The sequence below is a fragment of the Hyaena hyaena genome, unplaced genomic scaffold (assembly GCF_003009895.1).
Source record: "Hyaena hyaena isolate Hyena2069 unplaced genomic scaffold, ASM300989v1 scaffold_196, whole genome shotgun sequence".
Taxonomy (NCBI): domain Eukaryota; kingdom Metazoa; phylum Chordata; class Mammalia; order Carnivora; family Hyaenidae; genus Hyaena; species Hyaena hyaena.
Window position 1 is genome coordinate 1,837,391 of NW_024080828.1, and position 72,089 is coordinate 1,909,479.

The window sequence follows — 72,089 nt, forward strand, 5'->3', positions numbered from 1 at the left end:
TTGACTCAATGGCTACAGTCAAGGCTGCATTTCTGGGGGAGGTCGGACATTAAGCTAAGGAGAGGGTTAGGGTCTGAGAGGCACAAAGGGGAGAAATAGCATTAGCAAGAAGGTAAGAGGAGATGTCTGGAAAACAAAGATTGCCCTATGATGTAGATAAATTTCGTAGGTAAAGAGGAATCTCTGTTAATAGCTGTCTTCCGGGCCTAAGGAGGAAGTTAGGGGGGATGTAAATAGCTTTTCCTGAATCTGCTGGCTTTTGATTGCTCTTATTTTTTTTAATTTTTTTAATGTTTACTTTTTAAATTTTTTAGTGTTTTACTTATTTCTGAGAGAGAGAGACAAACAGACAGACAATGTGAGCAGGGGAGGGTCAGAGAGAGAGGGAGACACAGAATTGGAAGCAGGCTCCAGACTCTGAGCTAGCTGTCAGCACAAAGCCCGACACGGGGATCGAACCCACGAATCGTGAGATCATGACCTGAACCAAAGCTGGACGCTTAACTGACTGAGCCACCCAGGCTCCCCAAATGTTTATTTATTTTTGAGAGACAGACAGACAGACTAGGGATGCAAAGAAGGCTCTGTGCTGACAGCAGAGAGCCCTTCGTGGGGCTTTAACTCACAAACCATGAGATCATGACCTGAGCTGAAGTCAGACGCTTAACCGACTGAGCCACCCAGGTGCCCTGCTTTTGATTGCTTTTAACTCAAAATAATGTTCCTGCAAAAGTGGACCATCTTGGGGTGGCCTGCCCTTGGCCCCTATAATCTAAAGTTTTAGGAAAATGCTTATGTGTAATCAGCATCTAATTTATGTCAGTTATGACAATGCTATGTTGTCATTATTCTCTTGGCAGGACTTTTGCCACTCACTTAACCAGTCCGAAAACCCAGCTTCCTCCCTTCTGCGTCCAACTGAAAATACTATTTCTCTCCTAAATCTACTCCCTCTTCCTCATCTCCACAGATGCATCCTTCATTTCATCACTCACGTCACTTCTGGACCTCCACAGTGTCTTCCCGAAAGGCTCCCTGCCTCCGTGAGTGAGTGTTTAAAAATACGAATCTGACGATGGTCCCCCATGAACAAAATCACATCTATGACACTATGCAATTTCGTCTCAAATGGTGTAAAAAGTGTTATATGTGTGTAGATAAAGAGAGAGAATGATAAAGCAAGTGGGACAGACTTAACAGGAGATGAATCTAAGCCCTGGGTGTTATATGGAAACCAACTTGACAATAAACTATTTCAAAAAAAACAATAGATGAATCTGGATAAATGGTATGCAGGTGTTCTACACACTCTTTGATTAGTGCAACTTTTTTACAAGTTTGATTTTCAAAGCAAACAAATCACTGGCTAACCTAACGTCTTCGGACTCATCATCTATTATTTTTCCTCCTTGATGTTTAAGCTTCAGCCACCATGCGTGATCGTAGTTCTTTACTTTTGCACTTGGGTGTTCGCCAATTTGGAATAGGGTGGCCTTTACCACTTGTCTACCTGGGAAACCCCCATGTATCTTCTAGACCGAGCATATAATCCCATCTGCATTGTGCCCATGCCTCTTGACAGAATCAATCACCTTACTCCTTTGGGCTGAATGTGTTTCTCATTTTGACTCCTGTGCCCTTTTTCCGTGTAGTATAATTAGTCTGTTTCTTATACTAAACTCAGAGATCTTGAAGAGCAGAGTCCCCTGAGTCTTCTTCATTATTGCACCCCAGAGCCTAAAATCCCCATTTCTGTCTTATTGCGCTCTTCTGTGCATTTGTATTCGCCAGGCCACGCTGCTTCGTCACCTTCTGCCATTTGCAGCGATCATGGTGACACTGGGTTTGCTGCGGCTTCTTGTTGTGCCCCGCTCAAGCTTGGCTCCTGGCTACTCTCCCCCAACTTTTTTCAAACATTTTCCGCATGTGGAGGAAGTGAGTCATCACTGTTGAGGAGCTGAAATCCAGTGGTGATCCTTGTTACTTACAGACCTCCTCCTGTCGGAGACGGGCTCCGGCCGGGGTCCCGGGGTCCCTGAAGGATGGACAGTGTCGGCGAGAGAGAGTGAGAGAGCCCCTGAGATTCCTTCTGATCACCAGGCAGGCATCTCCGCCCTGACTGGGGCTCAACTTTATTTTATAAGCGTTTGGGGGCCGGCACAGAAGTGGCATTTGCCTTAGACAATGGTTTCTGATAACGGACTTCTTTGATATGTAAGAATTTCCCGGAACATAGATTTATCAATAGTGATTGAGATGCTTATCCTGTGGGGAAGGCATCTTTAGCATATAAGACAATGTTTTTAGCATAAAAGGGTGAAGTTACTTCTCTGTGAGCAGGGGTCAAACAGGTCTTTCAGGAGTCACCTTTCCTCCCATAATCACAAAAGAAGAAGTTCCTCAATAGGTTCCTCCACAGGGAGCAGTCAGCATACTCAAGGCCAGAATAAGTCACTCCAAATACTTGATAACAAATGCCTTGAGGTGGGGGGCAGCCAGTGCTCTAGGCAGAAATAATTGGGTGGGGGTGGATATCTGCCCTTAACTCTAAATTAGGCTCTTTGTCTCAGGGCTAGACTCAAGCTCCCTTTATTATGTACGTCTTGGATCTGCAAGGCCCTTAGGAAGAACCTTTTAACAATCATCCACAATGTTTTCATCTGAAATCTCTTTGGAAAAGGCAGGAATATGCCTTTCCTTATGAGCAATCTGTGTGGGGACTATCGGTCTGATCTGGAATACTGTGAGGCCTGGTCAATACCAGCAGGCTCACTTCCAACATGAGCCAGTAGTAGCAGAAGGAGATACCAGTTTTCGTTTCTCATGGCAGGAGCCGTGCAAACGCTGCCATTTCCTCACTGTGACTGTCATCCAGCGAGGCCAGTGCGGCTCCCAGCATCCTCCGACCCCAGGACCTCCTTCCCTTGCTATAATGCTGCGTTTTGGAAGCAGTTAATTTACCTCTTAGAAATCTTAGTTTTCCCATCTATAAAAAGGTACGCTTTAGTCCAGTATCATTTATAAGAGGTTTGTGTAGGGTAAGGAAAATAGGAAAAATAAGAAAAAAACCCTAATCTTCTAGGTTCTTGGCCAAACCCCTGAAGAGGAGTAAATATGCCTCTTTAGGGGCACCTGGGTGGCTCAGTCGGTTGAGCTTCCAACTCTTGAATTTGTCTCACGTCATGCTCCCAGGGTCACAAGATCAAGTCCCATGTCGCACTCAGAGTAGAGTCTGCTTAAGATTCTCTCTCTCCCTCTATGCCCCTCCCCTTTAGTACACTCACTCTCACTCACTCTCTCTCTTTCAAAATAAACATTTAAAAAATAAAATAAAACATGCCTCTTTGGCATAAACATGATCTTCAGCTGGTATTTTTAAGAAATAGCAGACACAGGGGCGCCTGGGTGGCTTAGTCGGTTAAGCGTCCGACTTTCGCTTAGGTCGTGATCTCGCGGTTCGTGGGTTCGAGCCCCGCGTCGGGCTCTGTGCTGACTGCCAGCTCAGAGCCTGGAGCCTGTTTCAGTCTGTGACTCCCTCTCTCTCTGACCCTCTCCTGATCTCTCTGTCTCTCTCTCTCTCTCTCCTAGAAATAAATAAAAATATTTAAAAAAGAAATAAATAAAACGTTAAAAAAAATTAAAAAAAAAACAGAAATAGACACAGGATAAGCTCTGAAAATGAGTAGAAGTTACCCTTTTGTAAGGGGCATTTACATTTATAAGGGAAATTGCCATTTGTGAAGGTGTGTCCTTTTGTACATTCATCTCTGAAGAAGATATCCTTTGAACATGCATAACAGTCCTACCCTTGTTTACCATACCTTTCCTTGTAGACTCCCATAATTAATTGGATCCCTGCCTCCTATATCTATCTTTTGTCCTTAGCTAAAGATGGTATTTAAGAAGGGGGGGGGTTTGGGGGGGGGGATATAAGCCAAGAACCTAGAAGGGTAGAGGGAAAATTATTTTTACTCCCACACCCTCTTGTAATAAAAGACAGATTAACAACAGAAAAATAAACAGAAGTGTAATAACACATATATCTTCTGTATACAAGGGAGAGACCCAGGAAGACTGGGTAACTCCCTGAAATGGCTCCAGTCACCACCTTGACTACCATCTTCAACTAGCTAATGGCAAAAGAAGAATGTTTGGGCTGGGCAGAGAAGCTAATTAGGGGAGGTTACCAGGAAAAGCACAATAAACAGGATACGGTTGTTACAGATTTAAGTCAGACCTTCTCCATTGATAAGAGTTTCTAGAGATTTAGGTGCATTTTTCTCTTCTTGATACAGAGAGGGAAACACTCTTCTTTTTTTTTTTTTCCCTGCATTTTATTTTTATTTATTTATTTTTTTTTACAAATAGTTTATTGTCAAATTAGTGTCCACATGGGAAACACTCTTCTAAATGGAGATGTTCCTTATAAATGTAAATGTCCCTCGGAAAAGGGCAGAAAAGGCAGTTTCAACTCCTGTATATGCACCTTCTCAAAACTAATCAGCCTAAAATAATCTTTATGCCAAACAGGTATATTTTGGGGAGCACATTCTGCTCCCCTTCTGTGTATTTTATTCTCTCTTCCTTTTGCTTTGGCTTCCTCTTAAGACAGATCATTCATTGAATGTGCTGCTTTGTCAAAGTTCATCAAATGTTAATAGAAACTAAAAGTCAGTTCTTGAGAGTTTTTAAAATCAAAGACCCAAATGCCCCATACGTGCAAATGGTATATGTATACTATCCCTTTGGATTCTTATGCGCTTTTTCTGTGAAGATTTCAGGATAGGGCAAGCCTAGCACTGTTTATAGCAATAAATGACCTTTCTAAAAGTTCAGAGTCTCGTTGCTTGTTTTTACTACCATTTGAGACCATATATTTTGCGGCTAAAAAAATGAAGGGATCCCTTGAAGAAGAAAAATGATTGCCAGTCGAACGTAATTCACTTTGAAATACCACTTTGAAAGAGGATGTCACCTACCTCCATTTCGACCTCGGGTACTTTCTAATTGAGTTCTTCTTTCCCTTTCTAACTTAATAAGAGATATTAAGTTATCTCTTAACTCCAGCAGAAGACCCTGAGGGCAAAGCATCCCATAATGGGAACCGAAACAGCCTCCTCCAGCCGCAGGGACTGCCCTGAGCTGGCAAGACCCCCGCGTGGTCACCCCCAAGACAATGATGGAACTGACTTTTACTGCCCACTTGCACGTACCCACCGACCTTTGCCCCAGATTTTCCTTATATAAACCTAGACGCGTTTTTGACATTTCCGAGATGATAGTCTTGAGGCACTAATCCACTGTCTTGCCAGTGTTGGCCTCCCTGAAATAAATTCCTTTCCTGTTTCACCAACAGTCTCTCTGCCTTTGGGTTGTATCAGCAGCAAGTGGCCCAACCTGGTCTGTTTGGGTGCCCTCGGGCCACTGCACCCCTGAGCCCTGGCTACACTTTGAGGGGCTGAGTGTTTTCTACAGTGATGAAATATAGAGCACATGCTTATTTTATTATTTTTTTAATGTTTTTATTTTTTAAAAATAGTTTATTGTCAAGTTGGTTTCCATATAACACCCAGTGCTCATCCCCACAAGTGCCCTCCTCCACGCCCATCTCCCCCCTCCCCCCCACAACCATCAGTCCTCAGTTTGTTCTCAGCATTCAAGAGTCTCTCATGGTTTGCCTCCCTCCCTCTCCCCCACCATTTCCCCCCTTCTTCTCCCCCACGGTCCTCCGTTAAGTTCCTCCTAATCCTCCTATACGTGCAAACATATGGTATCTGTCCTTCTCTGCCTGACTTATTTTGCTCAGCATAACACCCTCAAGGTCCATCCATGTTGCTACACATGGCCAGATTTCATTGTTTCTCATTGCCATGAAGTATTCCATGGTATAGATAAACCACATCTTCTTGATCCATTCGTCCGTTGATGGACACTTAGGCTCTTTTCATGTTTGGCTATTGTGGAGAGTGCTGCTATGAACATTGGGGTCCATGTGCCCCTATGCGTCAGCACTCCTGTGTCCCTTGGGTAAATTCCTAGCAGTAGAGCACATGCTTAAAATGGGCTTGTTGGGAACAGAAGTATGACTTTGGAATGAATGCTTCCTCCCAGCCGGCACCTGCTCTTTCTGATTCAACACCCCATTCCAGTGCCTCAGACAATGCCCGACCCTAGAGGAGCTCAACATATTTGGTGAAAGAATAAATGAATGAAGTCAGTAACCCTGTTTGGGGAAATGTCACAGCTCTCAAAACCTAAATATATTCGGGGGCGCCTGGGTGGCTCAGTCAGTTAAGCATCTTACTTCGGCTCAGGTTGGTCATGATCTCGCCCCATGATTCCAGCCCCACGTCGGGCTCTGTGCTGGCAGCTCGAGCCTGGATTCTCTTCAGATTCTCTGTCTCCCTTTCTCTGTGCCCCTCCCCTGCTCACGCTCTGTCTCTCTCTGTCTCCCAAAAATAAATAAAGATTAAGAAAATTTAAAAACAAAACAAAACCCCAAAAAAAAGCCCCTAAATATACTCAAGCAAATAAAGAGGAGAGCCCTGAAGGGACGGGTTCTTTAAGGCCCCAGATTTGTCATCAGGACACCACTTGGTACTTCTCCTTCATCTGTATTGAAGATGTTAAGCTGTACCCAGTCCAGGCCTTTCCATGATGTATACTCTGCAACTGGTGCTGGAATCAAAAGTTGTAATAGAACTTTTTGGTCTCTTTGTGTTCTGCTGTTTGCTGCAAGCTGCAGTTTTTTGAGATGGGGGCGGGGGGGGGAGGAAGGGAGGCGGGGGGGCATTCTTCTGGAGTGGTTTTGCCTTCATAAATGGCTACGTTACTGACAGCTGTTCCCATCTCATCTGCTCTGTATCAGCATAATACAGTTTCCTGTACCCATCAGTGATGGGGAAATGACTGCTGACATTATTACACATGAGTAACCCGAAGTTATCTTGCGTTAATCTCCGATGTCATATTCTCTAACATTATTCATATTTTAAATGATTTGCAGGTTGTCAGGGTTTTGTTTTTTTTTTTTTAGAGAGCTATTTTATTTTCTTGTTGAGTTCCCATTAATCTGCTTATCTCCGATTTGCTGAAGATTTTCCTCTTTTCTATTCCCCCCTACCGCCCCCCCGCCCCCGCCCCCGCCCCAGCTCTTCCAGTCTGGGGAATTGACAAATGTAATGTTGGGAGCAATACAGAAGAGACGGGCCTTAGGATGTACTGTGTAAATCACCAAAATGTGATGTGATGTACTATACCTTCTCAGCATAAACTGGAAGTTAAAAAAAAAAAAAAGGCGCTGCAAATAGAATTGCTTCCTTTGGGCTTCAACTGGATTGGCAGCAACACAGATTCTGCTGTGGGTTGAAGTCACTTTCTGCTTTGGCACTACTCAGTCTGCGGGGAATGGTGGAGTCATGATTTAGCAGCAAGACTCTGGGAGCAGGCCAGCATCCACATCTGTTCTGAACTGTAAGTGGACTGGGAAAATGCTTGAAAAAAAGCCAGAGGAGGGAGGTGAAAGAGAACACAAAACCTTTAACCTCAAAAAGGTCAGGAAAATGACTTGATCAATTCCAAGGAGATTGGATTTCGAGAGAAGCTTTTATGGAAATAAAATCCATACGGTTCTTCTCTGTCTTTATCCATTAAGTTCCTCTGCCCCTGTGATACAAGAATCATTACACACAATACAAGAAAATCTTATTAGGAAGGACTAAAGCCTCACCTTACTTGGGATGAGTCTTAACAATTGAAGCGCAATGCGTTGGTAACACCTCTTAGGTATTCGTCGCACTTTTTAGTGAATTGCATAATGGATTTCTTTTCTCCAAATGTGTGACTATACCATCTTGTAGGAATTGGGGTGGGGAGTTGTTTTGTTTTGTTTTAACATCAAGAGGTACTCCATCTGTTGACTATCATGAAGATAACAGGGCGCCCGGGTGGCTCAGTAGGTTGAGTGTCTGACTTCAGCTCAGGTCATGATCTCACTGTTTGTGAGTTCAAGCCCCACATCGGGCTCCCTGCTGTCAGTGCGGAGTCTGCTTGGATCCTCTGTCCCCCTCTCTCTGTGCCCCTCCCCTGCTCATGCGGGTTCTCTCTCTCTCTCATTCTCTTTCTAAAAAATAAATAAAAGCCTTAAAAAATTTTAAATTTGAATATCATGTTGATCATGAGTGGGAGAGAGTGTGGCTGATTTACTGGAAAAAATACGGAGGCAGACGGGCCTGGATTCAAACTTCAGCTCCATTTCCTAACTCTGTGACTTCAGGCAAGTTACTCCCTGGTGCTTAGCTTTTCCACCTATGATGAGAATAGTGATATCTAATTCATGGGTTGTTGTGAAGATTAAGGGAGTCCATGGGCATATGGAAAGTGTGGGATAAAAATGTTAGTTTGCCTTCTCTCTCTTTCCTTCTGTCTTATTGTCCTGCAGACAATGTCGTATAACCTGAGTCTTGATTTCCAGAGAAGGTATTTGTCTAATTGCAGTCAATGACCCAAACTTGGCGTTTCTAAAGTTGAAAGTATTTTTTTCTAACTAGCCAAAAGTGGCCAGAAAAACTAAGAGAAAACAGCCTGCATGGCACATACACACAGAAAGGGAGAGTATAAGTTTACTTGGAATAATCACAGTGGATTCTCCAAAGAAGCTGAGGCAAGGATCAGTTGGTCTATTTAGCTAAAATGCCAGATTCTTTTTGGAAAGACTCAGAAATGACAGTCAAATTTCAATGAAGTCAAATTTTAATAGAGCACATAGAAGAGTCAAAATAATAGAAATCCTCGAAATAATTTCCACATGATTCAGAAAAAAAGTTTTTGTTCAGGAAAGCACATTACATTTTCTAATTAACTCTTGGGATATATAAAGAAAATAAAATAGCTCTTAGGGATCCCAAGGCTCTACTCAACCTCTGACTCACAGTTTCCTTATGTAACATGAAAAGATTGAAACAAAATCGATTCTTTTTTTTAACGTTTTTATTTATTTATTTATTTTGAGAGAGAGCGAGAGAGCATGTGTGCATCCGTGAGTGGGGGAGGGGCAGAGGGAGAGGGGGAGAGAGAATCCTAAGCAGGCTCTGAGCTGTCGGCGCAAAGCCGGATACAAGGCTTGAACACAGGAACCCTGAGATCATGACCTGAGCCAAAATCGAGTCGGATGTGTAACCCACTGAGCCACCTACATGCCCTGAAATTGATTCTTTCTAAAGTCCCTTTCAATCTAAAATTCTAAGATTTTGTGCTTTGTTAAACATATTAAAATTATTTTTACACTTTCTATATTAACAACAAATAATGATGATTTACTGAGAACTTAGTTGATGTGGTTCAGGTCATTTACTCCCTGTACATATCCCAGGAAAGGAGCACCTGGCTGGCTCTGTTAGGGAACGTGCAATTCTTGTCCTTGGGGTTGTGAGTTCAAGCCCCACATTGGGTGTAGAGATTACTTAAAAATTAAATCTTTTTAAAAATTACCATAGGAAATAGGTACTATTATTATTCCCATTTAACAGGTGAGGAAACTGAAGCCGAATTTAAGTAATTTTTCCAATGCCATCCTGTTAGCAAATGAGGGAAGTTCAGATTTAACTGGAACTCTCTGATTCTGTCTCAAGCTTCTACCCAAACCTATGTTGCCCCTCAGTACATTGTTTTATTAACAAAGGATAAGAAGCTTTCTTGGTTGGGGCACTGGGTGGCTCAGTCAGTCAAACGTCTAACTCTTGATATCACCTCAGGTCACTATCTCCCAGTTTTTGAGTTCGAGCCCCACATTGGGCTCTTTGCTTACAGTGCAGAGCCTGCTTGGGATTCTCTCTCTCTCTCTCTCTCTCTCTCTCTCTCTCTCTTTCTCTCTGCCCTTCCCCTGCTCTCTGTCTCAAAAACTACATAAACTATTTTAAAAAATGAAAACAAAAGAAGCTTTCTTGGCAATGGAAAAAATTCAATCTTGGTAAAAAATATTCTCCTAAATAAATGGTGTAGTGAATTATTATACATACTGGGCTGGGAAATTTGTCAGTGCTTTGGACTGTGAGTACTGTGGCTGCGCAATGTGTTTTTCACCTTGGTCCTGCTTGCTAGGCACTTAGTGAATTTGTATCGAGCGAAATGTATACTGTATAACTTCATTAAAAATCATTATAAAGGTTCTGAAAGCTGGAAGCAACTTTTTAGCTCATTTAACCTATCTACCTCCCACCCCACTATTTTATAGAAGAAGGAGCTAGAAGTCAGAGAGAGGAAAAGGGAGACACAACTGGCACCCAGGACTCCTTCCCACTTCACTGTGTATGGAATTCTTCCTACCTCCTCACAGCATCCGGAACTGAACGAACGTGAGTTTGCTCCTTGGTAGGTGACACAGAGACACTATAGCAGGCAGAGTTGTTACCCAAAAGAGACTTCATTTGCAGAAAATGAAAGAGGTTGCGGAGCATAAGTTCCCAAACCATGACTCCTGGAGTGAGGGCGCGCGGATTTCTTTTACTGAGGGTTAAGATGAATATTCAGAAAGGGGAGCTTTATCATTGCAGGTCAAGGTCAGCGTAAGGTTGTGCAGGGGTACTTAGGAGACATGTCTGTGTGTCCTGTGTTACATTAACGAGGCCCCTGTTTGGGTGCAGAGTTGAACATTACAGTGAGGTAGGGGGTGACTGGACACCCCATCTGTGCAGGTGTGAGTCAGTGGTCAAGCTCATACTGGCCTCGGCTGCCTGGAGCTTTCCTGTTTGCTCCCAAAAAATAAGGTTCACGTTCCTGCGAAGAAGGGGGAGCCCGTGGGAGTCTTGCCAGGGACAGTTTTTTTTTTTAATGTTTTTATTTATTTCTAGGAGAGAGAGAGAGAGAGAGAGAGAGAGACAGCATGAGCAGGGGAGGGTCAGAGAGAGAGGGAGTCACAGACTGAAACAGGCTCCAGGCTCTGAGCTGTCAGCACAGAGCCCGACGCGGGGCTCGAACCCACGAACCGCGAGATCATGACCTAAGCGAAAGTCGGACGCTTAACCGACTAAGCCACCCAGGCGCCCCTTGCCAGGGACAGTTTTAACCTCCTCAGCCCCGTGGGTACGGTTTCAGACTCACGGAGCTGAAGCCCACCTCCCCACCAGCTGAGTCGCCCAGGTCCCCAATTCACAGCCTCACTTTTTTGCCCATTACCCACTTAGTGGCTCTGCCTTGAACCAGCCGAGGGCATGGCGGACGCCAGCTGGCCTGGCACAAGACTCCATTGAGAGGGGACTAATTTTGCCTGGTCCGACAGAATTCGCCTGCCTTGTTTCAGCTGTGTCTGCACCAATGTGGCTGACTTTACAAGAGCCAGGAGGAAGTTTCACCGTCTGCCTGTTGGTGGGGAATTGGCCTTTCTGGTCCCCCGGCAGGCTTTGGGGAGGCTCCGTGGCTCGGGGCCAGCCCGCTGAGGCGCTTCTCCTTGGACTGTGGGCTGCTGGAGCAAAGGAAGCTCCGCCGAGCTCGAGAGCCAAGGGTGATAAGTGGTCTGCCCGCATCTGGGACAAGCAAGTGTGATCGGAACACGATGGCAACACTGTGGCAAACTGTCTCCTGAATACGCGTCATTGTCACGTTTGGACAGTCAGTTGAGAAAGGCCTGGCTTAAAAAACAAAGAAAGAAAGAAAGAAAACAAAGAATTTTTTTTTCAAGATCTTATTTTAAGTAATCTCTGCACTCACTGTGGGGCTCAAATTTACAACCCCAAGGTCAAGAGTCTCAGGCTCTCCTGACTCCACCAGCCAGGTGCCCCAGAATATTTTAGCCTGATTACAAAAGCACTACATGTTTATTGTAGAAAATTTAGAAAGTACCGGGGCGCCTGGGTGGCTCAGGAAGTTAAGTGTCTGACTTTGGCTCAGGTCATGATCTCACGGTGTAAGTTCAAGCCCCGTGTCAGGCTCTGTGCTGACAGCTCAGAGCCTGGAGCCTGCTTTGGATTCGGTGTCTCCCTCTCTCTCTGCCTCTTCCTCACTTGCTCTCTCTCTCTCTCAAAAATAAACACTAAAAAAATTTTTTTTAGAAAGTACAGAAAATCATAGAAGACAACAAATGCTATGTATTTGATTACCATTCCAGGAGAATCATCAGGAACTTTTTGTTGTATATTCTTTACAGCTTTTAAAACCTATTCACATGGATTCTCCATGTATTTGTTTGCTTTTTTTTTCTTAAAATACATCATAAACAATTTTGTATACTCCTAGCTCTTGCTTAACAATATTTTTGGTAGCTGCATAGTATTGATCCTTTTCTTATATCATATGAATTTATAACCCTGTTGGGTATTTAGGTGTTCCTCAGCTTTTTGTTATTTAAAGTAATGACTGATAAAGCTTTTTGCCTAACTCCGATTATTTTCATAAGCAAATCCTTGAAAGAAAAATTGTTCAATAGAAGTCACAACTAGTTTCTAGTTTAAAAATTTTAGGGGCGCTTGGGCAGCTCAGTCGGTTAAGCGCCTGACTTCGGCTCAGGTCACAATTTCGCAGTTTGTGAGGTCCAGCCCAGCATCAGGCTCTATGCTGACAGCTCAGAGCCTGGAGCCTGCTTCAGATGCTGTCTCTTCCTCTCTCTCTGACCCTCCCCTGCTCATGCTGTCTCTCTCTCTCTCAGAAAAAAATAAACATTAAAAAAATTTTATAAATAGTGGCACCTGGGTGGCTCAGTCGGTTAAGCCTCTGACTTTGGTTCAGGTCATGATCTCATGGTTCATGGGTTCAAGCCCCGCATCAGACTTTGTACTGACAGCTTGGAGCCTGGAGTCTGCTTCGGATTCTGTGTCTCCCTCCCTCTACCCATCCCCTGCTCGTGGTCTGTCTCTCAAAAATAAATAAATGTTGGGGTGCCTGGGTGGCTCAGTCAGTTGGGCATCCAACTTCGGCTCAGATCATGATCTCCCAGTTAGTGGGTTCAAGTCCCACATCAGGCTCTGTGCTGACAGCTGGCTCAGAGCCTGGATCCTGTTTCGGATTCTGTGTCTTCCTCTCTCTCTGACCCTCCCCCCCCACCCCCCACACCCGCTCACGCCGTCTCTCTCTCTCTCAGAAATAAATAAAACATTAAAAATTTTAATTTTAACGCTTAACCGACTAAGCCACCCAGGCGCCCCTAAAAATTTTTTTTAAGGAATAAATAAAAACACTAATTTTTTTTTTTAACGTTTTACTTATTTCTAGGAGAGAGAGAGAGAGAGACAGCGTGAGCAGGGGAGGGTCAGAGAGAGAGGGAGTCACAGACTGAAACAGGCTCCAGGCTCTGAGCTGGCTGTCAGCACAGAGCCCGACGCGGGGCTCGAACCCACGAACCGCGAGATCATGACCTAAGCGAAAGTCGGACGCTTAACCGACTAAGCCACCCAGGCGCCCCTAAAAATTTTTTTTAAGGAATAAATAAAAACACTAATTTTTTTTTTAACGTTTTACTTATTTCTAGGAGAGAGAGAGAGAGAGACAGCGTGAGCAGGGGAGGGTCAGAGAGAGAGGGAGTCACAGACTGAAACAGGCTCCAGGCTCTGAGCTGGCAGTCAGCACAGAGCCCGACGCGGGGCTCGAACCCACGAACCGCGAGATCATGACCTAAGTGAAAGTCGGACGCTCAACCGACTAAGCCACCCAGGCGCCCCAAAAAACACTAATTTTTTAAAATAAATGTTATAAGTTTTTTAAATTTTGGGGTGCCTGGGTGGCTCATTCAGTTAAGCGTCAGACTTCAACTCAGGTCATGATCTCATGGTCCGTGGGTTCAAGCCCCATGTTGGGCTCTGTGCTGACAGCTCAGAGCCTGGAGCCTGTTTCAGATCCTGTGTCTCCCTCTCTCTCTCTGCCCCTCCCCTGCTCATGCTCTCTCTGTCTCCATCTCAAAAATAAATAAACATTAAAAAGTTTAAAAAAAAAAAAGAAATTTTTTAAATTTTATAAATAAAGATTTTACTATCCACTGCCAAATTGTGTTTGGACAAGGTTATACCAATATACATTTTCATTAATGTAAACCCATTAGCAAATTTCTCAGTGTTCTCACTCTCATGGAGTGTTTACTTTTTATTAATATCTGCACCCAACATGCGGCTCAGACTCATGACCCTGAGATCAAGAGTCACATGCTCTTCCGACTGAGCCAGCCAGGTGTCCCACATTTCCTTAATTTAAGCCAAGCTAAGGTTACAAAGGCTCCCAGATAAAGACAAACATACTTGGGGCTGTTTTGCGTATGTGATTGTTTTCTCTTTTTGTTAATTACACAAAAAGCGATGATGCCATCTTACTTTTTGTTTGCAGGTGATAATACTCCTTCCAGAGCAGACAAGCCTTTATATCTGTTTAAAAGTAAAAGTGGTCATCTTGCCTTTTGTGAAATGATCCAGAATCCTCCCAATGAATGTTTATTTCTGTGAGCATCTTAATTAAGTATGCCACTAAGAAAGTCAAGATTAATGCTCTCTGGAGCAATAATTTGATAAAAAAGAAATGGAATGTATTTTGTGTTTCATAAAGAAGAAGTATTGTTGAAGTACTTTTTTTTTTAACCTCCTGGGAAAGAAAAATGTGAAACATTTTTTGGTGGAGTTACTTGAAAGATGTAAGAGAGGCACCTGTTTGGCTCAGTTGGAAGAGGAGGCAACTCTTGACCTTGGGGTTGTAAGCTCGAGCCCCACATTGGGTGTAGAGATTACTTAACAATAAAAATCTTAAGGGAAAAAATGCTAATGAGGAGTGTGACATTCTGGTTGGTGGGATGGTTTCAATAATTATGAGGTGGGCGTGGCTAGATTGTTTTATTAAACAGAGGTGCTCAAGAGAATGACCTGCTCGTGCTTGTATTCCTATAGCTTTGCTAGAAAATGTGTTCTAGGCAGAATTTAGTATATCTTGTGAAGGGTTGTACTTGATCAGAGAAGAGAGTCGTCAATGGTAAAGGAGAAAAAAGAAAGTTCTTTATGTTTTCTATCAAAGAAGTGGAGATGATTAGACAAATCTCAATTTTTAAAACATTTCATAGTTGTATTTTATTTTTAAAAATTTTATTTTTTTATTTTTTTTAAATCTTTTAAATGTTTTATATTTCTGAGAGAGAGAGAGAGAGCATGAACAGGGGAGGGTCAGAGAGAGAGGGAGACACAGAATCCGAAGACAGGCTCCAGGCTCTGAGCTAGGGGTCAGCACAGAGCCCGACGCGGGGCTCGAACCCACAAACTGTGAGATCATGACCTGAGCTGAAGTCGGATGCTCAACCGACTGAGCCACCCAGGTGCCCCTAAAAAAATTTTTTAAGGTTTATTTATTTTTGAGACAGAGACAGAGCACTAGTGAGGGAGGGGCAGAGAGAGGGAGACACAGAATCTGAAGCAGGCTCCAGGCTCTGAGCTGTCAGCACAGAGCCTGACTTGGGGCTTGAACCCACACCATGAGATCATGACCTGAGCCAAAGTTAGATGCTTAACTGACTGAGCTGTCCAGCTACCCCCATAGTTGTATTTTATTTTATATAAATAAGTATAGGTGTACCTGGCTGGACCAATCAGTAGAGCATGTGGCTCTTGATATAGAAGTTATGAGTTCAAGTCCTATTTTGGGCACAGAACTTACTGTAAAATAAAATAATAAAATAAAATAAAATAAAATAAAATAAAGCCAATGAAAATAAACAAGTATAATGTTACCTACCTATGCTTTCCAATATTCTAAAACTTCCAATATTCACAAAATCACTTTTATAAAAATATACACACTGTATTTCTGAGATGTTTACAGTTTATCATTTATATACAAAAGGTTTGCAATTAATAGTACTTTAATATTGATTGTTTCAGAGTTTGGCTTTTCTGGGAAGGAAAACCTCAATATAACGTATATAGGGGAAAAAAACGCAAAACAAAACTAACCTCAAACTAAAACCTGAGCTCAAAGCAGTGTGCTATAATGGACAAAGGAGGTCAGGGTCAGTGGATTTGGGTTAAGAAATGGAGCTCTCGGGGCGCCTGGGTGGCTTAGTCGGTTAAGCGTCCGTCTTTCGCTTAGGTCATGATCTCGCGGTTCGTGGGTTCGAGCCCCGCGTCGGGCTCTGTGCTGACTGCCAGCTCAGAGCCTGGAGCCTGTTTCAGTCTGTGACTCCCTCTCTCTCTGACCCCTGTTCGCGGTCTCTCTCTCTCCTAGAAATAAATAAAACATTAAAAAAAAAAAAAAGAAATGGAGCTCTCTCATCAGGGAGGAACTTTGGATAATCCAATACTCTCTTTGTCTCAGCCTTCTGATCTGTAAAATGTGAGATTTGTATTTGTTGATCCCTTCCAGGTCAAAGTGTTTCTGATTCTATTTGTGATTTTAAGAAAATGATTGGACCAGGTAAAGCCAAATTTGGCTGGTATGAAACCTAACAAAAGCAAACATGATTTCACAAAGCATCTCTTAGCAGAAGTAATTTCTTTCTTTCCTGTTCTTTCCCTTCTCTTTTTGGCAGTATGATGTCCCCATCACTTCCTCTGTGGGGGATAGAAATACAGTCTTTCTTCTTCCTTCACTTTCCAAGGGACTTCTTTGGCTGAGAGAGGAAATGGGAAAGATGTAACATTGAAGAGCCCGGAATATTCTACGGAAGCAGGCATGAGGAACCAAGAAAAGACAAGAATCAGGAGCTAGCAAATTGAGAAGGAAGGCTGGAATGGTGAGTGTTTTAAAGAGAAGGATTGAAGAAGTTAGAGTCGCTGATATTGGGGAAAAGGAAAGGAAAAGTTGGTGTTTGCTAAGGAAGACGTTTATGACCATTTGCTCTGTGTCATGCAGTTAAATTCAATTTTTTGCTGCCTCTTCAAGAGACCCAGAGGTAAGATCTCTTCATTTGTCTTTGGAGCAGGATTCGTCTTCCTTATAGACATGACAATGTGAATTACCTGCACGTGACAAGGTCCCATTGTTTTTAGTTTATGATCTCGAAAGCTACTTCAATTGCAGGCATCACTCGTAATGTTACTTACAAACAGAAAAACAGACTCTTTCTTATGTGTCAGCTTCTTCTCATAGATTTTCTTTCATATTTTGAACAATTCATCAATATGGATTTCCCCCCATCTAAAATTCTGCCTTTGAAAAGCTGGGCAATCTTATCTTGAGACACTGCAATTCTGCTTTTAGGAGCATCTCAAATAAATATTGAATCAAATATTCACAATACTGCAAATTTCTGCAATCACGTCAGCTATTGCTATTTGTTCTTTGCTAGCTAAATATAAAATTAATTAGGTTAGTTTGGATTATGTTAACATTACATTCTTAAAAACAAACATTAATATAAATATTAAAAATGAATATTAATATAACAAATGTAACTTTTTTCATCTTTTTTTAATAAAAGTAATCTCTGTACTCAGTGTGGGTCTTGAACTCACCACCTTGAGGTCAGGAGTCAGATGTTCTATCATTGAGCCAGCCACACACCCCTGGAGTGAAACTCTGAAACATGCATAAACGATGCATAAAAAGTATGAATGTATTCTTGCAACCAAGTATTTGTATGTGGAACTTGATTCCCCCTCTTAGTTTGTACAAAGTTACTTAGAAATTGTTACAGCTGGGAATGGACTGGGGCTTGGTCTGGTTGTTAGAATGGACTGTTTCAAACACAAAAGACCCTCCTCAGCTCTTAACTCTTTGTTCATATTGCCAGCGACCTCTAAAAACAATCATTCCATCGTAATTACATTCTGTGTTCCCATCTGAATCAAGGCTGAACTCAGGTTCCCCTGGGGGGCTGAAAGGTCTAGGGACATCATAAAAAAGTTTGAAATTGCACAGAAGTGCTGTAGTAACCTACCCACCAGCTCTGATCTCCACTCACACCCTCACTGGCTGGGTTATTCCTTCAGTGAAACAAATCAAGAACGAGAAAGAGGCCTTTGGCTCTCTCTCTGCCCCGTGTGTACATGGTGCCCTCTAGTGGTAGAGTGTAGCATTTCCAGGAAGGGAATGCGGACTCCGACTCCATAGCACACGAAGATCTTCCTGCTACCTTCTTGTTTATATGAGCTTTATTTGAATTAAATGTAAAAAAGGTAGAAAACAGTATAGTTTTATTTGCAATTTAAGATGCAAGTTGCTATGGCAATCTAAAATAGTTTATAGTTATTCCTTTTATATGCACTTTATATATTAGCCTTTTAGACATTTATATATATATGTCATTTATATATATATATATGGAATAAAGTTAATCATTTGGGAAGTTTAACAATAATGAGAAAATTCTCTTCAAAAGAATTTCCTTAATGTGCTATTGGTATACATCTCATAATAGCCAAGATGTTTATATTAAGGGCCTGAACCCAACTCATTAAATAAAAATAAAGGCACATTTCTTGAAAAATTGCTAAAGAAGAAGGTATGTCAAAAATATGCACTATACTTATTTTTTCAAAAGGACATAAACTGTAGTTTTAAGCACTGTCTTCTCTTCAAATTTCCTTTACCAACAATATACAGTAGGACTTTTGATGTCCAGATGACACTGTAGAAAGATGACTAAGGCAGTCATGTGCAGAAAAGCTTGTATATAATGCAGATAAAATGTAGAGAGATTATTCCAAAATTAAAATTTTCGGTATAATCAATTAATACCTGAAAGTCTTAAAGTATCTTTATATGATTAAAAGACATAAATCTTTGTATATTATGCCTCTGGGGTCATGTCTGGAAATGGTACTTGAAATGCAGAATCTCCACCTTTAAAATGACTTTTAAAATTTTCTACACAAGCAGATGTCTAATTTCTGTGCTGTTTTATAGACTCTTATAATGAAGTTTGTAAATAAAATGTTTATAATAAACAGCTTATCAGTTGTGAGAGCCAAGTACTTCTTCTAAGCCCCTAGTGTAAAATAGATGCATTCCAAATATGGAATGTTTACTTATTTTTTGAGAGAGAGAGGCAGAGAGAGCAAAGGGAAGACATAGAATCCGAAGCAAGCTCTAGGCTCCGAGCTGTCAGCACAGAGCCCGATGCAGAGCTTGAGCTCTCAAAACTGTGAGATCATGACCTGAGTAGAAATCAAGAGTCAGATGGTTAACCAGCTGACCCACCCAGGTGCCTTGGAATGTTTAATATATAGATATTGAACTTTTAAAAATGGCAATATTAAGGAGCCCCTGGGTGGCTCAGTTGGTTAAGTGTCTGACTTCAGCTCGGGTCATGATCTCAGGGTTCATGGGTTGAAGCCCTGCATCGGGCTCTCTGCTGACAGCTCAGAGCCTGAAGCTTGCTTTGGATTCTGTGTCTCCCTCTCTCTCTGCCCCACCCCTGGTTGTACTCTATTTCTCTCTCAAAAATAAATAAACATTAAAAAAATTTAATTCCCAATGTTTTATTATATTGCTGAAATTCACCTGCTTCTTATAAAATATATTCTGTTCACTTAAGTAAGACTTTGCTTCAATATTCTTCAATTTCCTTCTACCATACTCTACAGTGGACCTACAGGTGAATTGTGCACATGCTGTAAACTTTTAGTAATTCACAGTTTTAACTCCTAGTTCTGAAGTATCATCTTTGGGAGCGCCCGGGTGGTTTGGGTGGTTAAGTGTCGGACCCTTGGTTTTGGCTCAGTCCATGATCCCAGGGTCATAGGATCAAGCCCCACATTGGGCTCTGCACTGAGCATGGAGCCCACTTGGGATTCTCTTTCTCTCTCCCTCTGCCGCTCTCCCCCATTTATGCTCTCTTCCTCTGAAATTAAAAAAAATAAATAAAGTAGCATCTTCATCATATACAAATGTAGTTCAGAGGTGATTCTACAAATGACTGGCTTCTTCCTCCTGCTGTGAACAGGGCACTTGCCTTGTGTGTGCCTATTATGAGAATCATTACCTCCAGTAGGTCTATGCCACCAGCTTCTTTTATTTTCTTTTCAAAGGTATCATATTCTGTTTGTAAGTTTGCAGGATTCCCATTCCCATCAAGGGTATGAGTATTTTTAGGATCAACATCAATATGCTTTAAAAAAAAAAAAAAAAAGGCATTCCACACCCCTGATTGGGAGATTTCAGGACACTTGATGGAAAATTCTGCATATTCATCCATGTGAAATGTCTTCACATATTTAAAAGAGAGGTCTCCATTCTGATAATGTCCTGTTAGTTTGTTTTTGGTTTTGTTTCTGGTTTTGTTTTGTTGTTTTTTTTTTTTGGAGGGGGTGTGTGTGAGTATAGTTGACCACTATTAGGATTTTTTTTATAAGATGCTAATGATGTATGTTAGCACACCTGGTATACCAACTCACTCTTCTGAGGCTAGAGCAGCAGGGACCCCTGATAACTTTTCAAGAGAGAAAAGTCACCCGTCTATCGTGCATTATTAAATATTCAGCTGGGTTGATTTCGTCTCCCTTGGCAAAAGTCAGAACGCTCACACAAACACCAACTTCTGAGCCTCTTGTTACTAACAGAGTAATTTGGTTAATGTTATAGTTTTAGATACAGTTGTTATAAGGTCCTAGAGCACAAGACTCCTTGAGACGCTATATGGTGCATCTTAGTAGGATTACTTAAGTAGCGTGGGGATGGGACCTGTGGGCAGAAAGAACCGAACTTCTGTTGTATGAAGCTGGTGGTTATACGCTTAGTACTCAAGGCGGGAGGGGAGATATTAGCTTATAAATGTCTTCTTTGAAATTCTGCTTGTAAAACTACTTTTACAATGGGGCACCTGGGTGGTTTAGTCAGTTAAGCATCCGACTTTCTCTTAGGTCATGATCTCCCGGTTCGTGGGTTCGAGCCCCGCGTCGGGCTCTGTGCTGACTGTCAGCTCAGAGCCTGGAGCCAATTTCGGTCTGTGTGTGTCTCTCTCTCTGACCCTCCCCTGCTCACGCTGTCTCTCTCTCTCTCCTAGAAATAAATAAAACATTTTAAAAAAATTTTTAAAAAACCTACTTTCACAAGATTTTTCTGCTGTTGATCATTCAGTTCCATGTAAGTATTGGTGAGATATACAGTCAGTCATGAGACCCTGTAAAAATGTAGCAACCTGCATGCCTTTGATCCTTATGGGAACGGGGCAAGCTGTAGGTCAGCCTTCCATGCTTAAGGTGAACATTTTTCTGCTTCTGTCCCTCACCACAATGACACAGACTCCTGTGTATACAAAAAAAAAAAAAAAAAAGGATGCCTTCGATTTTTAAAAATTAAACCACTATACTCTGTTCTAAATCATGATAGTTTTCTGGCTCCTTTATGTTGATATAACGTATTGGCACAATAGTCCAAAATGATGAGTCCATTCGACAGTGAACCAGATCTAGACAGGTAATCTGCACATCATTTATTAACAAAGAGTGCATCAAAATAACCGTACTCACTTTGTATTTTTCTTTCATGCTGTCATTGCCAACAAAGGCCTGGAATGACCTCACAGCCAATCACTGAGGACCCTTGTGTTTTGGGACATGAAGAATCTGGCACAGGCAGAATGATGTCACAGTGTGGTAAGAATTGCTACCGCCTTATTTTTATTGCCCATATGTATTAAGAAACATTTCATTAAAAAGGGGGGTGTCTTTCGGGACACTCAGGTGGCTCAGTCAATTAAGTGTCCGACTTCAGTTCAGGTCATGATCTAACGCTTCCTGAGTTCGAGTCGCGCAGCAGCCTCTGTGCTGACGGCCCAGAGCCTGGAGCCTGCTTGGGATTGTGTGTCTCCCTCTCTCTCTCTGCCCCTCCTCCCCTCACGCTCTGTCTTTCTCTCTCAAAAACACACAAACATTTAAAAAAAAAAATTTAATAGGGGGGTCCCCTCTTTATGCAAAATATTCTAATTCAAGGACGTAACCACCCCGCATAATAAATGGCCTAGAATACAAGTTCAGTTTCAAACACTTGAAAGTGAGGCAAAGGGGCCTCCTTTTCTCTCTAGGATCATCCCTGCCAACCTTGCTAAACTCCTATATTGAATTTCCTCAAAGCAAGGGGAAACAAAAGCCTTTTATATTGCCATGTATTTTTAAACCGATGGCTTCTTTCACATAGTTCCGTTTATTGCGTAATTAAGAAGAAAAAAGACTATTCATACCGAGAGGAAAATTCTTTTGAAAATGTTGTTGCAAATCTTGTAAAATACAGCATATCATGGAGAAAAAAAGTTTTTTCAATGAAAAAAACTGGTTACATTTTAATATAGGCACTCTAATAATTTTAGAATGGTCTACATGAAATCTATATATTAGGTTTTAGTGAAGTGAAATAAATCCTGCAGGGATGGAAATCTACCTTTATGTTTTGTTCATGCTCTTTAAAGGATGTGGCATTTTTTGAAGATAGGACAGTTAGAAAATGGAAGCATAGGTTTAAAAAAATTATCTTAAGCAACTTCATGTATGTTGAAAATTGGTTTGCTCTGCTGTTATTAACAGTTGCAGGCAAATTGAAGGCCCTATAGCACTTACATGATAGGATAAATATTCAAAGACAAAAATTAATCTTGTAATAAAATTAAAAGCTCTATGTCTTAATTTCCTTATTTAAAAAAAAAAATCTTCTCAAAGCTAGAGGCACATTATTAAAGTTTGTAATCCCCAGGACAGAAACCTTGACCTTTGCCTGGTAACAGCTCATAATACTTACTTCAAGGAAACTGAGGCTTGGCCTGTCAAACCTTTTAATGGGTTGAAAAATAAAGTTGGAAAATATATTTTTATGATTTTTTAAATTTTTATTTATTTATTTGTTTATTTTTAATGTTTTATTTATTTCTGAAAGAGAGAGAGAGTGTGTATGTGAGCAGGGGAGGGTCGGAGAGAGAGAGACACAGAATCTGAAGCAGGCTCCAGGCTCTGAGCTGTTAGCACAGAGCCAGACGTGGGGCTTGATCCCACGAACCATGTGATCATGACCTGAGCCGAAGTTGGATGCTTAACCGATGGAGCCACCCAGGCACCCCAAGATTTTTTTATTTTTAAGAAATCTCTGCACCCAATGTGGGGCTTGAACTCATAACCCCAAGATCAAGAGTGCATGCTCCACCAATTGAGTCAACCAGCAACCCCCCCAAAAATATTCAGCAACCTTACCCATACTTGCTAACTGCATCTTGCAGAGAAATTAGCCTAAGTGGCTTGTTACAGATCATACCATTATTCCTGTAGCTAATATTTTTGAAGTGTCACTAAATTTTACACGTTGGTTCTTTCTATTTAGGTAAGGTCTAAAGGGACCTGTACTACTTCCAATCTCGGTTTTTGAGTTGTTTTTTTTTTTAATGTTTATTTATTTTTGAGAGAGGAACATGAGTGAATGGGGAGGGGGGCAGAGAGAGCCGGGGACAGAGGGTCTGAAGCGGGCTCTGTGCTGACAGGAGACAGGCCATGCGAGGCTCGAACCCACGCACCATGAGATCGTGACCTGAGCAGAAGTTGGAGGCTCAACCGACTGAGCCACCCAGGCAGCGCCCCTATATTTTAGTTTTTTAATAAATAAATGGGCACGCTAGTCACTCTAAGCATCAGCTAAACTTTTAGTTCTGCAGTTTTAATTTTGGTTAAAGTGTAGTATTTCTTATTGAGAAACTTCAAGGGAAGGCACGTAACAGGTTTAAAAGAAATTATATTAAATATAGTACCTTTCTGGAGGTTTTTTTGTTTGTTTAAAAATTTTTTAAATGTTTTATTTATTTTTGAGAGAGAGGGAGGGAGGGAGGGACAGAGAGAGAGGGAGACACAGAATCTGAAGCAGGCTGCAGGCTCTGAGCTGTCAGCACCGAGCCTGATGCAGAGCTCAAACCCATGAACTGTGAGATCATGACCTAAGCCAAAGCTGACACTTATCCGACTGAGCCACAGGCACCCCTGTTTTGCTTTGTTTTTAAGTAAACTCCATAGCCAGCATGGGGCTACAATTCATGACCCCAAGATCAAGAATGATGGTGCTTTATTGAATTAGTCAGGCTGGCGCCCCCTTTTCCAGAGTTTTTATTTAGGGTGCTCATTAATCGCTGCCTTATTGGAGTGTGGCACCTTCTAATTCAGTTCCTTCAGCTCCTTCTGGGAGGCTGTCAGCAAGCATCTCCCTCTGAAAAGGTTGCTTGCACAAAGCCTCACTCCAAGGCATTCATTTAGGTAGTGCCTTAATACTGTTATGGTATGTGGCATTTTCTAACATGTTTCTATATTTGTTGATCATTTAACTCTTAGATTTATTGATTTCTTGATAGGTTGATTGTTTTAATGTTTATTTATTTTTGAGACAGAGAGAGACAGACCGTGAACAAGGGAGGGGCAGAGAGAGAAAGGGAGATACAGAATCTGAAACAGGCTCCAGGCTCTGAGGTGTCAGCACAGAACCCGATGTGGGGCTTGAACCCACGAACCGTGAGATCATGACCTGAGCTGAAGTCAGATGCTTAACCAAATGAGCCACCCAGGCTCCCCTTTATTTATTTTTTAGCATTTATTTATTATTGAGAAACAGAGAGAGACAGAGCATTGAGTATGAGAGGGTCAGAGAGAGAGGGAGACACAGAACCCCAAGCAGGTTCCAGGCTCAGAGCTGTCAGCACAGAGCCCGATGCGGGGCTCGAACCCATGAGCAGTGAGCTCATGACCTGAGCCGAAGTCGGATGCTCAACTGACTGAGCCACCCAGGTGCCCCGACTCTTAGATTTAAAAAATGTTTAAGTAATCTCTACATCCAACATGAGACTTGAACTTATACCCCCGAGATCAAGAATTGCATGTTCCACAGACTGAGCCAGCCAAGCACCCTTGCATTTGGTTCTTATAAAATCCTTAGGTAGTGAAAACAGATGCTATTGTCCTGATTTATAAGTTGCCAGAGGTGAACAAACATCTCTAAGAACACAGCGGTGGAAACAAGCTATGAACTCCACATCTTTGTGACTCTAAATCTCAAGCTTTTTCTCACAACCTTAGGGCAAAATGTCCCAGATCATTTCGGGGGAGGGGCTTTATCAATATCATCCTTGTGGTATAATTGGCATATAACGTTATATTAGTCTCAGGTGTGCAACATAATGATTTGATGTTTGTATACATTGTGAAATCCTCACAGTAAAAACCAGGTCCTTTAATAAGCAAACTCTTACTGCTACTAACTCTACCTGCCTCCTCACCAAACCCTCCGACTGCCGGGCCACAGCGGTGGCTCTCTGGATCACAGGGAAATGTAGGGAAGATAGGGCAGTCCACGTTCATGCTGCTCACGGGCATCTTGGCAGCTAGGCGTGTGCTGTTGCAGCTTTACCTCGAAGGAGTCAACTTTAGTAAAGTTTAAATATACTAGGACCCCAGGTGCCTGGGTGGCTCGGTTAAGCATCTGACTCTTGATTTGGGATCAAGTCATGATCTCACACTTTGTGAGATGGAGCCCCACATGGAGCTCTGCACTGAGAGCATGATGCCTGCTTGGGATTCTCTCTCTCTCTCAAAATAAATAAACATGTAAAAAAAAAAAAAAAAGAACCTATGAGGACCATCTGTTGCACAATTCCCTCCCATCATCTCATCACCTTAGCACACCTTAGCAACCCACATGTCAAATAAGCAAAAGTTTATCAGGAAAGATTACAAGAAAGTGCTAGCGAATGCAGTCTGTGCTCCTAGCTCCAAGATTATCTCCCCGTCTCAGCTGGCGCTCCCTTTCCTGCCGGCTGGCATCTTGTGATATTCAGCTCTTGCTCATGAGCCCTGGAAAAGTCCCAGATGGATCCCAGCACTCTCAACATTTGGCACCAAAGGTCCCATTTGGATTTTTCCGTGGCTTTACTAATATCTGGTCCCCTTAGATAAGAATAATGCTAACATTACATAAATGCTCCTGGTAAAAAAATGAGAGAGAGGAAAGAAAGAAAAGAAAGGAAAGAAAGGAAGAAAGGAAGAAAAGAAAGAAAGAAGGAATGAAAGGAAGGAAGGAAGAAAGGAAGGGAAAAAGAGAGAGGGAGAGAGAGAGAAAAGGTGTCTGTTCTAATAGTTGACATAGATTTCAAAAAAAATTCCTAAAGATCACTTAAGGCCCTTGTGATTATAGTGAGAAAGAAATAAAATTGAGTATTTTTTTTAACATCAGGCAGTGTGCCAAGAGTTTTACATGCATTATATCATGTTGTCCTTAGAGTCACTTCATGAGAAACATATTATTCTTATCCCCACTTTACAAATGAGGACACTAAGATCCAGAAAGTTACAATAGCTTGCTCAAGCTCATTCATTTGTAAATTTATAGAGCTGAAATTTTCAGCAAGGCTCAGAGTGACATTTTGGTCATAAAGGCATTGTTCAGGGAGACAAAGGAAGGGCATATGGGTCAGGGTGACTCAAGTAACCACTGACTTCCTTCCTTCAGTCTAAACCCGATTTCTTCTATATAAATCTTCTATGATTTGATCGGAAACACGTATGACCGAGATGAATCATGAATGATTCCTCATTGTGTTAGGACTGGGTAGTTGATCAAAGTATTTGTTGTGTGGACATGTAAATAATGCCCTGTAAGAAGATAGCTTTCTGCTTTGCAAATCAAAGGCTGGAAGGTTGAAGAGCAAACACCATGGTGTAGACCACTACCAAGTGGTCTCTCTCCCCTGTAAAAGTAGATTAGCGTATATTTATTCATTATTATTTTTAGAAGACATCTAAAATGTTTTTAAAGTTGTGCTTTAATACAAAGAGGGTAGATAACCTGTTTTCATGGGTGGGCCTTACTTTTGTGTCAAGAGACTCACAAATACACCTATGTTATTTCTTCATCCATTTTGACCAATATTATTGACTGTATTCCCTGTGCTGGACTTTCCATTTCCATGACTCATTTATTTCATAACTGGAAGTTTGTGCCTCTTAATCCCTTTTATCTATGTCACCCGTGCCCTCACCCCGGCAACCACCAGTTTGTTCTCTGTATCTGAGTCTGTTTTTCTTTTGTTTGTCCCATCCATTTACTTTTATTTTTTTTATTTTTTTTTATTTTTTAATATTTTTTAAATTTTATTTCTAGGATAGAGAGAGACAGAGTGAACAGGGGAGTGTCAGAGAGAGAGGGAGTCACAGACTCTGAAACAGGCTCCAGGCTCTGAGCTGGCAGTCAGCACAGAGCCCGACGCGGGGCTCGAACCCACGAACCGTGAGATCATGACCTAAGCGAAAGTCGGACGCTTAACCGACTAAGCCACCCAGGCGCCCCCCATCCATTTACTTTTAATAGTGAGGTGGGGGAGGGGAAGCATCCTGTAATTGCCGCGATTAGTTCTCGGGCCTTAAGGGAGCCTGTGCCTTTGGACTGTGAACTTCGCAAGTGTTTCTCTTTTTTTTTTCTCCTCCCTTTGGGTGGGCCAGGACTGCTTGGAGCTGGTATTTCTTCTCTCCCATTTGGAAAGCTAGAGCTGGCTGGAATTGGATATTTCCCTTACCCAAGTCACTTGGGCTCTGATAAAACCCCAGCAGGTCAGGCTCTGGTCAAGAGTTTATCCTGAGGGCAGACCTCGTTAAGAAGGAAATGATCGAACATATGTCAAAATCATTTCTTTTTTTCCTCCCTCTGTCTGGTAGAGCTCCAGGACATAACACACAGAAGCATGGGGATCCTCCTGATAACTGAGTTCCCTCAAGTTTTTATCTCTTGGACTTGTTCATGCTGAGCCTCTAGTAATTCATCAATGACAGTTCAGGTTTCCCTACCCTGACACCGATTCCCATGGAAGTTTCTGCTTTGGTAAGTTCTCTGTATCGACCTGTCATTCTCTCCAATTTGAGGGCTAAGCATAGACTGCCTATATGAGGAAAATCTTGGGCACTGAGTCTTCTAATGAGCTTTCTGGGGAGACAATATCTTACATGCATTGTCACAACTCATTACTGAAAGAATGAAACCTGTCCTGTGTGACTGTACTAGAAGATTCTTGAAAGCTCACCAGTCTGCGCAGCGACTTCCCTTCTCTAAGGAATCTAAAAAGAATTGATTCAGTTTGCTCGGCTTTTCATTTTTTGTTAGGATGGAGTGGCCCCTTCCAAGCTTATTAGATACAGTCCTGAACAGCAGAAATTCTCAAGCATCTTTTAAAATGAGAAATACTGAGACTCAAACCTGTTCCTTTTCGTCCTCCGTCTGTAGATTCATAGCAGCTATAATCACCAGTGGAAGAATTGATTCATAGAGGAATCTGTATGTAGTAAGATAATCTTGATATAAAATATATGTTGCATATGTTAGAGGCTATGATTTGAGACATTACAATGTAGTAGTAAACTTCATGGTTTCTAGAGGCAGATATACTGTGGTTTAGATACTGGCTTTTGCCATATAGGATCTGTATGGTCCTGAGCAAGATATTAACATGTTTGAGTTTCAGTTTTACATCTTTTAAAAGTGGATAATACATTGAAATATAAAAATATAAGCATCTGACTTCAGCTACAGTCATGACCTCGCAGTTTGTGGGTTTGAGCCCTGCATCAGGTTCTGTGCTGACAGCTTAGAGTCTGGAGCCTGTTTCAGATTCTGTGTCTCCCTCTCACTCTCTGCCCCTCCCCCACTCATGAACTGTTTCTTTCTGTCTCAATAATAAATTTTAAAAACATAAAAAATAAAAATTTAAAAAATTTAAAAAACCAAAAAAAAATTTAAAAAAATTTTTTTAAGTTTATTTATTTTGAAAGAGAGAGCATGCATGTGAGTGAGGGAGGGGCAATGAGAGAGAGACAGAGAGAGAGAAAGGATCCCAAGCAGGCTCTGTGCTGTCAGTACAGAGCCCGATGCACGGTTTGAACTCACGAGTTATGAGATCAAGACCTGAGCTGAAATCAAGAGTTGGATGCTTAATCAACTGAGCCACCTAGCCACCCCTATAATATAAATATTCTGAATATATATATAACACAAGTAGAATAGAATAGAAAAATACAAAATGTAAACATGTAAAATATATTTTAAGGAGGCTAATAATGCCTGTGTACAGAAAAGGATTAAAAGACATGGTATAGACAGATGTAGCACTGAGGCCATCCTTTGAAAGCCCTGCTCACAAAGTTGGCCCTGGGTTGGCACCTGGAAAGTTGGGTTTGGGAAGGGTTCCCACTATGGTCTTATTAAAGAGTCGTTCACTGTGCTGAAATTGTGCAAATGATATAGTTTATGCTGCACACCTGGTTTCCTTCTGGGAGTCTGGAATCTGAGTATCTGTGTAGCAGAGAGTGCCAGTGTGAGCAGCCCCCAGAAAAATCTTGGACACGGAGTCTTCTAATGAGCTTTTGTGGGAGACAGTGTCATCCATGCATTATCACAACTCATTACTGAAAGAATTAAACATGCCCTCGGTGACTGTACTAGAAGATTCTTGGAAGCTCATGGTTTCCTCCAAACTACACCCCATGCGACTTTTCCCTACGCCGATTTTTCTTTGCATCTACTTACTGTTATAAACCGTAGCCATGAGTGCAAATATATGGAGACTCGTGAGTTTTCTTAGCAAATCATTAAGCCTGGGAATGGCCTTGCAGACCCCTCATACAACCTTACTTTATTAGATTTTTCTAGCAAATTAAATATGATTATGCTTTGCATAATATTGTAGTAGTAAATAATAATAAACACTAATAAATTATAGCCGGCAGTATTATTTATCTTGTGATAACATGGTGAATTTGAATCTTATGCTAAAGACATGTAACAGAAAAATGAGGTTAGGCAAGCTTGAACTTTTCTAAACATTTCCCAAAGTGGATTCCCCTAAGATAAACACAAATAAGCACTAAGCTTTTATTTATAGTAGAACAATTAGGACACTGGATTATTACTGGGACCTTTGTGCTAGACTTGAGTCAGTGAAAACTTTATGCATCTCAACCAGATAGACACTCAGGGGTCTTTTCTGGGCATGTGGTGTGAGGAAATGGAGTATTGTACCATTCTGAGCCTTTGAGAAAATCATTTGCTTTCCCCACTTCTTCTGCTTAAAAAAATGCAGTGTATTAATATCTGACAGGAACCCATTTGAGATCAAGACAGGAGGACACAGGATGCACTTTTTTTATTTTCAAGGTAGAACTCTCATGCCTGGCTAATCAACTAGAAAGTTGGATATTTGCATGCCACAGAAGGAAAAGATCCTAGATGGCTTTGGGGTTTGTATTCTCTAGCTTTTATTCACCCAGGCTTGGTCTCTACATGCAAATTGAAATGTTTCTGCTGGGTCTTCCAGGTTTTAACTACCTTCATTATCATGCCCATCAAAAATGATGAAAACTTGAAGGCATGTGTACTTTTAGGCAATTGCTGCAATTCTTATACTCAGTGACCTGTGAGACTGCCAGGTTTGGTGGGCTCTTGTGCAGGAAAGTGCCCTGCATCAGGTCCGGGGTAAGGACTGAGCAGCCCTGTCACTCAAGCCATATGACCCTGCAGACCCCATGATGTTGGGTCTGTCAGCGGCAGGAAAGATGCTGGCAAGACCCAAAGAGGGATTACGATTCAGGGCCTTGTGAATTGAGGGCAAGGCTGTGCTATCTGCAGTAGAGAATCACATGCCTTTAAAAAATGACTCCTGCCATGCTGTAAAGCTCTTGCTGAGACAGAAGGCCTGTCAGTGATCACCAAGCCATCATGCAGTGAAACTTCTCATCATGAACTGGGGCAGATCAACCAAGTCATAAATAAGGGGGTCCTAGCAGGAATCCATCATGAAATGAAGGTGCTACATCCAGAGTTGAGAATAAACAGGACCAGAGGGTACAAGTATATCCCAGACCCCATCCCCGATCCCAACCACTGTTTCCTCAGTGCCCCTCCTCTGCTCATGCTCAAGGCTGTATGGGGCATTCTGCATGAGCAACCAAAGAATGAGAAATGGGTCAACTTTGTTTTGCAAACCAGTCCACCCTGCAGGTGCGTGCAAACTAAAAATGCATGGTATCTTTTCTACAGATCCCTCAGCAGCCTTAAAAGACAATGGCAGGGGAAAATCCTCCTAGTGGGTAGAGCTTTGAGGGATGCACATTGTGCAGAAGGGAAGTAGCCTGAGGTTAGAATATATGTGAACTCATGGGCAGTGGCAAATGGCCTGGCCAGTTGACCAGAGGTCTGGAAGGAAAATGAAGATTGGAAGGTTGCAGACAAGGAGGTCTGGCATGGGCGCATATGAATAGACGTACAGGAGTGGGCATGAAACGTATCAAATGTCAACATGTCTCAGAGAGGATCTACAGAAGAGAAACTAGACAACCAAGTAGACAGAATGACCTGGTCAGTTGACTGACAGCCCCAGTCATTGGCCATTTCAGTGCTGGCATGATAGACACATGAAATCAAGTGGCCATGGTATTGGGAATGGAGACTAGGCAAGGAACAAGCATTATCGATTTCCGCTTACCAAGACTGCCAACTGATGAATGTCCAACTGCCAGCAACAGACCCTACGGAAGAGGTTGACTGTACTGGGGTCCCTTTGATCCTGGAAATGCCAGCAGTTTATTCTCAGGAATAAGTACATTCTGAGCCTGAGTTTGCCTTTCTCTGCATTCTGAGCCTCAGCCAGAACCACTCTCTGTGGGCTTACCACGAGTTTAAGTTCCTCGTATGGGATCCCACGTGACTTTGCCTCAGACTGGGGACTCAGTTTACCACATAGGAGATGTGGGACTGGGTCTGTGGTCATCCTCTCACATGCCATTCTGCCAGAAACTGTCATGAGGAGGGAGTGTTGGAAGAGCCTGTAGAAGGTACAACTTGAGAACAGGTCAGAGGCCATACTTGGAGAAGGTAGCCTGTGCTGGGATTCTCCACTGGGACTTGCACCACTTTGTGTCTCTGACACCATGGGGTCTGACAGATCACATGCCTGATTGCAGGGCTGCTGGCACTACCACTTGGACTTGATGCAGACCTGAGCCTCAGTGAAGGCTTGCAGCCTTTTGTGTCACTCAGTATTTGGGTCAAAGCCTTACCTCTAGGGGTGCAATGTGCTGCCTTTGGGAGCCAAAGAGGCCCAGAAGGTACTGGTTTCCTTCTTCATGGTAGGAGATACAAGGTGAAATACCCCTTCAAATACAAATATGACAAGCCATAAATCTTCACACGGTTTCTCCCCTACCCTCTGGAGCGCTTGTATCTTACCATAGCCTCTGATGCCATCCAGGCCAATCAACACAATGTCACCAGTGTAAGAGATCAATGGGATGATCTGTGGTCTGTCAAGATGGTCCAGATTTCTTTGGACTATATTGTGACAGAAAGAAGGAGAGTTAATATAATGTTGAAGAGGAGATGCCTGGGTGGCTCTGTTGGTTAAGCATCTGACTCTTGAGTTCGGCTCAGGTTGTAATCTCCTGGTTCATGAGTTCGAGTCCTGTGTCAGGCTGCGCACTGACAGCAAGAAGCCTGATTGGGATTCTCTCTCTCCACCTCCCCCCAAATAAATAAATAAATTTTACAAAATGTATATAACGCTGAGGGAAAACTATAAATGTATATTGTCTATTACATGTGAATTCAAATGGTTTCTGATCCTTCCTTTCTGATTAGGATAGAAAAGAACACATTTGCAAAAATCAAAATCAATTTCCATTGTCCCAACCATTGACATCATTTAAAATAATTTACATAGAAATATTTTCAGAGTGCTTTAAGAACAGTGACTGTTGTCTGGGATACTTACAAATGGTCTATACAACATTAGCACAAGGGTCGTGGTTGGAACATGAGGGCTTTCTAGGGTAAGTGAATGTTCGGAGAGAGGGCAATACTGTCTAGAAATTCAGGGGTTAGACACTTGGTAACCACATTTAAAGCTGAAGTAGAATATGGACAAGAATATTTACAAAAGTAATATAAAATGATCAAGTGTACAAGCTTGATCTATGGAATTTATGATATTTTTTTCCAAGTTAGTTAACATATAGTGCAATAATGATTTCAGCAGATTCCACGGATTCATCCCCTGTGTATAACACCCAGTGCTCCTTCCAGCAAGAGTCTTCCTTAATGCATCTTGCCCATTTAGCCCTTCCCCCCACCGCTCAGTTTGTTCTCTCTATTTAAGAATCTCTTATGTTTTCTCTCCCTCCTAGTTTTTATATTATTTTTGCTTCCCTTCCCTTGTGTTCATCTGTTTGGAATCTTAATTTCCACATATGAGTGAAGTCATATGATATTTGTCCTTTTCTGACTAATTTTGCTTAGCATGATACCCTCTAGTTTCATCCAAATAGTTGCAAATGACAAAATTTCATTCTTTTTGATTGCCAAGCAATACTCCATTGTATGTGTGTATATATACATATACATATATATGTATATACACACACATATATACATATACATATATATGTATATACACACACATATATACATATACATATATATGTATATATACCCCACATCTTCCTTATCCATTCATCTGTCAGTGGACATTTGGGCTCTTTCCATACTTTGGCTATTGTCAATAGCGCCACTATAAACATTGAAGTGCATGTAGCCCTTCGAAACAGCACACCTGTATCTCTTGGATAAATAACTAGTAGCGCAATTGCTGGATCATAAGATAGTTCTATTTTTAATTTCTTGAGGAAATTCCATACTGTTTTCCAGAGCAGCTATACCAGTTTGCATTCCCACCAGCAGTGTGAAAAAGAGCCTCTTTCTCTGCATCCTTGCCAACATCTGTTGTTGCCTGAGTTGTTGATTTTAGCCATTCTGACTGGTGTGAGGTAGTATCTCATTGTGGTTTTGATTTGTCTTTCCCTGATGGAAAGATGTCTTAATACTCATACAGACTGGAAGAAGAAAGAGACTTCAGCTGTTGTCTAAGCTACCTTTCCAAAGTGGTGTATTACTGGTTTAGGCCTCCAGCATCGAGATTTGTCTCAGAAGTCAAGCTAGATTATCATCTGTGCAACTGATATTGCTGGGTACACGTGTCTAACAGAAGCACCATGTCTATGAATGTCTATTGATAGATCCTCTACAGTCTACATGCCTGACGCCATGTTAATATCCTCTGCCTGAGATACTGCATCTGGCCTGGCAGCTGTGATCAGGCTCCTACTTGGTTCAGTGTGCAGTAGCCTACATCATCTTCCAGATTCATTCTACAGGAGCCAGATGAGTGAATTAATGGAAGTATGATGGAGGCCATGATCCGTAAATCCTTTAGATGTTAGAATGCAATATTGTTTGTTTTTTAACAAGGAGGTATTGGGCCACATCTGCCGCCTCACACACCACCAAGCAGTTCTCAGATACCAGCTGGGTGTTCTACAATTCAATTCAATTCTGACAGAGACTACCTGGAGAGAGTGTCATATTCCACAGGTTAAGGGTTCAGTCCTACAAGACTGTTCCCTACCTCCCCACATCAGATTCCAATTACAAGTCAGTTTGTCACCTGGGCCTCAGACTGGCCAGCTATAGATTGGAGGTTCCCAAGACCCTCAACTTGGGTTTGATTAATTTACAAGTCAGTTCACAGGGCTGTGAGAGGAGCTCACAGAACTCAAAGAAACACTTTACTTACTAGATTACTGGTTTATTATAAAAGAATATAACGAGGAGCAGTCAGATGCAAGAGATACACAGGGCAAGGTATGGGGCAAGGAGGATGTGGAATTTCCATGATCTCTCTAGAGCAGGCCACTCCCCCCAAATCCCATGTGTTCACCAAAGCAGAAATTCTTCGAACCTTGTCCTTTTGGGTTTTCATGGAGGCTTGATTACAAAGGAACAGTTGACTAAATTACTGGCCATTGGAGGAGCGCCCAGATGGCTCAGTCGGTCAAGCGTTCAACTCTTGATTTTGGCTCAGGTCACGATCTCACGGTTCGTGGGTTTGAGCCCTGTGTCGGGCTCTGTGCTGACAACTAGCTCAGAGCCTGGAGCCTGCTTCGGATTCTGTATCTCCCTCTGTCTCTGATCCTCCCTTGCCTACGCTGTGTATCTCTCTCTCAGAAAAAAAAATTGTTATTCTTAAGTTACTGACCACTGGAGATTGATTCAATCTGCAAGCCCTCTCCTTTCTCCAGAGACCAGGCTGCACGGGAACTGAAAGTTCCAAGGTTCTGGTCACATGGTTGGTTCCCCAGGTAACTAGCCCCCATCCTTAGGTTCAGTCCTGAAGACACCTTGTTAAAAACCAAAGATGCTGCTGTCACCCTCGTTAACCAGGAAATTCCAAGCTCTGTGCCAGAAATGGGGACAAAGACCAAATATATACTATTACAAATCACAATATCCCAGCTAACATTAGGTGGGTGATTACTGTCTCATTTCCAGGATATTGGTGACATATGGTAGAACTGGTCTAAAGGACTCAGTTCGATCCAATAATCTTATATCTATGTTCTCTTCTCCAGGGCCACCAAAAATCACTGGTGCCTTGTGGAAAGGGACAAATAAGCATTCGCTTTTCTCTTCTCTGCTTTCACTCTCATCCTCCTGCTGTGTCTTCTCTTTCTTTCTTTTTCCTTAATGTTCATTTTTGAGAGAGAGACAGAGTGTGAGTGGGGCAGGGGCAGAGAAAGAGGGAGACAGAATCTGAAACTGTCGGCACAGAGCCTGATGTGGGGCTCAAACTCACAAACCGTGAGGTCAAGACCTGAGCCAAAGTCAGATACTTCACCGACTGAGCCACCCAGGCACCCAGTGCTGTCTCTTCAACATAGCAGATAGAGTGACCTGTCATACAATACAAGTCAGATCGTGATACTGCCCTTCTGAGAAGTCTCCTTCCAGTGGCTTCCCATGACTCTTAGAGGACAGTCCGAAGCCCCTCCTGTGGCCTCCAAGCCTTTACTTGGTTTGACTCCAGGACAGCTCCGAGGCTTCGTTCCACTGTCTCCCTTGTTCACCTCCCTCCAGCCACGGTGGCCTCCTAGCTGTTCCTCACACATGGAGCGCATTCCCTCCGGGCCTTTTGCATTTCCTGTTCTGTTTTCCTGGAAAACTCTTTCCCCAGATGCTTGCATGGCTCGCTCCTTCATTCCATTCCGGCATCTGTTCAAGCGCCTTTTTCTCAGCCAAGTCTTCCCTCACTCTCCTCTGTCATAAAACCTTCCCCCGGCTCTTCTTCTCTTTCCCTCGCTCTATTTCTCTTTCTGGCACTTACCACACTGTGACATTATATCATATAATTGCTTGTTTACTTGTTTATTGTCTTCCTCCCCCCATCGCAACAAGAAAACAAGTTCCATGTGGCAGGCACTTTGGCTGTTTTGTTCCTTGTTATGTGTCTAGCTCCTGGAAGAAGGCCTGGTGTATAGTGGAAACTCAGTATAAATTTGTTGAATAAATAAATGCATGCTCAGTTGTCTTTCTTTTTTTTTCTTTGTAAGGAATCGGGGATTCTTGTCCTTGATTCACCACTTGGGACTGTGGTGAATTATTTGTTTTGAAAGGCATTGTTTTAACTCGAAGTATTAAGCAGAAAAATATACTAACTTCCATGGCCTTCCTTCCTAATTCGAAGCGCCTGTTTGCTTCAGCTGCATTCAGGGCAGGAAGGTCCCCTGTGTCAAATAGAAATACAAAGGCCTGCTCTCTGTAGATTTTATGGTCAGTTCTGCCTGTCACTGCCAGGCCCGGTCATATCTTGCTACATGTTAGCTTGAGAGTTCTCAACATGGATTTGGTGAACCTCAGTGAAATTAATGGATAGGATTCTGGAGGCTCAACAGTCTCCTGGAATTTAGCCAGAATTGGGTATGCATTTTTCTGGATTTTGCAGGGGCCCCCACAGCTCCTCCAGAGGTTAAGACTTCCTCAAATAGTGGTGGTTATCTCTCTTAACCAGGCCTTCATCTACTCTTTGTTGCCAGCATAGGGCTATTGCTTGGGCAGGGACTGGAGTAGTAGCAGAGCCCTGAACGTCTCCCTTCTCTTTCTTAAGACAGTGTAATAACTTGAAATATGTACAGTTATTGTGAAAGTTGAGTGTAAATACTAAACGATGAAAACCTAGGATCAATCTAGCAGACCATTTCTCTTTCCAGCCACCTCAGGCTATTTACGGAATGGTATGTCATGCATATTCACACATATTTAAGTCCATCTGTCCATCCATCCATCTGTCCTTCATCCATCCACCATCCACTCACCCATCCACCCACCTACCCATCCACCTTCCCACCCATCCACCCACCTACTCATCCATCCATCCATCCATCCATCCATCCACCCACCCATCTACATATACATGCATTCATCCATGCATCTATCCATCCATCTTCTACACATCCATCCATCCATCTCTCCATTCATCCTTCTACCCATCCATCCAAAAAATTTCCCACAGCATACCATTCTCAAGTAAAAGACCCATACTCTGTTTTATTTTTCAGATTCTTTTTTTAATGTTTATTTATTTATTTTGAGAGAGAGAGAGGAAAAAAAAAAAGAGGGGGGGTGGAGATGCACAGAGCCATGGGCACAGAGCCTGATGCAGTCTTGGTCTCACTAACTGCAAAATCATGACTTGAGCCAAAATCAAGAGTGGGACCCCTAACCTATCGAGACCCCTAGGCACCTACTTCTCAGATTCTTACCCCAGTGACATAATTCCACATTCAAACACACTGTTGGTATGGCTTTCTTCCCTATTATCTTTAGTGAAATTCTGATCTTGGATATTATCAATAATGTCTCCAATAACAATTTCATATCATTGTTCCACACATTTTTGGCAGTGCTTAATATTCACTGATAAAAGGGAAAATGAAAAGAAGATATTTGCTTCTTCTTGCAATGAAAATAGCTTTATTTTTCCTGTTTAATGAAGTGATAATTGATATAAAAATTCACAATTCTAGTCTTGCCTGGAGGCCATCCATCACTAGTGATATTTCAGTATATTTTTTTCAGATTTTTTCAACTGCCACACACACACTTATATGCATTATTTAAAAAGGGGGGGATTATAAGGATGTCTTGGTGGCTCAGTCGATTAAACATCTGACTTCAGCTCAGGTCATGATCTTATGGCTCATGAGTTCGAGCCCCATATCAGGCTCTCTGCTGTCAGCGCAAAGCCTGCTTCAGATCCTCTGTCTCCCTCTTCCCTGACTCTCCCCTGCTCTCTCTAGCTCTAGCTCTTGCTCTCAAGATAAATAAACATTTTTAAAAAGCCGGGGGGGGGGGGGCGGGGGATTATACTGTATTGTACAAGATATTTTAGAGTTTGCTTTGCCATTTCATATATGATGGACATATTTCATTAAATATACATTTGCATTATTATTTAATGGCTACAGAGAATCTAATATATTGACAACAATTTTTTCCAAACTTCTCATAATAAAAAATACTTTTATGTATTAATTTAAAAAACTTTTTTAATGTTTTTTATTTATTTCTGAGACAGAGAGACAGCATGAGCAGGGGAGGGTCAGAGAGAGAGGAAGATACAGAATCCGAAGCAGGCTCCAGGCTCTGAGCTAGCTGTCAGCACAGAGCCCGACACGGGGCTCAAACCCACAAACCGTTAGATCCTGACCTGAGCTGAAGTCGGACACTTAACCGACTGAGCCATCCAGGTGCCCCTAAAAAATATTTTTTAAGTAGGCTCCATGCCAACGTGGGGCTTGAACTCACAACCCTGAGATCAAGAGTCACATACTTGAGCCAGCTAGGTGCTATTTTTTAAAGTAGAAAAAATTTAAGTAAAAGAAAATAAACCCAAACTTAGAGATCACTAGAGATTCCCTTAGCACTATGTTTTGATGCTAGATTAATGTAGCCACGGGTTCTCTTTTTGGCTAGCTTAAATCTGATACTGTCATTTAACTAATTTCATTCACCATTGAGACCTCTCTGAATCTTCTGAGAGAATAATATTCTTTATATATACTTTCAAGGTTTAACAGTTCAACTTCTCTTCTCCTATAAAGGCAATTCTAGTTCTTGAAGACAAGAGGGATTGAACTGGTAAAATCCGTGGAATTGTAGTTAAAGAGTGTTACGAGCTTTTCTGCCTAAATTAAGGGACATTATACACAACAACTCAATTGTACCCTTGACTGCTTATTTGTGAAAGAGAGAAAGGCTAATGGGCTCTTCCAGATTAAGAGGAGCTGAAGAGAGGCACCTACCAAACACAATGCATGATGGTAGGTTTGGTCCTGAATTCTGGATTGGGGTGAAATACTGTAAAGGACATTGTTGGGCCAATTGGCAAAAGTTGAATAGGGACCTTATATGGTAAAATTTTTGAATCCAATAGTAATTATGCTGTTATATAAAAAGTCCCCATTCCAATGAGATCCACACTGAAGTATTTAGGGGTAAAAGGGAATGACAGCTGCCATTTCTTTTTTTTTTTCTTTTTTTTTTTTTACAAATAGTTTATTGTCAAGATGGTTTCCATATAACACCCGGTGCTCATCCCAACACGTGCCCTCCTCCACGCGCATCCCCCCCCACCCATCAGTCCTCAGTTTGTTCTCAGCATTCAAGAGTCTCTCATGGTTTGCCTCTCTCCCTCTCCCCCACCATTTCTCCCCTCCTTCTCCCCCCACGGTCCTCCGCTAAGTTCCTCCTAATCCTCCTGTACATGCAGACATATGGTATCTGTCCTTCTCTGCCTGACTTATTTCGCTCAGCATAACACCCTCAAGGTCCATCCATGTTGATACACATGCCATTTATTTTCAATGGCCCAGAAAATATACATATAATTGTATAGATAGAGAGTTGGGCCCGAGTGGCTCAGTGGGTTAAGCATCCAACTTTGGCTCAGGTCATGATCTCACTATTAGTGAGTTTGAGCCCCATGGCAGGCTCTGTGCTGACAGCTCAGAGCCTGGAGCCTACTTTGGATTCTGTGTCTCTCACTCTCTCTGCCCCTCCCCCCCCCAAAATAAACATTAATAAAAAAGAGAGAGTTAAGCAAACGTGGCAGAGCATTAACAATTGATGAATACAGGTGAAGGATACACAGGAGTTCTCATACTATTCCCACAACTCCTGTAAGCCTGACATGATTTCCAAATTAGAAAAAGGAAAGAAGAAAAAAAAAAAGCATCCTTCAGAACACCATTTTCTTTTCTGGGGAATTTTTTCACATTCTCTGTATTGGGCTCCCATCTGTAATCTTCAGGGTGTGATCGAAGGCAGTTATAGCTGTGAAATTGCAGTCAGATGAGGCCTTTTCCTCCATTTTTGTTTCAGACCAAATTTTCTTTAAAAAAAAAAAAAGTGTATTTATTTGAGTAATCTCTGCCCCCTAAGTGGGGCTGGAACTCACAACCCTGAGATCAAGGGTCACATACCCCTCCCACTGAGACTGCCAGGCACCCCACACAGCAAATTTTCTATACACTGAAAGGGAGTCAAGGGAAATGTCAAAATACCAAAAAAATTAAAAAGAGACGTTTAACTGTAAAAGGAAGAATGAGTCACTGTTTTTCTCGACAGTAGTTTTTTGACTTATGAAAAATTTAAACCTCAAGAAAAATAGGATAGTAAGATAAACACCTATATGTATATCCATAACCTTGACTTAACAGTTGTCACTGTATTAACTATCGCATATGCTCCATTATTAATTTTTGCTAACATATTTTATTTATTATTTCTGTATATATATATTCTGTATATATATATATATAACTAACACATTTTAAAGATGTCACAAAACCCTTCAGCCGGAAGCTCTAAAACAAGAACAGTTTTCTTTATAAGGACAACAACAGCATCATAACTGCCAAGATCAGAAATGATTCTTAATGTTGCCTAATTCCTAGTCTGTATTCAAAATTTCCCATTTGAGGGGCACCTGGGTGGCTCGGTCAGTTAAGTGTCTGACTTCGGCTTAAGTCATGATCTCACAGTTTCCTGAGTTCAAGCCCCATGTCAATCTCTGTGTATCGATTGTGCAGAGTCTGCTTGGGATTCTCTCTCTCTCTCTCTCTCTCTCTCTCTGTCCCTTCCCCGCTCGCACTCTGTCTCTCTCAAAATAGACAAATAATTAAAAAATTTTTATGGGGCGCCTGGGTGGCTTAGTCGGTTAAGCGTCCGACTTTCGCTTAGGTCGTGATCTCGCGGTTCGTGGGTTCGAGCCCCGCGTCGGGCTCTGTGCTGACTGCCGGCTCAGAGCCTGGATCCTGTTTCAGTCTGTGACTCCCTCTCTCTCTGACCCTCCCCTGCTCACGGTGTCTCTCCTAGAAATAAATAAAACATTTAAGAAAATTAAAAAAAAAAATTTTTTTTAATATTTCCCTTTTGATCCCAAATGTAGCTTTCCCGACTCATCCCAATCAGGGTCTGATTAAGGACCACACACTGCACTTGGTGTGTGTTTTAGGTCTCTTTTCATCTGGAACTGTCTTCTTCCTTGCTCTGGGCTATAACTTTTCCCCCCTTGTGACCAGCTTATATAACGGGAGGGAGGAGAGTAATGATGAATAAAGAGTTTAAATAAAGCTGAGTCTTAAGATGTAACGGGGGCTAGTCATACAGAGGTATTTAATTGAAAAACCAAGGATGTTTTCATCTTTCTAGACAAAGCGAATACCGTTTGAGTACTGTTTACCGTCTCCTCCAACCTCACTGTTCTCATCTATATAATGGGGATGATAACCCTTGTCCAGTCTGTCCCGTAAGTATGTTAGGAGGACCAAGCAAGACAGTTTGGGAAAGCATGCTGCTCACTAGTACGCCCTTGTTTCATTTCAGATTTTCTCCAGCAGACTGAGTGCGCCCGAGACGTCAAATCGCAACGCAGTTCAAGGCAGAGGGGGACCAAGGAGGAAACGTTCTGTGATGGCCCGTTAATCCTCTGTTCCCCCTTTGCCCCACACTAAATCCACGCTAATAACGTTTAACAGCAGACTCTGAACGGTGTGCTGTGGGTTTGCCGCGCGCCCCCACCCCCCGCACAGCGCCAGCCGGGTCGGAGCAGCTGCCGAGCAGGAAAGCGAGCGGCGGCGGCGGCGGGGGGCGCGGGGGGCGCGGGGCTGGGGGCGCAGACCGTGAGGCGGGGGCGCGGGGCGCCGGGCTGGGGGCGCGGGGGTGCTGGGCTGGGGGTGCGGGGCTGGGGGCGGGGCGCCGGCCGCGGGGCTGGGGGCGCGGGGTGCGGGGCGGGGGGTGCGGGGCGGGGGGCGCGGGGCGCGGACCGTGGGGCGGGGGGCGCGGGGTGCGGGCCGCGGGGCTGGGGGCGGGGGGCGCGAACCCCGGCCGCTCGCACCCACGCCCTTTCCGCCCTTCGTGCGTCAGCGCCCCGCTCCGCGCCGCTCGCACTGCTATTTCCTGCTGGCGCGCCGGCAGCGCGGGTGACACCTAGGGTCTGGCTGCGGGAACCGCCTTCCGTTGTCGCCCGCCGGGTCGTACGGAGGGTTCTGAGCCGCGATCGGCGCGTGGTGCTCTCGCGGGCGCGGGACTTTCTGCGCCTCCCGCCGCCCCCGATCCCCCCCCCCCCGCCCCCGTATGCGCGTCTGTGGCTCCTCCTTTAAAAATGTTTTTAATGCTCGTTTATTTTAAGAGAGAGAGAGAGAGAGAGAGAGAGTGAACGGGGGAGGGGCAGAGAGAGGGAGACGGAGCCTCTCAAGTAGACTCAGCGGGAGTGGGGGAGGGGCAGAGAGAGACGGAGACACCGAATCCGAAGCAGGCTCCAGGCTCTGAGCTGTCAGCACAGAGCCCGATGCCAGGCTTGAACCTATGAAACGCACAGCCTGAGCGGAAATCAAGTCAGATGCTTGTCAGGACTGATCCACCCGGGTTCCCCTTGCTTCTCGTTTTTTTAATATTTTTTTTAATTTTTTTTATTTTTAGGAGAGAGAGAGAGACAGCGTGAGCAGGGGAGGGTCAGAGAGAGAGGGAGTCACAGACTCTGAAACAGGCTCCAGGTTCTGAGCTGCAGAGCCCGATGCGGGGCTCGAACCCACGAACCGCGAGATCATGATCTAAGCAAAAGTTGGACGCTTAACCGACTAAGCCACCCAGGCGCCGCATTTTAATGATTTTTTTTAATTTTTTAATGTTTTATTTATTTCTAGGAGAGAGAGAGAGACAGCATGAGCAGGGGAGGGACAGAGAGAGAGGGAGATACAGACTCTGAAATAGGCTCCAGGCTCTGAGCTGGCAGTCAGCACAGAGCTCGACGCGGGGCTCGAACCCACGAACCGCGAGATCATGACCTAAGCGAAAGTCGGACGCTCAACCGACTAAGCCACCCAGGCGCCCCCATTTTAATGATTTTTTTAATGTGTTTTTTTTTTTTTAATTTTTTTAACCTTGCTTCTCGTTTTAAACTGATTCTTCTGTCTGTCCTGGTCCAAACGCTTTAGCTGTCCACACGAGGGCTCCTATGCGCCCATGGGATCTCTGTGCTGGAAGGAGCATCCAGCACTCAGCCAGTAATAGCGAAAGGTCCTTCACACTTTTGCGTATATGCAGTCAGTCAAGTGGTTCAGAGCAAGACTTTGGGGTTCAAATTTCTGGCACCTGCGAGCAGTATAATTTCACACAAACTACTTGGCTCCCTCACCTGTGAAATGTGGCTAACGGTACTGTCTCCCCTCATGGGCTTGGGCGGATGAGCAGAATTAATATGTATCTGCACCTATAAAGCACACAGGCAGTTCCTGTCTCATAGGAAGCATTATGAATGTGCTGCTGTTTGCACGGAGCTCTGTAGCCTCTGCATAAACAGCGCTAGAGACAGAGATCTCTGTAGCTCATGAAGCAAGCCGCTTCATCTCTGGTCGGTTTCAACCGTTAGGGTGGCTCCTTATAGTATGCGGATTTGGGGCAGGGTAAAGGCAGTGTCAAAATATATTGGGTCCGCTGTGAGATCTTTTCTGCACACAGTGTGTTGTAACCTCATAGACTTTTTAATCCCCAATTGTGTTGATTTACATGTAACAAGACTGAAGACCAGAGGGTTTGAGAAGCTTCTCCAGCGTCAAACAATGATAAGATATCCTAGTCAGAATCTGACATTGGTCTCAGAATTCCATAGCTTCAAAAACTGGAAGATACTGTTCTTTCTATTGAGACTTTGGGTTCTTGCGGTTGCTGGCACATTGTGAGTCATCAAGTGATAGGAATGATTATTGATTTCTCTTTTCTTTTGAAGATTTTGGTTTTGAGTAATCTCTACATCCAAGGTGGGGTTTGAACTGCCAACCCTGAGATCGAGAGTCACATGCTCTACCCGCTGAGCCATCCAGGTGCCCCAGAATTATTATTAATTTCTATTAATACTCTATATGTTGCCAATGCTCTTTGGAACCATTCCTTCCTTCTCCCCCCCCCCCTTTTTTTTTCTTGCCAAGGCAAGCTGCTTACATCCTTCTTCCTGGACTTGATTTTACCTGCATAAAATAATAGTAGATTGGTCTTGCCTCTGGACACCTGTATCCCACAAAAACAATGAGAAGCATTTGATGAGGGTTCCATTTGAAATTACTTGCACCTATATACTAGAAACTTTTTTTTTTTTAGAAACTTTTTTTTTAATGTTCATTTTTTGGCAGAGAGAGACAGAGCGTGAGGGGGGCAGAGAGAGGCTGAGACACAGAATCCAACGCAGGCTCCAGGCTCCAAGCCGTCAGCACAGAGCCCGACGCGGCTTGAACTCAGGAGCCACGCAATCATGACCTGAGCTGAAGTCAGTGCTTAACTGACTGAGCCACCCAGGCGCCCCTACTACAGAAATTTTTAAAGGCCAGGATTCAGTCCCTAGTGGTTCTTAGAAGAACTTCTCATACTTCATATCCTCTAGGATCATTTTTCTTCCTAAAGACTCAGATAGAAGAATTATATGTCAAAGCATTTATTTATTCTAACCCTCCATCGGGGGTTTAGCTGCCTCTCACACATGCCAAATGCAGTGCTCCTAAGGCATCCAGCACCATTCTGGAAAGCTCTTATTATTCATTCATCCAACAAATATTTATTGAGAGCTGAGAGCTGTTGCCAGGCACTGAGCTAAGAGCTAAGAGATTCAGTGGACAGTAAAAACAGCGACTTCTTCATAAGGCTGAACCAAATTCTACATCCCTTGATTTTCTTCCTATTGATAGCCCTTCTGCCTTCCGCAGCGACAGAGCAACATTAATTTCTGGTCCTCACCATAACCCCTCCTATACTTGAAGATGGTTTCCAGTTGCCTGTGGAACTAAGTTTCTTCTTCTTTAAGCTTTCCTTGTAAAGATCTTACTTTTTTTTTTTTTTTAATATTGGGAGCTGATGCAAAAGTGATAAAAAATAGTGGGTCTTATACACTTTCTCTGAGCCTCAGTTTCTTTACTGTGAAACGGGGATAATTATACACAAGTGGTTGAAAATTTGAGATATTTATTGCTTGTCTGAAAGAGATGAAGTATATATGTGTGTTAAGAACATTAACTCACTTTAACTGTGTGCGCATATGTACCAGCTACTCTTCTAAATGCTTCACGTTTATTAACACATTTACTGTCATAACAACTCTGTGGGGTGGGTACTATGATTAGTCCCACTTTAAAGACGAGGAAGTGGAGGCACAGAGAATAGAAGTACCTCCCCCAAAGTCACACAGCTAGTAGGTGGGATTTTTGAGATGTGATCTGAATCTGTGGCTCAAGAACCCTTGCTTATGGCAAAGGTTATGGGTGTTATGGGTCTCCGGCTGGTCGCCATTTTTAATCAGAGAGACAGAGAGGGGACAAGACTTGAAAGTTTCAGAAGGCAAAGCGGAGCTCACTTGACCTGTGGTGTCTACTGCTTTAAATAACTTCCTACAGGGGCGTCTGGGTGGCTTAGTCGGTTAAGCGTCCGACTTTCGCTTAGGTCATGATCTCGCGGTTCGTGGGTTCGAGCCCCGAGTCGGGCTCTGTGCTGACTGCCAGCTCAGAGCCTGGAGCCTATTTCAGTCTGTGACTCCCTCTCTCTCTGACCCTCCCCTGCTCATGCTGTCTCTCTCTCTCTCTCTCTCTCTCCTAGAAATAAATAAAACATAAAAAAAATTAAAAAAAAATAAATAACTTCTTACAGTTTGAAATTCAGTCTCTCAGGTTCACAGTCTGGCCTCAGAGGGGGCCTCCTCTTCTCTCACAGCAGCTGGTCCATTGTGCCCCCTACTCACACGGGCTGCCTCTCCCTGTCCCTCACTGGGTGGTTCTTGGCAACAGGTGTTAGTTTTCTTTCCTCAGCACATCATTTGTTAGCTTCTTACACGGGTCCAAGCTGTAGCTTACAAACTTGTTTGTTTGTTTTTCATTTAAGTGTGGTTTTCTTGGTATAGTTTGGTTTATAGCTATTGACTACCCTAAGGGAGACTGCTAAACTGGGAAATCATACTTTCAACTCAAATAATAAACAAAGGGGGTAATTTTCTTAATACACATAGAGCTGTTACAAATCAATAAGAAATAAGGACAAGAGCCTGGAAGAAAAATGAGCAAAGGATATAAATAGACAAATCACAGAAGAGGAACTACAAATGGCCCCTGTGAAAAGACACTCACCCTCAATGATGATTAGACAATACGTGCTCAAGTGATGGGTTTTTCCCCCCATGGCAAAGACAGGTGTCTGTCTATATCCATGTCTATATTTTTATCTACCTATCTATGTATATGGTGATATATGCTGCTGGTGAGACATATTCTCATATATTGCTTTTGGGACAATGCATGGGCATAGCCTCTATGAAAGAGTGTTTGACAATTACTTATCGAATCATAAAAACATATTCTCTTTGTGTATATCAGAGTTTCTGACGGGTATGCATCTACCCGGAACTTAGAGGCTTAAAATAACAACTATTTCATTGGCTCATGATTCTGAAATCTGGTTTGGGCTCAGCTGGGCAGCTTCTCTGCTGCTCTGGCCAGTGGTCACTCATGGGCCCGCATCGATTGGGTGAGGCAGGTGGGGCTGAACTCAGCCGGGATCCCGAGATGGCTGGGTCTTCTTTCTCACTGTGTCTCAGGTCCTCTTTCCCCACACACGGTCTCTCAGTTTTGAGAAAGTGAAGGCACAACTCTCTCTACATGTGGTTTCTCCAGCGGGGAGCCAGATCTTAACATGGTAACTCAAGGCTTCCAAAGACATAGACGTGAAAGCTGCCTGGCCTTCTTAAAACTTTTGCTTATTTTCAGCTCTGCAACTTTGTAATATTTCTGTGTAAAGCAAGGAATCTGTCCAGAAAATTCTTGAACCTTTATGGCTTCTTTCTATGATTTATTTAGTATCTGGATAAGGCCAGTCCCAGCCAAAATTATGCACAAAGTTCACCATTGGCCTCTCCTGGGTCCACAATATACCTAGCCTGGATTCCTCCATGCTCAGGGCTTCATCTACCTTGGTCCTTCCTTGTTTTACCATCATAATTTATTTTCCTTTTCAAATTTTTGTTCTCAGGGTTACCATCCTTTAGATCTTAAACTACCACTATCTTTGTGTTCCCCGACCATATGGTCTTAAATTCCCCATCTTCCACCTCAACCCTGACAATGTGTGCAAGCGCTTTTGAAGCCTCTGCTTACATCACTTCACCTTTGTTGCATTGGCCAAAGCAAGTCACATGGCCACATCCAGAGTCAGTGTGGCAGGAGACCTCACAAGAGCATGAATACTGGGAATGTGTTCGTTGAGGGCCATCAACGCCTTCTCTCCCACTCATTATTCATAATTTTGTTTATGTCTTTTAGAGAGTTTATCACAATCTGCTTTTATTGTATTTTTGAGAGAGAGAGACAAAGTGCGAGTGGGGAAGGGACAGAGAGTGAGGGAGACACAGAATCTGAAGCAGGCTCCAGGCTCTGAGCTGTCAGCACAGAGCTCGACATGGGACTCAAACTCCCAGACTGCGAGATCATAACCTGAGATGAAGTCAGATGCTTAACCAACTGAGCCACCCAGGCGCCCCCACAATCTGTATTATCATTTGCATACTGGTTAACTTGTCAGTTTCCTTCTGTGAGAGAGAGGAACTCCTACGAAGTACATTAGCTGTGCTGTCTTACCTCCGATATCTCTCAGTGTTTGGTGTGCTGGCCAACAATACATATCTGTTAAATAAATAACTGAGCTTTGATTTTCCTAAACTGTGTTCAGCTCATTTATAAAAGAAAACTTCTGTTGATGTGATCATGGAAAGGGTTGAAATTCCTCCTTCCATTTTAAGCACCTTTTAGTACATCATTCACTCATTCATTCATTCATGTTTGAAATAATCTCTACACACAACATGGGGCTCAAACTCATGACCCTGAGGTCAAGAGCCACAGGCACCACCCTTCCAGCCAGACGCCCCCACCTTGTGCCTTTTAACAGTAGTTTTCTGAAAACAATGCTCCGTTTAAAGGTGCAGTAAGTTCTTACATCCAAATGGAACATAAAATCAGATTTTTCTACTTTTGTCATTTTTCCATTGTACTCTTGCAACCTTGGGGAATATTGATGATTTTTGTTAGTCTATAATAGTTTGAGTATTTTTTTCTGTGGCAACATAAAATTTACCATTTTAGTCATTTTAAAGTGTAAGGTTCAGTGGCTTTAATTAAGTACATTCACTTTCACATTCACATTGTTTGTACGACCAGACCATGACCACTGTTCATCCTTGCCACTTTTTCATCTTCCCAAACTGAAACTCTGTTTCTATCAAAGAGCAACAATGTCCTTCTCTTCCTACCCTGACAACGACCATTCTGCCTTCTGTCTCTATGGATTTGGTTTGATTACTCTGGGCACCTCATATAAGTGAAATCATACAGTATTTGTCCTTGGTCTCCAGTAGTCTTTTTTTTTTTTTTTTTAAGCTCTTTTGAAACACATGGAGTCTGGCAATGTACATCTAGAGATTTTTTTTAAATTTTTAAGTTTTTTAAGTTTATTTTAAGAGAAAGAGGGAGGGATGGAGGGAGAGAGAATCTCAAGCAGACTCTGCACTGTCAGCAGCATGGAGCCCCATGTGGGGCTTGAACTCACGAACTGCGAGATTATGATCTGAGCCTAAGTCAACAGTTGGATGCTTAACCCAATGAGCCACCCGGGCACCCCTGTCTTGAGTAATCTTGATTATCTTTCAAAATAGTTTCATGTTCATTTCTTTAGAAAGGAATGTGGAAATGTCACAAAAGAGATTTGTGAAATTGAGGTAGACTGATAGTAACTTCTGACACGTTGTTAGCTGTTTTGTCATCCAGATGGCCCTGAGACTGCAGGAATCTGTTAGTTTTTTTTCTTGTATGTTAGTTTTTAATTGTAATTATGGAAAATGCAGGGAGTTTTAAACTGTATTTTAGGAAGCTTGACAGCAATGAATTTTTAAAAATTATTTTTAGTGTTTTTATTTATTTTTGAGACAGAGAGACTGAGCATGAGTGGGAAAAGGGCAGAGAGAGAGAGGGAGACACAGAATCGGAAGCAGGCTCCGGGCTCTGAGCCTTCAGCACAGAGCCCATTGCAGGACGCGAACTCACCAACCGTGAGATCATGACCTGAGCCGAAGTGGGATGCTTAGCCGACTGACTGAGCCACCCAGGTGCCCCCACCAGCTATGAGTTTATGCAGGTAAAGTGTTCCTAATCTTGCTTCTCCTTTCTAATTATGTTTCTTTGAAGAATACACATGATTCTTAATCTTTCAGGGTGCAGTGGGCTTATATTTCTGATCACCTGGAAGGGAGGAACAGGAAAGAAGGGATAAAACCCAGGAGATAATGTATGATTTCAGGATGTTGGTATCTATTTTTTAAATTAAAGACAATTTTTATTTTTTATTTTTTAGTAGGCTCTATGCCCAACATGGGGCTTGCACTCACAATCCCTAGATCAAGAGTCACACGTTCTACTGACTGAGCCAGTCAGGTTCCTCAAGATGTTGATATTATTTTAAATTACTTACTTTATACATAATCAGCTTTCTCAATTGTTATATTAATTGACTATTTAAAATCTTTCAGTACACATCCATTTGTGTATGTAACAAAACGATGGTACATTTTTCATGTGTATTTCTTCAGTTTACACATATCATGTAATCCTCATACAGCAAATTTATAAGAGCGGTGGCAATATTGCATATATCTTAGACATCAAAATACGTTACAGTAGCAACTTTATTCTAGTTGAGTGACCTCAGGCAACTTATTTCTCTTCTCCAGGACAGTGTCTCCACCTATGAAGTGAGATGTCTCTTCTAGATATTGGGTCTGGGTACCAACAGCAAAGCAAAACCACTTATATGGAGATGGTATATAACTTAAAAGGATTTTGTGCACATTTGGGACATATTGCATGGGAATCAGGATGGAATATCACTTTTCTTTTCAGAGGGGAAGATTGTGTTTTTGAATAAGAAAAAAAGAGCTTTCATTCCTACTCACCTAATAGATTTTAGAGGCTGAAAATCAAGTAAATACATGTTTCTCCTCTCTCTGAAAAGACCGTGTCAGAGTTTTAGCTGTATCAGAATTGCTTACATCATACTTGAAAGCAAGTATCCAGAGAGTTTAACTGGAAACATACTGTCTTCATGAGAAGCTGATGAAGTGTGAGAATGAGCTTAGTTGGATGCAAGGACATAAAGAAAGAAAAGATAGTTTTGTAGACAGTTAGCTGATGCGCAGCAGAGAAAGGTCATACTAACATTCCGTAATGTTATTACACTCGGGCAATGGGGGAAAATTCTTCTAAGACTTTTAATTAAGGTGAAGGTGGTAAACAGCATATCAACACCTTTCTGGAGAAGCATTAGTCACCTGGAGAATAATTTCCACGCCTGAACACTAAATGCAGCAGGGAACAAGTATGAACAGAAAAATGAGATTTAAAGAGGATCTGTTCAGGGGCGCCTGGGTGGCTTAGTCGGTTAAGTGTCCGACTTTCGCTTAGGTCATGATCTCACGGTTCGTGGGTTTGAGCCCCGCGTCGGGCTCTGTGCTGACTGCCAGCTCGGAGCCTGGAGCCTGTTTCAGTCTGTGACTCCCTCTCTCTCTGACCCTCCCCTGCTCACGCTGTCTCTCTCTCTCTCTCCTAGAAATAAATAAAAATATTAAAAAAAAAAAAAAAAGAGGATCTGTTCAGACCCTCACAGAATGCAACACTGTTTGTGGGAATCCATTTCTAACAACCTGGGGGGAAACAGAAAGAGGAAGAGTGACTGGTAGTCAAGTGAGGTTCTATCTTAAAAGGGTTTGGAGCTGGAAAATACAAACCAGGCAAAGGCACTAAAATGCTGAAGGCAGAGGTGTGCAGGTGACTTCCAGATCATGGTATTTGATCCTCTCCCCTCTCCTGAAGGGCTCTGTGGTCTCCTCTGTCATCCATACAGCAGGTAGCGTCACTCTGCAAACACTGTGCTAGACCCTTAGGATTTAAAAACAAAGGACGTTTGCAGTGCCTGCCACTGTCAGGGATGGTGAGTTTGAGTCCCATGTTGGGTGTCGCGATTACGAAAAAAGATAAATAAATAAACGTAAATAAATAAATAAATAAATAAAGGTGAGGTTCCATCTTGAATTTCTGAATCTTCAGGTGCCCGGTTTACTAGCTGCAAGGAACGGGGCAGGATGGAATGCTGGGGGTGGGAGGTACTTAATAATCAGGACACAGTGCAGGGACAGTTGTAGCAGATGTGTGTAGAGAGCCCTCAGAGCTGAGCAGAGGCCCTGACTCACCCGAGAGTGTTTATGAAGAGGGTCACATTTGATCTAATTCTCAAAATGAAAAGGACATATGATAAGGGATGGGCCATCCAGGGTACGGGCTGGGAGAACTGGCATTTCAGAGAGGCGGGGACAGGAAGGTGCATATGGAGCTGGAGAGGGTGAAGAATGAGGCATGTTTGAAGGGTGGCTATTGTTTCTCACCATGAAGAAGAAAGCTTGAGCTTCCGCTAGGTAATGATCCTTTTATGTTTCTCATGCTCTTCACCTCCAGCTTGGATCTTAGAACACTCAGTCTTCAATCTCTGCTGAGAATGTCATTTTGAGTGTCACGATACAAGGTTCTAATTTAGCCAGTCATGGAAGCCTAAAGAAGAGGTGCCCAGAGGCACGGATGGTACAGTATGCTGAGCACTTATGAGGGGTGCAGCTAAGTCCCTTGTAACATTATCATATAAACTCTCATTAACAACTGCATGGGCTCGGTACTATTAGTCATTCATTCATTCATTCATTCATTCATTCACCAAAGTAAGCTCTGCACCCAATGTGAGGCTCAGACTTAACAACCTTGAGATCAAGAGTCAAATGCCCTATTAACTGAGGCAGCCAGGTGCCCCTATTCCCATTTTAAAATGAAAATAGAGGCACGGAGATGCTGGCCGTCTTGTCCAAAGTTACACTGCCAGTGAGCTCTGGACCACGGTTCTAACCCAGGCAATCTGACTAAAGGGCCCCCACCCTTAGCCAAGCACTATTCTGCCTCAACACATGAGCACTACCAGCATGAGGAGCACAAATGAAAAGTCATGTTAGGAGCATCTGGCTCATCCTGGAGCTTCCCAACACCCCCCCCCCCCCCCCCCCCCCCCCCCCCCCCCCGCCTCATTTGGAAAGGGCAGAACAACAGAGAGGGTGTCACATCCTGAGGGAGTAGGTGACACGGAGAGATGACCACCTGATCTGCCTTCACAGGAGGATATGCTGCCCCATAATGAAAGTTATTAACAGCATCCTTCTCCAGGACTGCCTCAGCTGCTGAGCGGCCTTGCCCGAGGTCATGCAACTTCCCAGGATGCACCACATCCAATGACTAATTCATGAGGCTATATAAAGGTCGGGCCATCTGGGCGCAATAATTCGGAAGGGCCATGTGGACTCCAGGGCCCCCAGGGGAGGTTGGCTTAGCCTGTTGCTGGGTTCACATCGCAGCTCAACTTTTCCTTCTGTCCCATCCTGCTTCCTGTCCCCCCCTCCAAAGGTGTTGACCTCATGGACATTTTTAAATGAACATCTTGCTGCTCGGTCTCAGAGCCTGCTTCCTTGGGAACCCGATCCAGGACAACATCAGTTCCATTGACCAGAGAAGTCTGTGGCCTCTCACTTTGTTTGGTCTCTGGTGTAACTTCCTTTCACATTACAAATCTCCCTCAACTCATGATGGAGTTACATCTGGATAAATCTCCTGTAGGTTGAAACTATCTTAAGTCAAAAATGCATTTAGTCCCTTTGCCTAGCCCACCTAAAACGTGCTCAGAATACTCACATTAGCCTATAGTTGGGCAACATCATCTCACACAAAGCCTGTTTTATAATAAAGGGTCGAGTATCCCATGTAATGTAGTGAACACTGTACTCAAAGTGAAAAAACAGAATGGTGTCTGGGTGCAGAATAGTTGTAAGTGAATCGGTTGTTGACCCTTGGGATCGCTGGGCCGATGGGCCAGCTCCCTGTCGCTCCCTGGCGTCATAAATGAGTCTCCTACCACTTATGACTGGATGAGGAACAGATCCAACTTTGCAATATAAAGTATGTTTTCTACCGAATGTATTTCACATTAACACCATCATAAAGTTAAACAATTAAGTCAAACCACTGTAAGCTGGGGACTGACTGTAGTTTCAAAACCATCTGCCTCATTTCGAGAACCTTTGGCTTCTCATGTTCCTGATAAATATCCAGGAACAAAAGTTTATAAAATTCTCAAAGGTCAGCTACACAAAGATTTGGTGCCCTCTTTTTTTTTTTTGTCAAGACTTTATTTTTTATTTTTATTATTAAAAAAATTTATTTTTAAGTAATCTCTACACCCAACATGGGGCTCGAACCTAGAACCCTGAGGTCAAGAGTCATGTGCTCTACTGACTGAACCAGCCAGGTGCCCTCCAATAGGATTTATTTAGAGCAGTTTTATTATTTTTTTACGTTTTTAAATTAAAAAAAAAATTATGTCTTTATTTTATTTTGAGAGATAGAAAGGGAGCCGGGGAGGGGCAGAGAGAGAGGGAGACACAGAATCTGAAGCAGGCTCCAGGTTCTGAGCTGTCAGTACAGAGCCTGACGCGGGGCTTGAACCCACAGATCATGAGATCATCACCTGAGCCAAAGTCGGACCCTTAACCGACTGAGCCACCCAGGCGCCCCATAAGATTTTAAATTTCTAAACGTTTATTCATTTTTGAGAGAGAATGTGTGAGTAGGGGAGGGGCAGAGAGACAGGTGGACAGAGGATCCAAAGCAGGATTAAATTGAATAACATATTCAGACTCCAAGCAAAATGCCTGGCACTTAATAAACATTCAGAGAATGGGCATTTTTTAATTAATTTTTGTTTTTTTAGTGTTTATTTATTTTTGAGAGGGAGACAGAGTGTGAGCGGGGAGGGGCAGACAGTGAGGGAGACACAGAATCTGAAACGCACTCCAGGCTCTGAGCTGTCAGCACAGAGCCCGCTATAGGACTTGAACTCAGGAACTGTGAGATCATGACCTGAGCAGAGTCAGACGCTTAATCGACTGAGCCACCCAGGCGCCCCAGAAAATGGGCATTTTAATGTAAAGTTGGCACTGTGCATGCAGGTCATAGGGTGTATTTGTTTCCTGTGGCTCTTCTAACACATTACCACACAGTTGGTGGCTTAAAACAAGAGAAACGTACTCTCTCAGGCTACTGAGGGCTGGAAGTCTGAAATCAAGGGGTGGGCAAGACTCCCCTCCCTGGGGAGGTTGCAGGGGAGAATCCCTCCTTGCCTCTTTCTTCTCCTGGTGGCTGCTGGCACTCCTTGACTGTGGTTCATCTGCTTTTATGCTTACGTTGTCTCCTCTCTGCTTTCCTTTCATAAGGATACACGTGATTGCGCTTAGAGCTCACCCTGATAACCCAGGATCATCCCCCAACTCAAGATCTTTAATTTAATCCCATCTGCAAAGACCCTGTTTCCATATAGGAACATTTCCAGGTTCTAGTGAAATCTCGGGGCGGGGGGGGGGGGTTATTTTTCAGTTTACCGCACAGGGTGACACATTTCCTATCCTGTCTTTATAAGGCATCGTCCCAAACATTTCACCTTTGATCACTAAAACAGCCCTTCCTCTTCCCCATTCTGTCCCTCAACACCATTTGCCTTATTTCAGGAACCTTCCTCGCCCTCCCAGAAGGAACAGTGGCTACCAAAATTGGGTAGTTTCATTAAGGTCTTAGCACCAGATCGTGTTGCCGTTTTAGAGGATTCTTTCCAAAGTTTTAATTAATTCGAGGATATGCTGTAGCGCTGTTTCTCAAACTTGAGTATTCCAGGCACCTCTGATTCAGTAGGTGGCATGAAGTCTGGGAATCCGAATTTTTCAAAGTACCCCAGGAGAATCCTATCAGCCAAGATTTGGAACCTTTGATTTCTACGATTCCTGAACCTAACTCATGGAAATAGGGAAATTCCCTTTCCGGCCTGCTGGGTGTGTCATGGTTACATGACTAAGGTCTTATTTAAAAAGGCTGGAGGGGGGCGGGGTAAAGGGCGACCCTGAAAACCGAACACTCGAATCCGCACAGTGTTCGCGGACAGAGTTCCCCGCTGGGACGACCTCCAATTCGGAGTTAAGCACAGGATGACAACTGCCTGGACGGGGCAGTCCCACTGTGTCACTAGCTGGGGACCTCGTGGGTCTGAGCGATCAAGCCCTGGTGGCGCCCCCAGCCGGAGACAGGGCTTCGCGTCGGTGGGAGCGGCTCCAGCTGGGGGCGGGGAGGCGGCGGCCGGGGCCCCTTCAGCCGCGGCGCGGGAGTCCCTGCACGGAGAGGCGCAGGGGCGCCGGGCTCGGCCGGGGAGGGGCCTGTTCAGCGCCCCTCCCGCGAGCTTAGCCAGTCCCGAGCGGCGCGGGCAGGGGGCGTGGGGAAGCCTCGTTCTATTTATTCCGGCTGGCGAGCCGGTGGCCGCGGCGGCTCTGCGCGGCCCGAGCAGCGTCCTGAGCCGGGGAGCGCGGGCGGTTGCTTCGCACGAGGCTAAGACCCCGGCGCGCGTGGCTGGCCAGGTGGGGGCGGCCGCGGCGCGCTGGCGGGACGCTCAGAACGTTTTCGGGAGTTCTGCAAGTCCCTCTGCGGATGATGAGGCGCGGAGTCGGGCTCGGCCGGATCGATGAAAGCTCTCGGAGTCCAGCTCCGCCGTGGGGTGTTGGGGCACAGTCAGGGCTCAGTCGGGAGGCGATGGGGGTGCAGTGTCCAGCTGAGCCGCGGAGCGATGGGGGCGCAGTGTCAGGCTCAGCCAGGACCAGACTCAGGAGCAGGTTCGGCCGGGGGTGATGGGGCCCATTGTCAGGTTCGGCCGGGGGTGTTGGGGGCCCATCATCAGGTTCGGCCGGCGGTGACAGGGGCTCGCGGCCAGGCTCTGCCGCGAGGTGGCGGGGCCGCCGGCTCAGGCCCCGCCGAGCGCAGTAGGAGCTGGCAGCCGCGGCCGGAGGCGCGGGGCGCCGGGGTCCCGAGCTCCCGCGGAGCCGGGCGGCGGGAGGAGCCCCGCGCGGCCACGCCCCCTGCGGCCGCAGGCCCCGCCCCGCCCCGCCCCCCGCGCTCCGCCCAACCCGCCGCGCTCGGCCCTGCAGAGCCGGGCGGCTGGTCTGGCCGGCGGAGGCTGAGCGCGACCCTCGCGAGCCGCGGCGCCCGCCGACCGGGGACCGGCGCGACTCCCGGGACCCCGCGCTGCCCCGCGCTGCCGCCGCCTCCCGTCGTCGCGGGGACGCTCCGGCCCGCGCCGTCCGGGCCGAGGGTTCGCTTCCTCGCCGCGGGGAAGGAGCGGAGAACGCCGAGCGGCTGCTCCGGGAGCGAGCGAGCCGAGGCCCCTGCCCGCGAGTGTCGGCGCTGGCGGAGGCGGAGGCGGAGGCGGAGGGAAGTGCGCGTCATTCCCGGGAGGAGAGTGTTTCACCTCCAGGCTGCGGCTGCGGCTGCGGCTGCCAGTTGCATAAAAGCGGCGGCGGCGGCGGCGGCGGCGGGCGCGGGGCTCCCCGGGCGCTCTGGCCATGGAGAGAGGATCCGGACCCGGGGACGCTAGGAGCTCGGCTCCGTCTCTTTGGACCGCGGTGTAGGCACCTGAAGTAGCCGACGCGAAGCGGGGGAGGGGAAGGTAAGAAGCCAAGGGTCCCCCGCCCTCCGCCCCGCCTCCCCAGCTGCCTGCTGGGGCCGCCGCGAGGTCGCAGACGGCGGCCCCGCGCCCCACCGCGGCTCCCGGCGGCCTGGCATTTCGGCATCTGCTGCTGAAATGGAAAACATCCTCCCGCCGCGCCAAGCACCCTCCCGCCGTCCCCCCCGCGCCCCGCCTTTCCCGGGGTCTCTCCTGTCGGGATCGGGAGTAACCGGACTCTCCCGGAGCAAATCCTCTCCGTAAGAAGGGGTCTGGGGAACCGCGTCTTGATTTTCTTTCTTTCTTTCTGTCTCTCTTTTCATTACGTTTACGGGGGAGGAGACAATGGACCTTTGAAAGTCGGTGTGAACAGCCGCAAACTTTCCGGAGGGGGTGGGGGTGGGGGTGGGGGATCAGCCCCACAGGAAGCTGACCACGATGAAAGGTTGATAGAACGTGCATTGCAGAGTCTGGGCTTCAGCGCGCGCGCGGGCGCGTCTCGGGTGACCTTTGTCTCTTTACCGGTCTCCTGGGTCGGTGCACCCCACACCCCTAAAGTAGAGGGAGGCTTTAAAAAATCGCTTGCAGCCCTCCTTACAGCTGGGGAATATAGCCCAAGCCCTGGACCCCACGCCCCGCTTTCCTCGGCAGAGGTGTGAGGTCTTGGCAAAGGAGGGGTCCCGCTCCGTGAGGATCCCAGAGTCCAGCAGTTAGTGCCAGTGGCTACATCCGTTGCAATAAAACCAAGGTCCCGGTGTCCCTGGATGCTCTCGGCTGAGGGTTGTCTCCAGATCTCGCTCTGTGTGGCGGAAACCACTCACTTAAAGTCTCTGCATAAGGTTAGGAAAACACACTTTGATATATGTCTCCTTTCATCAGGAGTTGGGGTTAAGGATGCAGTGCTTAATAATTTTAAGAACTTTCATTCCGCACAGGAGCCACTCACTGGTTTGTGTCCACTCTTCTGGTTTCATTTCAACTGGGCGATGCGTTGTTGCATAATTGCAGGATGTGCGGATGTTGTTTTCAGGAGCAGAATAAGAGTTTAAAGGAAATAGGATGGAAGGAGGTTTCACCTGAGCTGAGGGAGGCCTTGTCAAGCCTCAAGCCTCAGGGCAGCCAGACATACCTGTTGGAAATGGCTCTGTGTTAGAAACGCATGTAAAGTAGTTAGTCTTATGGTTGTGTGGTTGGGAAAAATTGCTCTTTGGGAGATTGGTCTGGGCACCATGCTCTGGTTGTGTGCCTTTGATAGATTTTCAAAGGGCTTCTTGGGGATTTGCATTTCTGGGCAAAGGCAAAGACAGTGCACTTAGGCACATCTGCCCAGTCAACACTGGGTAGTACCTTATGGTGGTGTATTCCTTACATTAAAGTTCTTCCCATCAGCTTTCTGTGAACCTGCACTACAGGGTCAGCGTGTGTGGGTGGAAGCGTGCTTCTGGCTTTCCATTCAATCCTCCTGAAGCTGTTTTATCTGATGAATGTGTGCGCACAGGCTCAGAAAATTAAGGTTAGAAGTGAATTTTGAATCCCCACCTACCTGTTCTGGTTCACCAGCCAGTGAAGGAAGCCAAGGGCTATGTGGACAGGGAGGTCGAATCAGTAAATCTTTACCCCATGCTTGTTTAGATTTCCTTTGTCACGGTGAATTGTTTGAGTAAAGTCTCCTTTGTTGATGTAACCTGTAACCTGCAGATTTTCAGGAGTCTCAGATTTCACAGCAGGAAATTAGGGGACTACACCTCATTCCTGTTCTAAGGGACTTCATCTAGCCTGTTCCCAAGCTACCTTGGGAATGGTGAGAAGATAAACGAGAAAGTCAAGTAGTTGGGGGCCGTTTCTGAAGTTGAAAGGCTACTGTTTGCCGAAATTGCAAATGATGATATGATGAACCACAGTGCGGAAAGAGAGCATTTAAAGGATTATCAAATACACAGTTTTAGACTCACGTGGGATACTGTATGTGAACATGTACCTTGCAAAGTGCTAGAAAAGAGAAGTATTGCCTCACCCACCCGCCATGCGTTCAGCTAAGAATTCGTATTCACCCATTGTGGGTCAGGCCCTCCGGAAGCAATCTGAGTGCCCACCTTGTCGGTAGGCAGGCAGAGGGAGTTGGATGGAGTGGGTAAAGCTTGGGAAGCCCAAGGGAGCCAAGATCATGTGTGTGTGGCTTCCGTCTGTAAGGAAAGATGAGCCAGTTGCTGCTGTTGAAAGGAAAGAGCCTAGACTGGGAGAGAAGGAAACACGCCCAGGAAGTGTGGAAGTGTGTGGAGCGTTATGCATAGAATCCTTTAAGAGGAGGACCAGTTTGGGAACAGGGGGCGGAAGGAAGCAATTTGGTGAAGAATAAAGTTTTCAAAAATCAGACAGAAATAGTAAGGACTGAACACTGGTGTCACTGGTACCGTTTTTATTTATTTATTTATTTTTTGTCTTATTTATTTCTAGGAGAGAGAGAGAGAGACAGCACGAGCAGGGGAGGGTCAGAGAGAGAGGGAGTCACAGACTGAAACAGGCTCCAGGCTCTGAGCTGGCAGTCAGCACAGAGCCCGACGCGGGGCTCGAACCCACCAACCGCGAGATCATGACCTAAGCTTAACCGACTAAGCCACCCAGGCGCCCCAGTGGTACTGTTTTTAAATGTAAAGATTGGAGTACTTGAGAAGTCAGAATTGAGTTTAAAGCAAGGCTCTGAAATTTGCTTGCCATTGCGTGCCGGCCAGATCCCCCAGTTCTTCACACTTTGTTCCTCTGTAAGATGGGTTGAAGCATATTTTATTGAATTCTTTCAGGATTAACTTTGATTAAATTTGCTGTGTATAATAAAGTACCATACAAGTTAGTGCTGTTTGCTACCCAAAGGTACTTTCCAAGTACGTTCCTTTTAGGGGCATCTGGGTGGCTCAGTTGGTTGAGTGTTCAACTCCTGATTTCGGCTCAGGTCATGATCTCACGGTTTCTAGGATTGAACTTCTCGTTGGGCTCTGCTCTGACAACACAGAGCCTGCTTGGGATTCTCTCTTCCGCTCTCTGCCCCTCCCTTCCTCTCTCTCTCAAAAAGAAAAAAAAAACCCAAAAGGCAAAAAACTTTAAAACAAACAAATAAAAATATTTTCTTTTTAGGGTGCCTAGGTGGCTCAGTCAGTTAAGCCTCCGACTTCAGCTCAGGCCATGATCTCAAGGTTCGTGGGTTCGAGCCCTCATCGGGCTCTGTGCTGACAGCCAGCTCAGAGCCTGGAGCCTGTTTTGGATTCTGTGTCTCCCTTTATCTCTCTGACCCTCCCCTGCTCACGCTGACTCTCTCAGAAATAAATCAAAAGCATTAAAAAAATATTTTCTTTTTAGAGCTATAAAGAGATCCAAATCGGGGCACCTGGGTGGCTCAGTCGGTTGTGTCCAACTTCTGCTCAGGTCATGATCTCACAGTTTGTGAATTTGAGCCCCACATCAGGCTCTGTGCTGAAAGCTCAGAGCCTGGAGGTTGCTTCAGATTCTGTGTCTCCCTCTCTCTCTGCCTTTCCCCCCACTCATACTCTGTCTCTCTCTCAAAAATGAACATTTAAAAAGTTAAAAAAAAAAGATCCAAATCATAACTCAATCCAACTGGCCTCAGTGACAGATTTTCTATTGTGTTGGCCCTTTCTAGAGTGTTCCAAACCCCATCGTGAGTGCAGTTCTTCAGACTTTACGTTGGTTATTGTCGTATGGCATTCCTCAACTTGTCCAGGCAGCTTCCCGTGCTGGCCACAGGAAATCTCCTCGCATTTGGGTAGTGAGCGCTAATTAGAAGGATGGGCTGGCATGTGTAGTACCTCGGTTGAGAGGGGCTCGTCTCGGACTGTGCTGTAACTGCCGTGTTACACCCCTGTCTCCCCAGGCAAGCTAACCCTCACCCTCTGCCTTCCTCCATCCTAGCAAGATGAATATGGAAAAGGAGGGACAAGCCATGCTCCTGCATCTTCGAGATGCTAAAAATGACCCTTAGTAGTTTTCTCCCTTTATAAAGAGGTGTAATTTTCAACGACAGTGTTTAAAAAAGGCTGTTCTCCCGTCACAACAGTTGCTGTCTAGGTGAAACTTGAATCTGTAAGCACTTCTTGCTTTAATGTGCTTGCCTTCCTCTCCACTTGAAATGAACTTGAGCTCATCCGACATTATAGTAAATTGCCTTTGATAGAAATCCATACTCACATATTTAAAACTATCAGTTCAGTGTGATGGGGGTGGGAGGAAGGCAGTACACATGTAAATCAGTTTTCAGGACATATTGAATCTTAGCCTGTAGTTTGAAAGGGTCTTAAAAATAGTTTTATTCTGAGGAAGTTGAGACTCAGAGAGGCTAACTAATTAGGTAAGGTCATATAGTAAATTAATGGCTGAGCAAGGACAAGAACCCCTTTGTCCATATTTGTGGTCAGCATTCCCCCCCCCTTATGTACTCCAATTTGTTCCTTTTTTGTTTTGTTATTTATTTTAATATTTTAATGGGGAAATTATTTGCATTTGGGCTGAGAAATGCATTGCACCCAGCTTTAAAGCAGATGCTCTACCTTTTTTGTTCGAGAGAGCTTACACACACGGCATGATGCACACAGTGAGGGTGATGTTACTCCTAATACGTTTCTGGCAAATAGGGAACTAAGTGAAAACATGATGTTAGCTCTACTTGCATTTTCCATTAATAGTCCACAAATTTAAAATATTGTAGAAGTGCACATTTTGAAAAGAAATAAATTCCTGGAAACGTTGCTCAGATTTGTGTTGTGAATCGTAGGTTAAAAATATATTAGAAATATGTTGGCATGTTCTATTGTTTTCCTCGTATTTGCTTGCTTTGGGAAGCCATTAATGTTGGTTTTCAGGAACTATATTCAGCAAATATTTTATTGCATTCCTAAGATGTGCAAGGCTCTGTGCTCATTGCTGTGAGCAGTACAGAGATGAATGAAGCATAGGGTCTTTAATAAAATATCTCTTTAAAAACAAATGGTCTAGACTGGGACGTCGTGTATGACTTAAAACACAGAATTGCTATCTCCCACCAAAGTCAGTCCTTTGATCTATTAGGCAAATCTGCCTTGAAATTGTTATTATTAGTCTAACCTTATAGCCAGTTTTGTAACATGACACTTATTTTCATTACATTGTAACAAGTGATAAACCTTTGTATTTCTTTTATCAGGGCTCCATCTTAGTTTGGACAATAAGTAAAAATGTGGAAACATTTGGGGATTTTCTATGATGAAAAGTTTGCCGCAGGGATTTGTAGCAGCCTTAGCTTTAATAAAGTTTTTTAAATAGTGTTAACACTGCATAGAAGTGTGATTGGAACATTTTTGCCCGGGAAGATTGCAGCTTAACATGATCCATATTGAGCCACTGAGAAAAAAGAATTGTCCTCATGGACTCTGAGTTTGATAGAAGTATCTTAAAACATATGACCATCCAGTACAAGCCAGATGTCTTAGTCATGTCTAATAACGAAGTCCGTCCAAAGAGTAAGAAATTGTTATTGATTTGAGGGCTCTTGCCTGATTATTGACTTGCACATGAAGACTGCCAACCGTCTGTTGTTATAATAGCCCCCACTAATGGTGACTCACTTCCCTGAAGAATGAATCTTTTTTTTTCCTCACATACACTGGGGTTGGAAAATTAATTATTAACATTTTAGGGAGTGGAAAGATTAAATTTAACACAAGGACAAGTGCCTGATTCCTGTTTCAGAAGGAATGAGGAAAATGAGTCATTTTTTTTATTGTGGTAAAAAAACATAATTGTTTTTTAGTATCACCAGAGCCACCTCTGTAAAATCAACTTCGTATGAGGATTAAAAAATATATATTTCGTTAATGCAAAAGATACCTTTGATTGTTCAGTGGGCACTTGATGACAGCCATTCCCCAGCCACCCGAGGACAGGCTCAGATAGAAACGAAGGGCTAGTGATCTCGAGAAGCTAGCAATTTGGTAGCAAGTAGGCTGTGTATGAAAGTATAGCTGGAAAGGCCAAGTGGAAGATGAACCGTCTTTTCAGCATGGTTAATAACGTCTTTTGATTAATGTTAATAGCTGCTTTCCCACGTGCTTGTGCTGATGTAGACCCTGCCTGTCCTCTGCATATGGTCACGCTTCACAATATATGGTCACCTCATGGATCGCTTTCCCCCACTGCCTAGTTACCGTGTGGTCTAGCTTGGCTTTCACCTTGAAGTGTTTCTTCTTGCTCCCTGCTTGTGCTTGCGGCCATTGAGTTCATCATGCAGCCCCTGTTTGCCTGTCCCGCCGCTGCTGGCTGTATTCTGTCCCTGCTCAGCTATGTGAAGTCCCAACATTGCTCTAATGCTGGGCCATTACTCATTCACCGGTCCTCCTTGCTGACGCTCTGGCACTGTTGAGTTTTGATGAACACTGAGGCTGCAGGAGGTGTGATATGGTCCCTTTGGCAGGCCTAGATTTCACATGCCCGAGGAGCCCAGGCACTGTGACTGTTTTGTTTTGGCCCGGAACTCATCTGCAGGTAGTGGCCTTCCAGAGACTACTAAAGACTTCTGTTGGTTGCCCGCATCATGGTCATTGTTGGACAGTGTGTGGTCATTTCAGTGGTAGATTTCACTCTGTACATCCCAAAGGAAGCTAATAGTAGTAGTGGTCTGGTGATATGCATTTGGGTAAGTCGGTTTGCCAGGGCTTTTAAAAGCATAACTCTATTCCATTCATAGAGGTGTAATAAACTCAGGCGATCACCTCTTTAGCCCCCTCAGCCCAATGTCTGCTCCACTGTGCATTGTAATTACTTGTTTACTGGCTCATCTCCTGACCACCGCCCCTCCCCCACCCCACCCCCCAACACTGAGCTCGGAGCTCCTTGAAGGCAGAGATTTGTTTGTTTGTGCATCACTGGGTCCCCATCATCTAGCAGAGCCCTTGTCGCATAAGAGATGCTCAAGCCGGCTTGTGTTTCCTCTTGGGCAAGGCTTTACTCTCAGTGGGGAAAATTGTATTAAAAATAGGCTCTATGTTGTCGGTAAAAGAGACAGGACATTTGGATTCTGGTCCTGGCCCTGCCATTAATAGGAACTTTGCTTTGATGTTGGATTGAGGGGCCGCAGATCACTTCACTCTGGGCATCTCATTATTCATCTGCGATATTTCCTAGTCTGAAAGGCATGTCCAAACATACCCGTTGTATGTTTCCTACGGTCACTGCATCTTGAAGTCTGTGTATCAAGGGATCAGGGACTTTTGGTGTATCTGTGCTTGTTTATCAAACATATCTCTGTTGCCTTTACTTTCTCCCTCCCTTTCGACATTTTATCCAACAGAACTTTCTTGGCTCTTTCTTCCCGAGAAGTAGTTTCAAGCTTTGTCCCCAGCGCCCGGCGGAGAATGCAGCCCGCAGACAGTTCTGCCCTTTGCTGTAACCTTAATTAAATCAGCCTCCCTCAGGTCAGACATTGGCTTTGGTTCTTTCTTTCGAGGGCCAGCTGCAAGGCTGATGACACGCCTTCATCTGCCATTGTGTGCCTCTGGCAGCCATCCGTCACTGTCAGCAGGGTGGGAGCCTCTGCTCTGTCCCTGCAGCCTGTGGGGAAGAGGGGGAAGGGGGTGGTCTAAGGAGCATTGGGAAGGAGGGGAGAAAAGGGGGCAGGTTTTCAATAGAAAGGATTAAGGAGAAAAAGGAATCTGAGGAATAATCATCTGGAAAAAGAAACAGACGTGAAGAGCAGAGGACTGGGAGGTAAAATGACCCTCTCCTTTCTCCAGATTCCCAAGTTGAAGAATTGTACTTCCTCCTGTGGCGTTTACCCTTAGTTTTTTCCTTCCACCCAGGGGCCTACAGACTTCTCTCTTTTAAGTTTTATTTTTGACTGGGTCAGGAATGTTAGATATTCTTCATTATCCGCCTTTCTCCCCTAGTTGGTCGGAAGGTCTGTCTTTTCTCTTCTGCTTCTCTTTTGTTGCCCATGGTAATGTTCTTCAGCCTTTTCACCGTCAGCCATCTTGACTTTGGGGTCAAGCCTTGCTTTTCATGGAGATGCTTAACAGATTTGGAAAAGACAGGATTAATGAGCATGTTTGGTGTCAGGAAAACCAGGCATCCGCCTCCTGTATCTTGCATAAATGGGAAGACTATAAGAATATAGTTAAAAAATATTTCTTAAAGGTCGCCTGTATAACTTTAGGATGGAAAAGTGTTCACTTGGTTCGCTTTTGGGCGTTAGATATCGTAAATAAAGACTCTTTGTTTTGAGGGATCCGTATTTAATGAAGAGTCCAGTGTAATTTGCTGAGGAATTCTCCACTTTAGTGAAATTGTAGCTGACTTGCTAATCTGAATTTCTTCAATGCAGACCCAAAAAGTCAGCATTTATTGTTTTGTTGTTTTTAACATAAGCCACCTCTTAGTATTTCTGGTTAATTTTTGCTGTCCGGGGATTTACTGTTTCTTGACTATAGTTTTCTAGCAAAGAGAATAGAGCTTAACTGAAAAGTGAATTTCTTTTTTTTTCTAAAAAGTGAATTTCTAAGGAAAATACAGATGTCTTCTAGCTTTATTTTTTATTTTTTGCATGTTTATAAAACTTGATAAAAAATAGGATTTCAAACTCTACAGTCACCAGAAGTACACAGTTATTAAAAATACACACATTTCACGTGGCATCTCCTCTTCTTGCTTTAAAGAATACTTATTCTGACTCAAATGCTTGGTGACAAAAAATAATTTTTAGTCAACTTAGTCTTTTGAGGAGATTTATAGGTATAAAAGATTCTTTATACTTTCTCTGTATTATATTAATTTTTATATTGTTTATTTATTTTTGAGAGAGAGAGAGTGAACAGGAGAGGGGCAGAGAGAGAGAGGGAGACACAGGATCTGAAGCAGGCTCCAGGCTCTGAGCTGTCAGCACAGATCCTGATGTGGGGCTCGAACTCACAGACCATGAGATCATGACCTGAGCCAAAGTCAGATGCTTAAGTGACTCAGCCACGCAGGCGCTCATATATTATATTTTAATAGAGTTAGTGTGCACTGGGAAAGTGATTTCCTTGTGAAGGAGGAGGTAATGTGAAGAGTTCGTGGTGCCAGACTAGAAGTCCGGCGTGTATCGGGGTGTATATATAATAGCAGTAGCTCAGCTTTGGGGAGTATCAGTCATCATATTTGTCTAAATTGACCAACTAGAAAAAGAAGGTAGGGGAGTAAAAGTGAAGATTTCTCTGCCCCTTCTCCTTTCACTGCATAGGGAAACGTTTATAATGAACGGCTGGCTCTTCCCCTCTTCCTGTAAACATTGGCCTGGGTATGATCAACTTAGTAAAAGTGAACCAGAATTAATGTAAAGACGCTAACTGTGCAAAGTATCTTATTGTTTGGGGACCATGCCAGACATTTGCAGGTGATGGTGACCCGCCCTGGTTTGGAAAGTTGAAAGAAAAGACAAAAGAGCTACCCTTTTGTGTGAAGGTGCTGTCCTGTTTGGAGGTCTCTGGGTTTTTGGATTCTTCGGCGTATGCTTACACAAACCAAACAGATCCCCGAGGGAAAGTGAACTTAATCTTTCCCCACCATCTGTCTGTTTTCTGCCAAGCAGCTATTTGTATAGACCTAGCATTTATATTGAATTCTTTTCCAGGGATCATTGCTTAAAAATGCACTTTATCCTGTGTGTTCCGGAAATAGGATATGCTCTAAAATATATTCCTGTAAACTATGTAGAAGGATTTTACCCCCAGAGACTTTTCAACCATTGTTTTTTGAAAATCTTCATAAGATGTGTTTAAATACACAATCTTTGTGAAAATCTTGACCACATTTCAGCATTTATTTGACAGCTTGAGAAACTAAAGGGCCTACAAGTCACTTGTGCTAAGTTTATCTTTTACTAAACATTTTTATACGATTAAAGTATTGAGCTCATTGTTTATCAAGTAGAGATGTAGCCTGAAACTACCACAAAACTAAAGAAACCCGCTACTGTCCCCCTCAAAAAAAAAACCCCAAATCTGATTCCTTGATATTATTTTCTATTATCTTTCTCCTAAAAATGGAAGATTGGAAGTTGAAACCATAATTGGAAGTTCAAAGCCATTAGGGGTTGGTTAAAATTTTAACTGGGTTATAATTACTAATAATTATAAACATCTATCATTTATTTTCAAGATAATTCACAAATCACCCCTCGTTCCTGGCATGTTTTACGGTTTGTTGTGACCGAGCATACCAGTGAGTGTGTGGTAAAGACCTTCTTAATAAAAGGAAGTTTCCTCAGTCGGTTTTTGGCCGGTTATACCGAAACTTGCAGAATTGACCTTTAGATTGGATACTGTTTCAAAAATTATGTCTTTGATCAAAGAAGAATAAACTTGAGATCATGCCGGCGTCTTGACCATTCCTAGCCTAAATTTTCAGTTCAAAAATAAGTTCTCACAACAAGTGCAGACAGGATTTAAAACGGCCTAAGTGAGTCAAAAGCAGTGAGTTTTCATCAGGCGTTCAGTATGATGGGGTCAGTATGCATGGCATGGCACTGGGCAATGAGAGCCCCACTCCACGGGGTTGGAGGGGCTGGTGATTTGGGGACTGAGTATACATACGGCTTCCGGGCCAAGTCTTCAAGCTGGTCTTCAAACGCCATGTAAGTAATAAGCGTGTGTAGTAAGCAGTTTGTCTTCTATATTAACATCTCCACGGTAGAAAGAATGTGAAAAACTCAGTCCTTTTTTTTTTTTATTTCTAGGAGAGAGAGAGAGAGAGACAGCGTGAGCAGGGGAGGGTCAGAGAGGGAGGGAGACACAGACTCCGAAACAGGCTCCAGGCTCTGAGCTGGCAGTCAGCACAGAGCCCAATGCGGGGCACGAACCCACGAACTGAGAGATCATGACCTAAGCGAAAGTCAGATGCTTAACCGACTAAGCCACCCACGTGCTCCAAAAACTCAGTCCTTTTAAAGAGTTCTTATTAGTTTTAGTTACTGCTGCTATGTCTGTATTGGGAATTCTTTCCCTCCATACTTTTTTTTTCCAAAAAATTTTCAACTTTGTTTCCATCTTTTTTTTCCCCCAAATTAAACTCTGTGTCCAACATGGAGCTTGAACTCACCACTCTGGGGTATGGATTCACAACTCAGAGATCAAGAGTTGCCTGAGCCAACCTGGTGACCCAGATCACAGCATTTATTGGCTGCCAGCATCACAGTATAAAGCGAATGGGACACTTTGATGTTTCCCGTGTGCCTAATGCATTTCATACTGTATTGCTAAAACAATTACAAAATACTGTGAAAGGTTGGGCGTGTCTAGGGTGCTGCTCTTTATCTTTAGAATTCGCATTTGCAGCTGATAATAATACCATTAGTCACCCACCAAACTGCATATGAGGATTGCATGTTGTAAAAATTAAAGCTTTGACTTGTTTGCTTGAAGTTGTAAGTGTTCTCGGTTTTTCCTATATCAAGCAATAGATACAGATAGATTAGACAAACTTCCCAGAGCCTCAAGGATGGTGAAGAAAGATTAAGTGGGAACTTCCAGTCTGCGTGTATGTGTGTGAGAGATCTCTGGAGGAATAATGTGATCGGAGTTCAGCAAGCCCCTAGTGAGTACCTACTGTGTGTAAGATCCCGTGAGAATACGAAGATGATTAAGACATAGTCCCTGTTCTCACGAGGCTTATTATAGTCGATTCAAGGATGGAAAAGTCTCCACATTAACTGGAACATAAGGCAGAGAGCAAGATGATCCAAAAAGATTTATTTATTTATTTATTTATTTATTTATTTATTTATTTGTAATCTCCACACCCAATGCAGGGCTCGAACTCATGGCCCTGAGACGCAGAGTCCCACGTTCTACTGGCTCAGCCGGCCAGGAGCATCCCAACAAGGGTTTGAAACAGAGGGCAGGGGAGAACAGACAGAACTTCTTGTACAATGCTGAGATGAAAGGGCTTCTTGGATGGGATAGCACAGTGTTTGCTGACTTTAAATGAGAATATCTCAATTTTCTTGAACTCCTGCGTGCTCTCTCTCTCTCTCTCTTTTTAATGTTTATTTTTGAGAGGGAGAGAGAGAGAGCGCACACGAGTGGGAAGGGGCAGAGAAAAAAAGAGACAGAGAACCCCAAGCAGGCTCAGTGCTGCTAGCACAGAGCCCAACGTGGGGATTGAACTCACGACCCATGCAACCGTGACCTGAGCCAAAGTCAAGAGTTGGACACTCGTCCGACTGAGCCACGCAGGTGCCCCATGTTCTCTCTCTGTATATATTTTTAATTTTTTAAAAATGTTTTTATTTATTTTTGATAGAGAGAGAGAATGCATGAGTGGGGAGGAGCAGAGAGAGAGGGAGACACAGAATCCAAAGCAAACTCCAGGCTCTGAGCTGTCAGCACAGAGCCCAGTGTGGTGCTTGAACTCATGATCTGTGAGATCATGACCTGAGCCGAAGTCGAACACTCAATCGACTGAGCCACCCAGGCGTCCCTCTTTTTTTCTTTTTTTTTTAATAAGCCCAAGAAACCCTTACCAACCTGATCTCCTTTAATGTTCCTGAAATTTCAAAACAAATTATTTTCTGGGATTACTTCCTGTAATTGAGTGTTCTTCCCAAATGCATAGGCCCCTTTCACCTTGAGTTGCTGTTGGAGGTGATGCAGTCTTTTTATCCAAGAGAAGAATTTTGTTTCAAATAACAGCAAGTTTTAAAGGTGTTTTTTGTGAACTTTTTTTTTTTAAGACAAAAGTAATAGTTGCTTTTGTTTTAAAAATTTTAAATGTTTAGGGGCACCTGGGTGGCTTAGTCGGTTAAGCGTCCGACTTTTGCTCGCTCTCTCTCTCTCTCTCTCTCTCTCCTAGAAATAAATAAAACATTAAAAAAAATTTAAAATTTTTAAATGTTTGTTTATTTTTGAGAGAGAGAGACAGCACAAGCCGGGAAGGGACAGAGAGAGAGAAAGAGAGAGAGAGGGAGACAACAGAATCCAAAGCAATCTCCTGGCTCTGAGCCACCCAGGTGCCCCCAAAGTAGGAGGTTTTGAATGCTTCCCTTTTTTCAGCATTTGCATTTATATCTTTTAAGTTGATAGAGTTTTACAGGCTTAAGTATATGTATTTTATTTTATTTTATTTTTTTTAAAGAAAGAATTCTATTTTTTTTCTTATATATGTATTTTTATTTATTTCTAGGAGAGAGAGAGACAGCATGAGCAGGGGAGGGTCAGAGAGAGAGGGAGACACAGACTCTGAAACAGGCTCCAGGCTCTGAGCTGGCAGTCAGCACAGAGCCCGACGCGGGGCTTGAACCCACGAACCGCGAGATCATGACCTAAGCGAAAGTCGGACACTTAACCGACTAAGCCACCCACGCGCCCCAAATATATGTATTTTAGAGGTAAGAGGAGGAAGAACCAATCCTTCATTATAAACTTTTCCCTAAGCACTGAAAGGATAAGTGGCCAAGAAATCTTAATTTTTATTCCTCTGCCTTCTTTTCCCAGTTGGTCATTTTAGACAAATATGATGAATGATACTCCCCAAAGCTGAGTTACTCCTACTGTGTATAAACCCCATTACACACTGGACGTCTAGTCTGGCACCAGGAACTCTTCTGTTTTAAATATTTGCCCAAATTCCCCGTGAAGATCTTTAATGGCATGATTTGATTGGTTGATTTAGTGATTTACTGATTTAACTTTTTAATTAGCGCTCGCTTCGGCAGCACATACACTGACTTTAATGAATTAATTATTACTAAGCCTTTTGGGCTATCCTCCAGTAAATAAATACGAGATAATTCAAATACCAAAAGTTATGCTGCAAAAGCTCTGTGGAATGCATTACAAATGAGTTTTTCCCCCCGTTTTGGATTATCTGTCTGTATTTAAGGATTTAGCTCCTGAAATACATCATAAAATGCTCTTGGGTTCCTCCTGTATAGTACAGTGCGCTTTCCACTAGAAAGACCGCCCTCTTAAATGTAATGGAAACAAATTATTAGTGTGGGGAGTAAAAACATTGGTCTGTCGTCAGAACTTCACAATGACCGTTAATACTCACCTTGGAGTCTTGAAAGCCAGAGGGAACCCTTCATTCTCTTTCTTCTGTTAGGTGCCTCTTTGTTCTCACAACCCCAAACTCACACTAATATTGCAAGGGCTGTACTAACAGTCTCGTGGATGAAACGGCCATTGGTCACAGAGCTTGGGAACTTGACCACTGTTCTCACAGTATTGCCCAGTCTTCTAATAAGGGAATTTTCTCCCATAAACACAGTCCAGTGCTGTAAATGTATTTTCTTTCCCTTATGATTTTCATAATGGGATTTGCTTTTCTCTGGCTTACTTTATTGTAAGAATACAATATATAATACATATTACATACAAAATGTGTATTAATCAACTGGTTATCCATAAGGTTTCTAGTCAATAGTAGGCTATTATTAGTCGTTAGGTTTTTGGGGAGTCAAAAGTTACACATGGATTTTCAACTGCTTGGCGGGGAAAAGTGCCCCCACTTCAAGGGTCTGCTGTATTTCCCTGGGTAATTTCACTTTGCCTTCAAGGGAGTGATTAATGTTGAATATAGGAATTGTATTTTTTGGGAAGCTGTAAATCATTTGTCTGTCCTCAGTAGTTCTTACCACAATCCTCTAATGACCTTAGGATCTCACTGTTGCTTATTGAATGAGTGAAATGGCAATTTTTCCTACAAATAATTTTAAATCTATAACTAGCAAGAATTATATTTTTAAGTAATTGATTCATAATACTACCTCTAAAGTAAACTCATAAATATAAAGTAATATCCTAAAGCAATATACTTATCTTGTATCTTTAAAAATTATAATAAATTGAAAGGGAAATCTGTATAAAGTGGTTATTTTATTGTAATTAAAAAATTTTTTTTAATGTTTATTTTTTTTTTTTTGAGAGAGAGAAAGAGAGACACAGTGCGAGCCAAGGAGGGACAGAGAGAGAGGGAGACACAGAATCTGAAACAGGCTCCAGGCTCTGAGCTGTCAGCACAGAGCCCGTTGTGGGGCTCAAACCCACGAATTGTGAGATCATGGCCTGAGCCGGAGTTGGATATTTAACCAACTGAGCCACCCAGGC

The 72,089-nt window shown here is 43.6% G+C and overlaps 1 protein-coding gene and 1 long non-coding RNA gene across 3 annotated transcripts in view; both read left to right on the top strand.

Annotated features, from left to right (window-relative positions):
* The first annotated feature begins 7,408 nt into the window (after positions 1 to 7,408).
* On the top strand, positions 7,409 to 34,093 carry LOC120238018. The gene is made up of 6 exons (XR_005530121.1): positions 7,409 to 7,473; positions 10,232 to 10,352; positions 16,550 to 16,684; positions 21,400 to 21,488; positions 27,558 to 27,720; positions 33,957 to 34,093. It is a non-coding gene; the product is annotated as an uncharacterized LOC120238018 (long non-coding RNA).
* A 22,723-nt stretch (positions 34,094 to 56,816) lies between these two features.
* CEMIP2 (cell migration inducing hyaluronidase 2) overlaps positions 56,817 to 72,089 on the top strand; it is an 85,639-nt gene continuing 70,366 nt past the window's right edge. Inside the window, exon 1 of one of the 2 annotated variants that reach the window (XM_039241584.1) lies at positions 56,817 to 56,976. The gene's annotated coding sequence lies outside the window, so the exon portion shown is untranslated. Of the gene's footprint in view, positions 56,977 to 70,331; positions 70,370 to 72,089 lie in introns of those variants that run through there. The other variant, XM_039241585.1, reaches the window with a different exon arrangement.